This window comes from Salvelinus alpinus, chromosome 6, assembly GCF_045679555.1.
Source record: "Salvelinus alpinus chromosome 6, SLU_Salpinus.1, whole genome shotgun sequence".
Lineage (NCBI taxonomy): Eukaryota > Metazoa > Chordata > Actinopteri > Salmoniformes > Salmonidae > Salvelinus > Salvelinus alpinus.
Window position 1 is genome coordinate 56,446,655 of NC_092091.1, and position 72,089 is coordinate 56,518,743.

A 72,089-nucleotide genomic window follows, 5' to 3' on the forward strand; every position below is an offset into this window, starting at 1 on the left:
TCTGTTTAAGTGTTCTTCGTTATAATAAATAGAAGAATGTATTTATATCACGCTGCGTCTTGGTCCTCCTCTCTTCAATGTTACGACGAACGTGACAGAATCACCCACCAAAATCGGACCAAGCAGCGTGAAAGGAGGGAACAGCGCTTTATGGAGGAATGGACCCGGGAAAAGGATGAGTGGAGAACAACCTGGGAAGAGATAGACAGGTGGGCGATCGATCCAGAGAAAGTGCCGGAGCCCGCCTAGGATTCGCTGGAGCAGTGCGAGGAGGGTTACAGGATAATGGAGTTGGAGAAAGGAGCACGACGACGTGGTAGGAAGCCCGAGAGGAAACCCCAAAAATTTCTTGGGAGGGGGCACACGGGGAGTGTGCCGAGTTCAGGTAGGAGACCTGCGCCAACTTCCCGTGCTTACCGTGAGGAGCCGAAGATGGAACCAGAGCCAGTCGGGGTGATATTGGAGGTGAGCAACGGGAGTGAAACAGAGACTGTGAAGGATTTAATGGGGAGTTTGGAGGAGAGTGAAATGAGGGAGCTGCTGTGTTGGTGCTTGAGGCTTAACATCCACCCGACGGAGCGTGTTCGGGATGTGATGTTACCTGAGTCAGCTCTCCATACTCGTCCTGAGGTGCGTGCTAACCGTCTGGTAATGACAGTGCCAGTCCCACGCATCAGGCCTCCTGTGCGCCTCCCTAGTCCTGCACCTCCTGTAGCAGCCCCATGTACTAGCTCTCCTGTGGCAGCCCCTCGTACCAGTCCTCCGGTACCGGCGCCACGAACCAGGCCTTCAGTTCCAGCACCCTGCACTCGCCTTGAGGTGCGTGTCCCCAGCCCAGTACCACCAGTGCCAACACCACGCACCAGGCTTCCTGTGCGTCTCCAGAGCCCTGTACGCCCTGTTTATCCTCCCCGCACTAGCCCTGAGGTGCGTGTTCCCAGCCCGGTACCACCAATTCCAGCACCATGCACCAGGCTTCCTGTGCGCCTCCAGGGTCCAGTATTCCCTGTTCCTGCTCCCCGCACTAACCTTGAGGTGCGTGTTCCCAGCCCGGTACCACCAGTTCCAGCACCACGCACCAGGCTTCCTGTGCGCCTCCAGGGTCCAGTATTCCCTGTTCCTGCTCCCCGCACTACCCCTGAGGTGCGTGTTCCCAGCCCGGTACCACCAGTTCCGGCACCACGCACCAGGCCTACTGTGCGCCTCCAGGGTCCAGTATGCCCTGTTTCTCCTCCCCGCACTAGCCCTGAGGTGCGTGTCCCCAGCCCGGTACCACCAGTTCCGGCACCACGCACCAGGCCTACCGTGCGCCTCGGCAAGCCTGAGCTGCCCGTCTGCCCAGCGCCATCTGAGCCGCCCGTCTTTCCTGAGCCGTCTGAGCCACCCGTCTGTCCTGAGCCGTCTGAGCCGCCCGTCTGTCCTGAGCCGCCCGTCTGTCCTGAGCCGTCTGAGCCGCCCGTCTGTCCTGAGCCGTCTGAGCCGCCCGTCTGTCCTGAGCCGTCTGAGCCGCCCGTCTGTCCTGAGCCGTCTGAGCCGCCCGTCTGTCCTGAGCCGCTAGAGCCGCCCGTCTGTCCTGAGCCACTAGAGCCGTCCGTCAGTCAGGAGTAGCCGCCAGAGCCGCCCGGTCAGGAGCCGCCAGAGCCGCCCGCCAGTCAGGAGCCGCCAGAGCCGCCCGCCAGTCAGGATCCGCCAGAGCCGCCGGCCAGTCAGGATCCGCCAGAGCCGCCCGCCAGTCAGGAGCCGCCAGAGCCGCCCGCCAGTCATGAGCCGCCCGCCAGTCATGAGCCGCCCGCCAGTCATGAGCCGCCCCTCAGTCATGAGCCACCACTCAGTCATGAGCTACCCCTCAGTCATGAGCTGCCCCTCAGTCCGGAGCTGCCCCTCAGTCCGGAGCTGCCCCTCCGTCCAGTGGCGCCCTCTAGGATGGTCTTCAGTCCGGGATTCGCTGTCAGGGTCCCCGCTCCAGAGACGCCACCAAAGCGGATATTGACTATGGTGGAGTGGGGTCCACGTCCCGCACCCGAGCCGCCGCCGTGAGAAGGCCCACCCGGACCTCCCCTTCTGTGTCAGGTTTTGCGGCCGGAGTCCGCACCTTTGGGGGGGGTACTGTCACGCCCTGGCCTTAGTTATCTTTGTTTTCTTTATTATTTTAGTTAGGTTAGGGTGTGACATGGGGGATGTATGTGTTTTGTATTGTCTAGGGGTTTTCTATGTTTATGGGGGAGTGTCTAGTCTAGGTGTATGTATGTCTATGGTTGCCTAGATTGGTTTTCAATTAGAGACAGCTGTCTATCGTTGTCTCTGATTGGGAACCATATTTAGGCAGCCATATTCATTAGGTAGTTCGTGGGTGATTGTCTATGCGTAAGTTGCCTGTGTCTGCACTTGTCATATTATAGCTTCACGTTCGTTTGTTGTTTTGTAAGTCTGTTTAAGTGTTCTTCGTCTTCGTTATAATAAATAGAAGAATGTATTTATATCACGCTGCGCCTTGGTCCTCCTCTCTTCAATGTTACGACGAACGTGACAAGAGCAAATGTTTCATTGTGCATCCTCTGAATAGACATAGGCTTATGTATATGGCAGGTGGGCTCAATTAGGCATTAAGCTACCCAGGTTATAAGCTGAATGTACATAAGGTATTTGTCCTCCTATAGTGAACTGTATACAGTGTGGCCCGGAATTATTGGATCCCTTGTAAAGATGGGCAAAAAATATTGTATAAAAAAAACAATACAAGTACTGAGCTATATTGTATATTCCCCCCCAAAAAATATATTATACGAATACAATTGTTCAGAGAAAGAGATTTTGTTTCATAACAAGTAATACAAACAAATCTCTTAAAGATAGGGTTCACAATAACTGGATCGCCCGTTTTCAATACTCCAGCACCCTCCCTTTGCAAGGATAACAACTCTGGGCCTTTTTCTAAAATGTTTTATGAGACTGGAGAACCACATTGGGAGGGATGTTAGACCATTCCTCCATACAGAATCTTTCCAGATCCTTGATATCCTTCACCTGTGCTTATGGACTACCCTCTTCAATTCAAACCACAGGTTTTCAATGGGTTTCAAATCCGGAGACTGAGATGGCCATTGCAAAATGTGGATTTTATGCCCAATTAACAAATTCTTTGTCCAATTTGATGTGTGATTGGGGTTATTGCTGGAATATTCCCTTGTGGCCAAGTTTAATCCTTCTGGCAGAGGCAACCAGGTTTATTGGCTAAAATGTCCTGGTATTGTAAAGTTCATGATGCTGTTGACCTCTACGGGATGGGTGTCCCTAAACCGGTACGGTTGTTGCTAACGTGCGCTAATGTAATTAGAATGACATTGTATACAACAGCCAACTTTCCGGGACATAGACATGTCTTATATGGGCAGAAAGCTTACATTCTTGTTAATCTAACTGCAGTTTCCAATTAACTGTAGCTATTACAGTGAAAAATACCATGCTATTGTTTGAGGGGAGTGCACAACAACAACAACAAAAAATTGCACAGCAACTGATTTGATACATTCACCTTTAAAGTTAAATAATGTACTTACATTCACTAATCTTGCTTTGATAAAAGATAAAATAGATCAAATCTATTTTTATGTTGAAATCTATGAACTGGGATCTACAGTTTGACCTCACTGCTGTCTCTGACTCCATACCCACCCTGCCCAGTCATCTACAGTGGTTCCTTCTTTAAAAGTTGCGGCACACCTTGCATGCTGCCGCAGAATTCTTTGGCACGTCACTAAATTGTCAACCATTTTTATGTTACTGCAATTATTGCTAGTTTGACCACCAGAGGGCATCTTTGAGAAGCATTTGATAGTATTCCGTATTGGCATTACCATAGAATTTAGAACCTTTTTTGTAATAACATAGTATATGGGATTGATTTTAAGAAATTGTCAGAATAATTTGTTATGGATCCATAACTAAATCAAAAGATCTGCAATTTGAAAGATTATATTTTATCATTATTTTATTAATGAAATGTGTTTCTTTGTTTATTAGGCTACTGTCCAATCTACAATACATACTGTACTAAGCATGGGAAAGTGCCTCATTCCTTTCATGAGAGAGCAGGCTATGTCTGTACTACAGAATGCGGGGCACACTGGAGACCGATGTTATTTCATAGCTGTGATGTCTTCACTCTTATTATACAATGTAGAAAATAGTAAAAATAAAGAAAAATCCTCGAATGAGTAGGTGTGTCCAAACTTTTGACTGGTACTTGCTTAATTAATTTGATTAATATTATGGTGTTTCTATTCCATGAAAAACCCTCTGGGTTTCCGTTAGGATGGGGCAGAAAATATGGCGCTGTACAACGTGTCAGATTGTCATTTTGTAAATTCAGACGGTTTCGCTCTCGGAGCGCACACTGGACGTTCGGGCCAGTGCACACTGGACACTCTGCCCTAGAAGAGCTGGTAAGGCCGTTTTCATGTTAACCAGAGCGTTGGTCACTGCAACTGTACTACTGGAAACAATTTTTTGTTGAGTGAGTATGACCAGATCAAAATTCACAAGGCCGAGGGGCCAGACGGATTACCAGGACGTGTGCTCAGGGCATGTAATAACAATAACAACATGTTTCAAGCAGACCACCATAGTCCCTGTGCCCAAGAACACGAAAGCAACCTGCCTAAATTACTACAGACCTGTAGCACTCACGTCCATAGCCATGAAGTGCTTTGAAAGGCTGGTAATGGCTCACATCAACGTTCATTATCCCAGAAACCCTAGACCCACTCCAATTTGCATACCGCCCAAACAGATCCACAGATTATGCCATTTCTATTGTTCTCCACACTTCCCTTTCCCACCCGGACAAAAGGAACACCTACGTGAGAATGCTTTTCATTGACTACAGCTCAGCGTTCAACACCATAGTACCCTCAAGGCTCATCACTAAGCTAAGGATCCTGGGACTAAACACCTCCCTCTGCAACTGGATCCTGGTCTTCCTGACGGGTAGCCCCCAGGTGGTGAGGGTAGGTAGCAAAACATCTTCCACGCTGATTCTCAACACTGGAGCCCCTCAGGGGTGCGTGCTCAGTCCCCTCCTGTACTCCCTGTTCACCCACGACTATATGGCCAGGCACGACTCCAACACCATCATTAAGTTTGCAGATGACACAACAGTGGTAGGCCTAATCACCGACAACGATGAGACAGCCTATAGGGAGGAGGTCAGAGACCTGACCGGGTGTTGCCAGAATAACAACCTATCCCTGAACGTAACCAAGACTAAGGAGATGATTGTGGACTACAGGAAAAGGAGGACCGAGCATGCCCCCATTCTCATCGATGGGCTGTAGTGGAGCAGGTTGATAGCTTCAAGTTCCTTGGTGTCCACATCACCAACAAACTAGAACAAACACACCAAGACAGTCGCGAAGAGGGCATGACAAATCTTATTCCCCCTCAGGAAACTAAAAAGATTTGACATGGGTCCTCAGATCCTAAAAAGGTTATAAAGCTGCAACATCGAGAGCATCCTGACTGGTTGCATCACTGCCTGGTACGGGACTTGCTCGGCCTCCGACCGCAGGGTAATACAATGAACCCAACATAGAAACACATAACATAGAATGCCCACCCAGCTCACGTCCTGACCAACTAAACAAGGCTAAACAAAGGAAATAAGGTCAGGAACGTGACAGTTTTAATACATAGCCTATAACTTCAGTTTATTGTTGTTGTGGGCTTGCGCTATTATGCAAATTTTAGAGCTAGGGCCATTCCCCCCAGAAATGTCCTGGAACTTGCAGCAAGAACTGGCAAATCTGGTGCAGTCCATGAGGAGGAGATGCACTCCAGTACTTAGTATCTGGTGTTGTCACCAGCTGCATTGACTGTTACTTTTGATTTTGACCCCCCTTTGTTCAGGGACACATTATTCTATTTACGTTAGTCACATGTCTGTGGAACTTGTTCAGTTTATGTCTCAGTTGTTGAATCTTGTTATGTTCATGCAAATATTTACACATATTAAGTTTGCTGAAAATGAACGCAGATGACAGTGAGAGGACATTTCTTTTTTTGCTGAGATTACAACTTGATTGGAGTCCAGCTGTGGTAAATTCAATTGATTGGACATGATTTGGAAAGGCACACACCTGTCTATATAAGGTCCCAGAGTTGACAATGTATGTCAGAGCAAAAACCAAGCAATGATGTCGAAGGAATTGTCCGTAGATCCCCGAGACAGGATTGTGTCGAGGCATAGATCTGGGGAAGGATGCCAAAACATTTCTGCAGCATCGAAGGTCCCCAAGAACACAGTGGCCTTCATCATTCTTAAATAGAAGAAGTTTGGAACCAGCAAGACTCTTCCTAGAGCTGGCTGCCCGGTCAAACTGAGCAATCGGGAGAGAAGGGCCTTGGTCAGGAAAGTGACCAAGAACCCGATGGTCACTCTGATAGAGCTCCATAGTTCCTCTGTGGAGATGGTAGAACCTTCCAGAAGGACAATCATCTCTGCAGCACTCCACCAATCAGTAAAGTGGCCAGACGGAAGCCAGGCCTCAGTAAAAAGCCCGCTTGGAGTTTGCTAAAAGCCACCTATAGACTCTCAGATCATGAAGAACAAGATTCTCTGGCCTGATGAAACAAGATTGAACTCGTTGGCCTGAATGCCAAGTGTCACGTCTGGAGGAAACCTGGCACCATCCCTACGGTGAAGCATGGTGATGGCAGCATAATGCTGTGGGGATGTTTTTCAGCGGCAGGCTGGGAGACTAGTCAGGATCAAGGGAAAGTTGAATGGAGCAAAGCACAGAAAGATCCTTGATGAAAACCCGCTCCAAAGCGCTCAGGACCTCAGACCGGGGCAAAGGTTAATCTTCCAAAAGGACAATGACCCTAAGCACACAGCCAACACAACAGTGAGGTGGCTTTGGCACAAGTCTCTGAATGTCATTGAGTAGCCCAACCAGAGCCCGGACTTGAACCCAGTCAAACATCTCTGGATAGACCTGAAAATAGCTGTGTAGCAACGCTCCCCAGCCAACCTGACAGAGCTTGAGAGGATCTGCAGTGTAGAATGGGAGAAACATCCCAAAATACAGGTGTGCTTAGCTTGTAGAGTCCTACTGAAGAAGACTTGAGGCTGTAATTACTGCCAAAATGTGCTTCAACAAAGCACTGAGTAAATGGTCTGAATATTTATGTAAATTTGATGTTTCCGTTTTTGATGTGTAATGCATTTGAGAAAAAATCTATAAATCTGTTTGTGCTTTGTCATTATGGGGTATTATGTGTAGATTTGAGGGGAAAAAATATTTAAGCAATTTTAGAATAAGACTGTGTTTTGTGCTTTGTCATTATGGGGTATTATGTGTAGATTTGAGGGGGAAAAATATTTAAGCAATTTTAGAATAAGACTGTGTCATGACGCTAGCCCTTTCAAAGAATTGGCTAGCAAAGATGTGAACAACCCCCCCCCCCCCCCCCCCTCTCCTGTTAGGAAGGGGGGGGGGGTGGCAGTTTTACGACTTTACAACCATGTCGTAAATTCCTTGCAGAGACTCTTGTCTCCCTGACCATGAAGTATGGGAGAGAGAGGGTCACAGTACAACAAAGGTGGAGAAGCTAGCTACAACCCAGTCAATGTTGTTTCATGTTGTGACCTCATGAAAGACAATACAGCCCCATTACCCTAACTCTGTTTATACAGGTTCCTCAGTTATGAGGCTTGCTTGAAATTATTGTATAAATAAATGAGTAAAGATGAAACTATTTGCAAAATTATGTAATGTGATGTTAACCTTTAAATTGAGAGAATTGTCTTCCCTGTGAAGTTTAAATAAGTCAGTAGCCACGCCCAAGTGAATAGACATTGGTTGGAAATGATGAACCAACCACTTTTCTATATTTCAATAAAATCCCTGTGACCCAAAGTCACCTCAGCTCCAAATAACGGGAGGACTTGTCCTCCATGTTGAAAAGGGCTAATTTCAACTCTACAGGCCAGGAAACAAGAGAGCTTGTTCCACACGTGAAGTGGTATGAACTCTGAACTATTGATCCCCTAAAGAAGAAGTGCATACTAAACTAGCATATATCTGACTGCAGCTGAACACATGCGCAAATCTAGTACGAGAACACTGACCCGACGAGGAAGCATCTCCAGAGAGAGATGTACCTCTCAGACCACGTGAACCTCTCGCACGACAACCCGGAAGAATCTACAAAGGACAATGGCGACATCGACTGGGCAAACCAGCTCAACTATCGCCAAATCATCACCAGCTCAACTATCGAAGCCAGCTTCACGTAAATACAATGCATTGCTCTTCCGAATGAGCGATCGTTGGTGGCATATGTATTTATGTGGGAATAGCCTCCCAGGTCCAATAGAGACCCATGTTCCTTAGTCTTCCTTCCAAAACCCCCTTCTCTTCTCTCAGAATCTATTGTGTTATAACCAAACTGTTTTTATTTAGTCCACTAGGGACGGTATTTACTGTATAATGTTATTATGTATTGCACATTCTGTAATTGTTTAATTAGTTAGTAAATAAATAATTAAGCCAATTTCTGTATGGATGATTCATAAGTAAAGGCTGGGTTGGTGCAAATAACCAGGAATTTTACGACGTTCAGATGAGACTGATATTAGGTAAAAAAATTATTACTGATTGACTGCTATTGATATAAAATATCTTCAGATCTTTAAGAGTGGATTCGGGAGATAGCTGCTCTATATAAACTAATACTTCCATGATGCCCCGGATTCCTAATGAGTAGTTATTTCAAGATTAATTTAATCAAATAATTAATGTGTCATCTCACATTAAAGAAGTCAGAGACACGACAGCTGTTACATAACAAAATGTGGAAAAGTCAAGTGGTCTGAATACTTTCCAAATGCACTGTATATGTTTTGACCATGACAGTTTACAATCTGAGGTAACGGCAAGTAATTTAGTCTACTTAACTTGTTCAAAAGCCACACCATTCATTACCAGATTCAGCTGAGGTCTAGAATTTATGGAATGATTTGCATCTAATACAATGCTCTTAGTTTTAGAGATGTTCAGGACCAGTTTATTACAGGACACCAATTCCAAAACAGACTGCAACTCTTTGTTAAGGGTTTCAGTCACTTCATTAGTCGTGGTCGCTGATGAGAATATGGTTGAATCATCAGCATACATGGACACATATGCTTTGTTTAATGCAGGTGGCAGGTCATTGGTAAAAATATAAAAAGTAGAGGGCCTAGGGAGCTGCCCTGCGGTATACCACACTTTACATGCTTGACATTAGAGAAGCTTCCATTAGATAGATTGCTCTGAATCCACAATATGTCAGAGGTTGTAAAAGCCATAACACGTTTTTTCAACAACAGGTTATGGTCAATAATATCACAGGCTGCACTGAAATCTAACAGTACAGCTCCCACAATCTTCTTATTATCAATTTATTTCAACCAATCATCAGTCATGTGTGTCAGTGCAGTACATGTGAGTGCCCTGTACTATAAGCATGCTGAAAGTCTGTTTGCTAAGAGCTGGCAGCAAGCTGATAAGTCAGAAGGTCATACACAGGGGATCCAAAAAGGCAAGAGTACAGGCAGGGAAAAGGCTAGTAATGTCGTCCGGGAGATCAGGCAATAGGTTGATAACAGGAAATCCGATAGGCTAAAGTACAGGCGGGGAATAGGCAAAAGGCATCGTTAGTGAGGCAGGCAAAAATTATCATACACGGGAGGAGTAAATCAGGGGGAAAACAGAGCTCCGAATAGAAGTGTGTCACAAAACAAACAATACTTCACAATGATGGGGGGCAAAGAACTGAACTAAATAGTGTGTGATAATGACATACGGGTGTGTGAACAGGTGATCAGAATTCAGGTGATTGGGATCTGGAGAGTGAACTGCGTTCAGGGGATCTATGTGTTTGAGAGTGTGAGCTGGAAAGTGGTCTGAAAAGTGAGCTGCATTTAGGGGATCTACGTGTTTGAGAGTGTGAGTTGGAAGCAGAAGTTACGACTAAAGGCCGCTTTACCACTCTTGAGTTGCAAAATTACTTTGACTTCTCTCCAGGCCTGAGGACAAAGACTTTCCTCTAGGCTCATATTAAAGATATGACAGACAGGAGTGGCTATAGAGTCCCTAACCATCCTCAGTAGCTTTCCATCTAAGTTGTCAATGCCAGGAGGATTGTCATTATTGATTGATAACAACACTTTTCCGACCTCTCCCACACTAACTTCACAAAATTCTAACTTGGAATGCTTTTCTTTCAACATTAGTTTTTTTTATGCATGAATATGATGGCTCACTGTTCGTTGTTGGTATTTCCTACCTAAGTTTGCTCACTTTGCCAACGAAGTAATCATTAAAAAACCTGCCAACAGCAAATGGTTTTGTGATGAATAAACCATCTGATTCGATGAAAGATGAAGTTTAATTTGTCTTTCTGAGCATCATTTATTTTGAAGTACTCCAAAGTTTTTTTCCATCATTCTTTATATTATTAATCTTGGCTTCATAATACAATTTCTTCTTGTTTTTGTTGAGTTTAGTCACATAATTTCTCAATTTGAAGCAAGTCAGCCAGTCAGATGTGCAGCCAGACTTATTAGCCACTCTTTTTGCCACATTTTTTCAATCATACAATTTTTCCATTCCTCATCAATCCATGGAGCCTTAATAGTTGTAACAGTCAGTTTCTTAACAGGTGCATGTTTATCAATAATTGGAAGAAGCAATTTCATAAATGTATCAAGTGCAGCCTCTGGATGCTCCTTATTAATCAAATCAGACCAAGATATATTTTTAACATCATCCACACCACAAAATCTTTTGTATAATCTCTTATTATTATACACCATTACAGGCCCAGCTATTGGAACTTAGGCTTTCCTGGATATAGCAACTATATTGTGATCACTGCATCCAATTTTATTTGTATTTATTTTTTACCTTAATTCAACAAGGCAAGTCAGTTAAGAACAAATTCTTCTTTACAATGGCAGCCGAGGAACAGTACCTGCCGCCCCATAAAATGGGTACGGATAAGGCTTTAGAACAAAGTTCTATAGTATTAGTAAAAATGTGGATGATCTTGTTCCTGTAGTGTTTGTAAACACCCTGGTAGGTTGATTAATATCCTGAACCAGATTACAGGCACTGGTTACAGTGAGAAACTTCCTCTTGAGCGGACAGCTTGATGAAAACCAGTCTATATTCAGGTCCCCAAGAAAGTAGACCTCTCTGTTTACATCACATAGACTATCAAGCATTTCACACATATTATTTAGATACTGACTATTAGCACTTGGTGGCTTATAGCAACACCCCAAAAGAAAAGGCTTTAGATGTGACAAGTGAACCTGCAACCACAACACTTCAATAACACTTGATATAAGATCTTCTCTAAGCATTAATGGGATATGGCTCTGAATATAGACCTGGCTCTCAAGAGAAGACAGGCTATGTGCACACTGCTCACACAATTTGGTGGAAACTGAGCTGCACTTCCTAACCTCCTGCCAAATGTATGACCATATTAGAGACACATACAGTATATCACAAAAGTGAGTACACCCCTCACATTTTTGTAAATATTTGAGTATATCTTTTCATGTGACAACACTGAAGAAATGATACTTTGCTACAATGTAAAGTAGTGAGTGTACAGCTTGTATAACAGTGTACATTTGCTGTCCCCTCAAAATAACTCAACACACAGCCATTAATGTCTAAACCGCTGGCAACAAAAGTGAGTACACCCCTAAGTGCAAATGTCCAAATTGGGCCCAAAGTGTCAATATATTGTGTGGCCACCATCATTTTCCAGCACTGCCTTAACCCTCTTGGGCATGGAGTTCACCAGAGCTTCACAGGTTGCCACTGGAGTCCTCTTCCACTCCTCCATGACGACATCACGGAGCTGGTGGATGTTAGAGACCTTGCACTCCTCCACCTTCCGTTTGAGGATGCCCCACAGATGCTCAATAGGGTTTAGGTCTGGAGACATGCTTGGCCAGTCCATCACCTTTACCCTCAGCTTCTTTAGCAGGGCAGTGGTCGTCTTGGAGGTGTGTTTGGGGTCGTTATCATGTTGGAATACTGCCCTGCGGCCCAGTCTCCGAAGGGAGGGGATCATGCTCTGCTTCAGTATGTCACAGTACATGTTGGCATTCATGGTTTCCTCAATGAACTGTAGCTCCCCAGTGCCGGCAGCACTCATGCAGCCCCAGACCATGACACTCCCACCACCATGCTTGACTGTAGGCAAGACACACTTGTCTTTGAACTCCTCACCTGGTTGCCGCCACACACGCTTGACACCATCTGAACCAAATAAGTTTATCTTGGTCTCATCAGACCACAGGACATGGTTCCAGTAATCCATGTCCTTAGTCTGCTTGTCTTCAGCAAACTGTTTGCGGGCTTTCTTGTGCATCATCTTTAGAAGAGGCTTCCTTCTGGGACGACAGCCATGCAGACCAATTTGATACAGTGTACGGCGTATGGTCTGACCACTGACAGGCTGACCCCCCACCCCTTCAACCTCTGCAGCAATGCTGGCAGCAATCATACGTCTATTTCCCAAAGACCTCTGGATATGACGCTGAGCACGTGCACTCAACTTCTTTGGTCGACCATGGCGAGGCCTGTTCTGAGTGGAACCTGTCCAGTTAAACCGCTGTATGGTCTTGGCTACCGTGCTGCAGCTCAGTTTCAGGGTCTTGGCAATCTTCTTATAGCCCAGGCCATCTTTATGTAGAGCAACAATTCTTTTTTTCAGATCCTCAGAGAGTTCTTTGCCATGAGGTGCCATGTTGAACTTCCAGTGACCAGTCAGTATGAGGGAGTGTGAGAGCGATGATACCAAATTTAACACACCTGCTCCCCATTCACACCTGAGACCTTGTAACACTAACGAGTCACATGACACCGGGGAGGGAAAATGGCTAATTGGGCCCAATTTGGACATTTTCACTTAGGGGTGTACTCACTTTTGTTGCCAGCGGTTTAGACATTAATGGCAGTGTGTTGAGTTATTTTGAGGGGACAGCAAATTTACACTGTTATACAAGCTGTACACTCACTACTTTACATTGTAGCAAAGTGTCATTTCTTCAGTGTTGTCACATGAAAAGATATACTCAAATATTTACAAAAATGTGAGGGGTGTACTCACTTTTGTGATATACTGTATGTCCCTCAGATTAAACAGATCCACAGAGAATTCTAAACAAATCCAATTGGTTGAAACAGTACAGTGTGCCATCACAGCAGCAAGATTGTGAAGAACAAACATTGTTGTGAAGACAACCCGTATGTATGTTTGTACTTGAACTATTTGCACATTGTTACAACATTGTGTATAGCAATAATATGACATTTTAAATGTCTCTATTCCTTTTGAACTTTTGTTAGTGTAATGTTGACGGTTTATTTTTATTTTTCACTTTATTTATCTATTTCACTTGCTTTGGCAACGTAAACAGATGTTTCCCATGCCAATAAAGTCCTTTGAATTTAAATTACAAGAAGGGACACTCCCCACTTGCTCTGACATGTTTGTCTGGTGGAGAGAGAGAGAGAGACAGAGCACACAATGTGTGAAAGAGAGAAAGAGTAATAGAGATGGGGCACCCAATGTGTGTGTGTGAGTGAGAGAGAGAGAGAAACAGACAGACAGAGAGAGACAGAGAGAGACGGGCATGTGGCGCAATGGGTGGGAGAACGTAGAGTGAATTATACTTAATCTGAGCACCCTACTGAAAAGAAAAATGATAAGATTTGTTCTCTGGATATTACTCTTTCTCAAAAGTGGTAAGTCTGCCTTGTCAAACTGAGAGTCAATTACAAAAGTAGGCTACTATCACGTTACATGACTCTTGTGTAATTTATGTGAATATGCTATATTATTGCAAAGTGCTATGTGGAAAATGCTGCAGATTTTTTTGTTTTATAATTTCACAATCGCTTTTTGGTCATGTCCTTATTGTAAAAGAGAAAATGTGTTCTCGATGACTTACTGGTTAAATCCGGGCTGCCAACTTTTGGGCTCCAGTGGTGAAGCAGTCTAAGACACTGCATCTCAGTGTGTGAGGTGTCACTACAGACACCCTGGTTCAAATCCAGGCTGTATCACAACTGCCCGTGATTGGGAGTCCCATAGGGTGGTGCACAATTGGCCGGTTTTGGCCAATGTAGGTCATCACTGTAAATAATAATTTGCTCTTAAATGACTTGCCTAGTTAAATAGGTTAAATTAAATTAAAATTAAAAAAAGAAAGTTAGAGTGAGATTTGCAATGTGAATTTTATTGCCCCCTGGCACAACCCCTAGACGATAATTGTAGTTTTTTAAAGCTCATTTCCTGGAATTCTACGTGTTTGACATGAGTTAGGCATATGACCAGGGTAAAAAAATTAAATAATAAACACAGGTCAGCTGTTTTCAGGATGCTTTGAACATTAAATTAACACTCAAAATTTGACACGTTTGTTACTATGAGATATAAAGTACATTTTTAATATCCATGGTTGATGCAGTGGGGAACAAAATCATAGATTGCAGTCTCCTTATCCATAGACTGCTTTCAAGGTAACTCCACAAACATTTTGTAATTTGGGTGGACTATCTCTTTAAAATAGGGCTGGAAGAAAATCCTGCTTGCTGGGGTGTCCTCCTCTGAAGTGCTGTGTGTTTGAAAATGTTATTTTTATAACAATTGATTTCTCAAAATCACCCAACCTTCAAGGAAAATCTAATGAATATCAATATTCAGGTGGTTTATGCCTACTAGTTGAAGATCCTTGCCATCATCTTACTCTACACAGACAAAATATAATGTGTTTATGAGTCATCGTACCATCTCTGCCTAGCATGTGCACAATACTAAAATGTCCAAAATTATACTTGATTCCTGGAGCATTTAATAGCCAATGCTTATATCGTTTTTTTAATTTAACTTTTATTTAACTAGGCAAGTCAGTTAATAATAACCAATTCGTATTTACTAAGATGGCCTACCAAAAGGCAAAAGGCCTCCTGCGGGGACGGGGACTGGGATAAAAAAAAAAAAAATGTAAATACAAACATAGGACAAAACACACATCACGACAAGAGACACCACATCACTACATAAAGACAGATCTAAGAAACAAATCACATATCACTGTCAAATATACAGGATACGAACATTCTATTCCAGCTAAAAAAAATGGATATGTAGCATTTTGCAACAACAACAAAAAATGTATACACATCAATGGACAAAAAAAACAACATAACCAATCATTTCTTATGAAAGAAACTGGTGCATATAGTGTTTTGGAAGTAAACTCTTCAAATCTATCCCTGAGTAAAGTAGTCATAGTTCTTGTACCCAGTCAACATTCAAAATGTAAAGTTTCATCATGCCCTGTTCAACTTACCCAGAACATCTAGCTTTACATCTGCAACAGTGTGATTATGACAGACACACTCATACGGGCCCTTGTCATTGTACACAGCGTAGATGATAGGAAGAGAGAGGTCTTTGTTGATGTTCACCCTCTTCTTATTTGTACGACTTATTCAAAACTGTCCATGAATGGATAACATATCCTCATGTAATTCCTCTTCAAAGACGCAAGTAGGCATATCAGATTTCAAATATGTGATTACAGTGGCAAAATTGTGAAGAAGTGGAATAATCAAATAAGTGTGGGGAATAACAGTAGTGTTCTTGCTGACAAGTCAAGCACAGTAATGAAACAACATGTTTGCCCATTGTTAAGAATGAGAATTGTTCCACTGATCAGACTAAAAGTAAATAAATAATAAAATCTCCCGAAGACAAGAATACATAAATCTGCCCCGAACCAAATAATTTTTCTATGTGTTTTCCCCACTCTAGAATAAAACTTACACTCTAGGTAGGTCTGTCTGCTGCCTTTACGTTGTCACAGCCTAAACGACAATCACCAAAGGAGTGAACCAGTGTGGATTAAATCAACTTTTGTACATGCTGTCAAAATGCTGCATTCTGCAATACGGACTGGAGTAACAACCACCTAATTTTGTCGACAACATATATAAAACAGTGGTCCCATGCTACTCTTTTTTAGAGTTCTATAAACTCAGCAGAGATGGTTCTCTCTCTCCATTCAGCTCCACTCTAATCATGAGGGGCGTTTCTTTTTCCATCCAATCCCCTTTATCCCTTAGATAACTTGATTAATCATATGCTTCAATGTGTGGCGGTTCAAAGTGCTGTGGCAAGACAGGACGACGATAGTGGTTCAGATCGTGATGCGTCCTTGGTCATGTGCAGTGTTGCTCTATGTTATTCTTGTACAAACTAGGTTTAGTAAACGTGAAGCTCCAGTTCACTTCGTTGTATTCAGAGTCTTTCTTATTATATATCCATTAGTAATAATAGCTAAGACACAACAGACAGTATGTACTAAAGTCAATTTAATCCACACTTGCATTAGTCCGCTCTTTTGGTGATTGGCATTTAGGCTGTGAGAACGAAAAGGCAGCAGACAGACAGACCTACACTACAATAGGTTTAAGCAGGGAAGTTTGGTAGGGGGACCTGATTTGTAACTATGAAAAAAAAATGTCAAACAGATTGTGAACCCAAAAGTGTAAGTTTTATTCTAGAGGGGGGACAATAACTAGAAACATAATTGGTTAGGGTGCAAGGGCAGATTTATGTCATCTATTCTTCAGGAGATTTAATTAGCTATTTACTTTATTTAGTCTGATCAGTGGAGCAATTCTCATTCTTCACAATGGGCAAAAAGATTGTCTCATTACTGCGTTTAACTATTCCCCACACTTATTTGATTATTCCACTTCTTCACAATTTTGCCACTGTAATCATATATTTGAAATCTGATATGCCTACTTGTGTCTTTGAAAATGACTTACATGAGGCCATGTATTTTTGCAGCCATTCATGGACAGTTTTGAATAATTCAAATAGGCATAAGATAATAAATGCTCCAGGTGTCACGTTCCTGACCTGTTTTCTCTTGTTTTTGTATGTGTTTAGTTGGTCAGGGCGTGAGTTGGGGTGGGCATTCTATGTTATGTGTTTCTATGTTTAGATTCATTGTATTTGTAAGTTCTCATGTTCAGGTCTGTTTAGTTCGTTTTGTTGTTTTGTATTTTCAAGTATATTTTCGTGTCAGTGTTCGTCTGGTCTATTAAATAAATATTCATTATGTATTCATCACCCGCTGCGCCTTGGTCCGCTCATTCACCACAAGACAACCGTTACAGACCTGAACATGAGAACTTACAAATACACGAAGAACGCACGAACAGGTACAGACTACAAACAAACGCTACAGTCCCGTGTGGTACGAACATACATACAGACACGGAAGACAATCACCCACAAACAAACAGTGTGAAACAGCCTACCTATATATGATTCTCAATCAGAGGAAATGAATAACACCTGTCCCTGATTGACAACCATATAAGGCTAACAGACAATGAACCTAAACATAGAAACACATAACATAGAATGCCCACCCCAACTCACGCCCTGACCAACTAAACACATACAAAAACAAGAGAAAACAGGTCAGGAACGTGACACCAGGAATCAAAAATAATTTTCACATTTTTGTATTGTGCAGAGATTATGAGGCAGAGATGGTAGGGGGGCACAACTCATAAACACATTATATTTTGTCTGTGTAGAGTAAGATGATGGCAAGGATCTTCAACTAGTAAACATAAACCACCTGAATATTGATATTAATTTGATTTCTCTTGAAGGTTGGGTGATTTTGAGATTATTATTTTTTTAACAACATTTTCAAACACCCAGCACTTCTGAAAAAGACCAGAGGGGGCAACCCTCCTGGAGAGCAAGCAGTATTTACTTCCAGCCCTATTTTAAATAGATAGTTCACCCAAATTACAAAATATACAATGTTTGTGTCCTTACCTTGAAAGCAGTCTATGGACAAGCAGACTGCAATCTATGATTTGGTTACCCACTGCCATCAACCAATAACATTTATTGTTCAGAGCCTTGGTGTAGTGGTAACACTACCCAGCATGTGTCTCATATAACTTTCCACCTGAGAACAAGGATCAATCCCTGCATCCAACCTTCCCACTGTTTCTAGCATTTGCCTGTCTCCTTATCTTATCTCATTTCATTACTGTCTGAATAAAATGTCAACCCACCTAACAAATATTAGCATAGTTTACATTTCATCCCCCCCAAAATCTCAAAGTAACAAAGTTGTCGAATTTTGAGTGTTGATTTAATGTTCGACGCATCCTGAATTCACCTTTTTCCACTCTGGTCATAGACCTAAGCCATGTCAAAATACGTAGAATTGCTGTAAATTTGCTTTAAACAGTCAAATCTTCCTGGAGGGGGAGGGGGGGACCCCCAGTCCCCCGTCTAGGGATTGCACCAGGGGGCAATGAAATTCACAGAGCAGACCGCACTCCAAGCTTTTTTCAAAAGTTGTCAGCCCTGTAAGAGGTGTGCCGTGAAAGCTAATGAAGAGGGTGAAATTAATGTGTGTCTCACGCGCGTTGGCAGCTCTGGGTTAAATAAAGTTCAAAATAGTCGTATTTAGTGTTCACAAGTTAGAAATGTGAACTAAAGTGTAGGCTACACCTAGTAGCCATAACTACAACTCAAAGGATTCTAAAATAATAATAATACAAAGACAATACAAAACAAAAATGTACGTACTGTAGGTCACTACATACTGTAAAAGTAGAAATAAATTAAGGCTAGTCTATCATGTGCTTGGCTTGGATCCGGGAGAGCCTACAGGATTTAGTCCTGTTAATGTCTTGTATTGATGTAGCTACTGCCCTTAGCCTATGTTTTATTTCTTCCTTTCAGATCTGATTGATGCTGTAAATGTGACGGGAAAAGAGGGAATGAAAGTAACTTTACCGACTGGACTTACTGAACTACGTAGCGGCACTGTTATAGCATGGTCTTTCCCATTGAGTCGTTCAGATTCATTTGATAACATAGCTCTGCTGAATGCTGGTGTGATTACAATGAACTACAGTAGGAAGTTCAAAGACAGACTGAAGCTGGATACTCAGACTGGATCTCTCACCATCAGAAACCTCACCATCAACGACTCTGGACTTTATAAAATACTTATCATCGATACACAGAGTTCATCTAAGATTGCAAATCTAACTGTCTATGGTGCGTGTCTGGCTTCTTTTTTTACTTCCCTTTTTTCCATTCTCCCATTTAGTCTGTTACCCAGAGTTGTTTCAATGAAGATCAAGAAAGACCTTTGTATTTAGTTACATGTTTTTAAACTAACATTTACCATGGCTGATCTGAGTCTGCCACATGTTTGCAAAAGAAGTAGCCCACTTCTTTATATATGTTTAGGTCTCATTTATGACATCTTAGTTTTTACTGTAACACATTTTTAATCTCTGTTTGTCATTGAGTCACTGCCTAATCATTCTGCTTTCCCAGCCTCAGTGTCTGCTCCTCACATCAGTCACTCAGTGGACAGTCCATTTGAAAAAGTGAGCTGTTCATTGGTGTGCACTGTGAAGAACGGGAGAGAGGTGATCTTGTCCTGGTACAGAGGAGAGGAGATATTCAACCAGACCAGCAGCCCTGATCTTCTCGCCAATCTCTCTCTCCCTCTGGAGTTAAAAAAAATAAATACTGACACCTACAGATGTGAGGCTTCCAACCCTGTTGACTCAAAACCAAGTCCACTCAACTTTCAAACGCTCTGCCCTCAATTGTCCTCACGCTCTGCCGTCAAAGGTATGTCAACACTGCATATAGTATTGTGTTTTTCCTTTTTGTAGGTCAGTGAGAGCCAACACCCAGACAGTGTCTGCTCTTCATTTCCTCACTAACAACTTATTTTGTAGGATAGTAAGGGGAGAAATATTTTTAACATTAAAACATGAGGGTAGTTTTTACAAAATCCCTCAACATGCGTATTATCATATTGTAATTATTTTAACTTATGTATTACAGCCAGCTGATTTCTGTATTCATTTGCCTATGAGCCTTGTAGCCTACTTTATAATACCTTCATCAATGTCATTCATCGGTATTGACTAAAGCACATGGCATGGGTTTGAACAGCTGAATTTCACTTAGACAGGAAGAATATAGGCTGCAGGTGAATACAGGGCAAGGCCACATACAACATACAGTTGATTAACAAATATGGTAGATGAGAAAAAGTGAATGAAAAAGTTATGACAAGCAATGCCAAATGAGTGACTGAACAGTTCACTCCCACCCACCCTCCATTTTACTCCTGACAGAGTCTGGCCCCATCGCACTGGTCACATTGTTAGCAGTTGGGATAATAAGTGGTGGTATATTCTGGGCAGTTAAAATAAGAACATGTGGAGGTAAGTACAATCTGTGTTACAGTTCACATCATACAGAGTACCCTGAAGGTAACAAACACAGAACATAGGTAATTGTGTAATATCATGCCTTTTCCCTAAATGTCAATGCAGCCTGCATGCAAAGTGAAGAAGACCAACATTATGCTGATGTGAACTTTCAGAGATCGGTAAGTGCAATGTTTATGGATGTGTGCATGCACTGTGCATATACTGTATGTGTGCATGCACTGTGCATTTACAGTATGTGTGCATGCACTGTGTATATATGTGCATGCACTGTGTATATATGTGTGCATGCACTGTGTATATATGTGCATGCATATTATGATTCTTTCTATGCAACTTCTGTATCTGTGAACACACACACATTTTAGGATGGAAGTGGTCACTTGTTGTTGGCTTGTATAACATACCAGCCAATGTGATAATACAGAATACATAAGAACAAGCACAGTTTGCAAATGGGTGGATCTTATTGAATTATAGGCTTCTGTTTCTAATTGTTTATGTGCTGGCTTTACAGGTTGGGGATATACCGGTATCTGGCACCGGAGGAGTCTGTTCACCAGAGGAGTCTGTTTTGTACGCAGATGTCAGAATCTCACCTTCTGTTCAGTCAGGACTGGATTCAATCACTCCTCTCTCAAAGCTGTGACCTTGGCGTGGTTTAGAGGCTTGTGTGTCTCAATGACCCTGAGAGCTACTCCGGAGGGGGCTTTGGCCCCTGGTAGGTTTAGCCATTCCGGATTGGTCTCCGGTGAGGGGCCAGACCAACGACAGCATTGGTCCTACATGTTTCACGTTGGCATGGTGCTATAGGTATGCAACTAACCCACTCTGACAATGTTACATGCTGTGTGTACAGTTGAAGTCGGAAGTTTACATACACTTACGTTGTAGTCATTAAAACTCATTTTTCCACCACTCCACAAATGTATTGTTAACAAACTATAGTTTTGGCAAGTCGGTTTGGACATCTACTTTGTGCATGACACAAATAATTTTTCCAACAATTGTTTTCAGACAGATTATTTCACTTATAATTCACTGTATCACAATTCCAGTGGGTCAGAAGTTTACATACACTAAGTTGACTGTAACTTTAAACAGTTTGGAAAAATCCAGAAAATGATGTCATGGCTTTAGAAGCTTCTGATAGGCTAATGGACATCATTTGAGTCAATTGGAGGTGTACCTGTGGATGTATTTCAAGGCCTACCTTCAAACTCAGTGCCTCTTTGCTTGACATCATGGGAATATCAAAATAAATCAGCCAAGACCTCAGAAAAATAATTGTGGACCTTCACAAGTCTGGTTCATCCTTATGAGAAATTTACAAATGCCTGAAGGTACCACGTTCATCTGTACAAACAATAGTGCGCAAGTATAAACACCATAGGACCCTGCAGCCGTCATACCGCTCAGGAAAGAGACGCGTTCTGTCTCCTAGAGATTAACATACTTTGGTATTAAAAGTCCAAATCAATCCCAGAACAACAGCAAAGGACCTTGTGAAGATGCTGAAGGAAACAGGTGAAAAGTATCTTTATCCACAGTAAAACGAGTCCTATATTGACATAACCTGAAAGGCCGCTCTGCAAGGAAGAAGCCACTGCTCCAAAACCACCATAAAAAAGCCAGACGGTTTGCAACTGCACATGGGGACAAATATCGTACTTTTTGGAGGAATGTCCGGTGAATCTGATGAAACAAAAATAGAACTGTTTGGCCATAATGACCATCGTTATGTTTGAAGAAAAAAGGGGGATGCTTGCAAGCCGAAGAACACCATCCCAACCGTGAAGAACGAGGGTGGCAGCATCATGTTGTGGGGGTGCTTTGCTGTAGGAGGGACTGGTGAACTTCACAAAATAGATGGCATCATGAGGACGGAAAATGATGTGGATATATGGAAGCAACATCTCAAGAAATCAGTCAGGAAGTTAAAGCTTGGTCGCAAATAGGTCTTCCAAATGGACAATGACCCCAAGCATACTTCCAAAGTTGTGGCAAAATGGATTAAGGACAACAAAGTCAAGGTATTGGAGTGGTCATCACAAAGCCCTGACCTCAATCCTATAGAACATTTGTGGGCAGAACTGAAAAAGCGTGTACGAGCAAGGAGGCCTACAAACATGACTCAGTTACACCAGCTCTGTCAGGACGAATGAGCCAAAATTCACCCAAATTATTGTGGGAAGCTTGTCGAAGGCTACCCGAAACATTTGACCCAAGTTAAACAATTTAAAGGCAATGCTACCAAATATCAACTGAGTGTATGTAAACGTCTGACCCACTGGGAATGTGATAAAAATTAATAAAAGCTGAAATAAATCAATTTCTCTACTATTATTCTGACATTTCACATTCTTAAAATAAAGACATGGAATTTTTACTAAGACAGGGAATTTTTACTTGGATTAAATGTCAGGAATTGTGAAAAACTGAGTTTAAATGTATTTGGCTGAGGTGTATGTAAACTTCCGACTTCACTGTATATTCCTGCATTGTCAGATTAGTACGTAATGCATCATCCATCTGATCCATATAATCGCATATTCCTTCTTTCGGACCGCACGTACAGTTACTAATTTTACTAATTTTACAATCTAAACAATATATTCCCAACTGTAGTTAAGAATCCCTCAATTTCATCATCTGCTGTCGCCAGGTCACACGCTTCGCTTCCGGAGGACCAAGACGACATTCGATATCCCTGTGTCAGTGTTGGCAACATGGCCCGTGGCAAAAGCGAGTGTACAACATGATTGCAATCTCCATCATGGAACCCATTGTCGAAAGCGACATATTTTTTATCACCTTCTGTGGTTTGACAACTTCTTGATCTTTGGAAAGATTCAAAGTATGCAGCGTCCGTCTCGCAAAGGAACCACAAGGAGGCATTGCATTTCTATTCCACCGTGGATGGTCCTCTTTCAAATGAATGACATCCGGCGCAATGTAACAGAGTGCTTACATTAATGTGAATCAATCCTATGAATTAAAATGGTCAATTTAGGTACAATCAATTAGCTTAATTTCTCAGAGATCAAATTATATCTCAACACGTGTTTTTATAGAAATGCGAATATTATCTGTTTCTAACGACAGAAATGATTTCAGATCAATCTGAGATGGTGGGTGTCATGGCTTGCTGAAGTGACAAGGAATGAACCAATAGATAAACAGAATGTAAACTGCCTGAAGGCCCAAAAAACAGGATCAGGCCAGATATTGTGTGTTAATACTGAATGTTAATATCCATTGTGAGAGAATGAAAAATAGTAGTAAATGTGTCAAGACAAAACAAAGCAGTTCAGAAGAAAATGGAATAAAAACGTGCACAACTGCAGGGTGAAAATAACTGAAAAACAAATAGCCTTTATAGAAATATAAATGTTTGAGTTGTCAGATGCTATATATTTTCAACACTATGCAGGATTTAAAAATACTATATTTGAAAGTTATCCAGCATTCTGCAGCTACCATCAGAGTTGCATGTCTCTTTCTATGACTGTGGTGTGGTCATTTTATTCACATATGATCAGAAGCATAGCTGATAGGAATGTGTTTTACAGAATACAGGCCTACACAGATGACTTCTGATCTTCTGTACATCACTGTTCTATCTGCAAGGTTCTTTGAATAAGCCCCTGACGTTAATCTAATAACAAAACCCACAAATGGAGAGAGTATGGTACATGCTTCTGGTTGCTCAATTAAGACTACAAATACACATGTATCAAAATGAACATGTCAACCCACATGGATTCCATCAACCCCTTCATCATCCCCAGAGTATGGTGAGTTTGCATGCATATGTATGTGTGCATGTGCGATTGTATTGCATGCTATGTAGAAATGAGCTTCTTTCTCACCATAGCGTGTGGTTATCGCTTCTCTGTCTGTTCACTTTGTAGTCAGTAGCCTATATGGGTCAGTCACTCTCATTCTCACTTGCTTATAGGAGAGATGTGGTACCTTCCTCCAGCACTGTACAGCTTCTCTTACGCAAAATAGCTCACGCCACAAACCATGCTCTCAATCCCTTTTGGATAAGAAAGGAGATATAACAGACTGACCCTAGCCCCCCGACACATAAACTATGACTGCATAAATACTGGAGGCTGAGACAGGAGGACTCGGGAGACACTGTGGCCCCGTCCGACGATAACCCCGGACAGGGCCAAGCAGGCAGGATTTAACCCCACCCACTTTGCCAAAGCACAGCCCCACACCACTAGAGGGATATCTTCAAACCACCAACTTACTACCCTGAGACAAGGCCGAGTTTAACCCACGAAGATCTTCCCCACGGCACGAAGAGGAGGAGGAGGAGGAAGATCAAGAAGAGGAGGAGGAACAAGCAAACTAGCCTGGATAAATCCAGTATGTTTGTGCTATCATATCAACAACTTGTCTGTCCTTGTCATGCCAAACACCGGCATGTTTGGAATGACAATGAGTGAAAAGGATTTGGCATGATAGCACAGACTGGATTTCTCCAGGCTACAAGCACACACCATAAAATGGGAACTATAATTAACTAAGTTGAGTTAGCATTATGCCATAGGCTCTGTAATATATGCAGATTTAACAAAATGGTGCAATTATCGTGCATTTAATTGAACTTGTCTGTCTGGGAAAATACTAAAGCCCCACTCCTTACTTTGAAAAACAACAAAACAGCAACTCTGCCACTTGGTTTGCTATAAAGCTGAGGAATGGGGCTGAAGAAACTTAACCATAGAAAGTCCCACCAAGTCGACTACTTTAAAATGGTGTATGTCTTCGATGTATGTCTTCGATGTTCAATGGCACTGACCATACTCAAGTTTTGTGCAAAGTGCGCTCTCTATCCAACTCTAGGGAGTGAGGTTACATAACTGTGATGCAGCCTTTGCTTGAGTAGCTTTCTCAGGAGCGGTTAGTTGAGTTTTTATACAAGAAGAAGCAAGTGGTGAATTTCTTAACAATTATGTTCAGGTCTCTTATCATGTGGACTTTAGACTTGATATTACTTTTGTGTTTTTTATTCTCAGTGTGCTGGGGGCTGTACATACTGAAGTTGAGACAGAAGTGAAGACAGTAGGCAGATTTCCATTGACCCAGGTTTATTCCACAAAAGCAATGTTGCAAAAAAGATAATTGCGACATATGCCATGGAAACAGCAGGTACAGAAGAAATTTTTTGTAAAGATTGACAACATTTGTATCCGTTCGACACTGGTCGGTTTTTCTTTTGTCAAACTTTCTTTATTGCGACAAATGAACTCAGGGGGGATGTGCAACTCAGGACCACATTAACCCACTGGCACAGAGCTAAAGCCTAAAGTTGTAGCCATGAGGGCTGCATACTGAATGTCAACTTGCACTCTTTAGATGGGGTACAATTAAAGGAAAGTAAATATATGGCTAGGGGGGATGTGACTAACTGACATAAATATACAGAAGTCCAGCTATTCAAGTAATCATTGTTAGAGAGTGTGTGTGTGTGTGTGTGTTTGTGTGTTACTTCTGCTTTTTCAACATTTAGAGAAGTGTATCAGACAGGTTAAAAAAAATGCAACTGTCTGACCAAGCAGAGGAAGGGCCACTTTATTTGACCTGCATCCTGTGTTCAAGCATGTCTGAGTTTTTTGGGCTAAAATGTCCTGGTACTGTAAAGTTCACAATGCCGGTGACCTTAATAAGGGCCCCAGGACCAGTTGAAGCAAAATAGCCCCATAACATCAAAGATCCACCACCATATTTTACAGTAGAGATGAGGTATTTTCTGCATATGCATTGTTCTTTCATAGGCAAAACCCACTGCTGCTGTGTGTGGCCAACAAGATTTATTTTCAGGTCATATGACCATAGTACCGGTGCCAATGCCATTTCGCAAATTCCAGGCAGTGATATGGTCAGATGTCATGAAAATAGACATCTTTGACCACGCACACCAATGGTGTGTATTATTTATATTTTTTGCTAACCTTTATCAAGGCATCCAATAATTGCGGACCCCACTGTACATATGTGACTGTGTCTCTGCTTGTGACCACAGACTAATTTACTTTCCCATCAGTCTGTCACATTGTGTGGTCAGCGCTTTTCTGTCCCATGTTACTAGTGGTTTGACCCCACTGAGAAGCAGCCCCACACAGTCTTCTCTGCGTATAGGAGTCCCATCTGACACGCAGGCCTATGTGGTGAAATACCACTGCTATGAATACATTCCACTGCAGCGAACAAAATAGTTCTCAATAATACTAAAGGTCTACTCATCAGTTTTACAATGGTCGGATCCATTTAGGCCTGTAGGGGTCTTTAGATTTCTAAAAGATAAAGTGTAACACTGGAAAAGGAGGGGTATTCTGCATGGGTGGGTAGGCCTGGGAGTGTAACTTTACAGTGCTTTTCTACAACATTGTTTTCACATTTTCTAACTGAATGAAGTATGCAAATCGGTAATTTGCATACCTAACTTGCTTAGAAAATGTGTTCTGCCTGTTCTTCAACACAAGGGAGCCTCCAGCGTACATACTCCATGGAACTTGATAATAAAGTATGCATAAGGCATAAGCCTAATATCGTTCTGTGTTTATGTCTCACCCACACAAACTCACATACCAAACTAATGTTCATCTAAAATGGTTTAGGATCCTATTCACTTGAATTATCCACTAGCATTTTCCACGAGAATTTAGTTGACTAAATTAATAATACTTCATTAAAACTTCAATAGATTTCAGCCAATATGACTTGCATGAGAGAAAACAACAGTTTCTCCACTTCTAAACATTCTATTCAGGAAATTCTTATCATGCTTTATGTTTATATTTCAGTTGTTGCGTATATTACATTTGCTTTATTTGATGACTTTATGATTTCATTCCAAGTCATCATCTCACCTCTATATAGCTGCTGCCTATGCTGTCTGACAAAATTGCTATTTTAGTAGATCTTCAAAGTAAATACGGCATAATTTTATTATTGCTGAAAACCAACTATCAATCACTTATAGATGTTTTTTTCAGGTTGAGATACCCCGCGAAGCAAATGCTCTCTATCAATTTTGATAACGCGTTCTTCTGTCTCTTCTCTCCATATCTGTCTGACGCACACTAACCACATAGGTGGTTTGCCGTAGCAAACTACCTGATTTCGTTTTTTTCATGATCGATCTCTGTCTGCCACGCCCTGATCTGTTTCACCTGTCCTTGTGATTGTCTCCACCCCCTCCAGGTGTCGCTGATTTTCCCCAGTGTATTTATCCATGTGTTTCCTGTCTCTCTGTGCCAGTCCGTCTTGTATGTTTTTCCAAGTCAACCAGCGTTTTTCCCGTTCTCCTGCTTTTTGCTATTCTCCTTTTTCTAGTGCTCCTGGTTTTGACCCTTGCCTGTTTCTGGACTCTGTACCCACCTAACTGACCATTCTGCCTGCCTTGACCACGAGCCTGTCTGCCACTCTGTACCTCCTGGACTCTGATCTGGTTCTGACCTTTTGCCTGTCCACGACCATTCTGTTGCCTACTCCTTTTGGATTAATAAACATTGTAAGACTCCAACCATCTGCCTCCTGTCTCTGCATCTGGGTTTCGCCTTGTGTCATGATAGTGTTGAGGCAGGATATGGTTTTTACATATTGTGTATTTTTATATTTAACACATTTCTGTTTGTTGGCAATGTCAATTTTTTCCCCAAATACTTACTTTTATGTTCGATAGCTGGACAGGCAAACGCCGCCGCGTACCAAACTGTAAACCAATCAAAACTTTTCTACTATCCATGGTACTATCGCTGCTGATCACATCTGCCAATCACATTATCTGTATCTAAGGTAGTAGACAGAGAGTTCTCTGTCCAACACACTGCTCTCAGGTAAAGTATTTGTATTTATTTTATATAAATGTGATACCATCAATGCACCCAACTTAGAACACAGGAACCTTAGTAATGTAGCTAGCTTGCTAGATAGTTACAACAAATATAACTGTTGCTCGCTATCAGGAGCAGAAAGCTTTATCATTAGCTAGCATGTCATTTCGGGACAAGGAGCATTTTAGCTATCAGTTTATTCCAAGTAATATTTGAAGACCACACAAATCTATACGACAAGCAGTGTAAATCTAATACAGTCATCAAGGCAGGACCCACTAATTTCATTCATACTGACAAATGAGAAATGCCACATTATCTATGTCAATAGTTGGAGTAGGATGATTGCATAACACCCTGCTTCAAACTGTCAGGATGTTAATTGTCTAGCTCACAAACTACACTCCTCTGCTGTGATGATTTATTTTATTAATTCTTGTCTCTCACTTTTATCTCACATGTTCTATTTAGAACTCCTGTGTTCTGTTCCTGTAAATCAACCAAGTGCTATTCACCAAGCATGGGCTGATTCACTCTCCTGTGAGGAGAACCATTCTACTGCAGTTTGAACTAGCCCTGCCGTCACTATTTAGACATTGGCACCACATGCATTAGCTTGTTGTCTTTTCTTTGTGAGGTTTGTCTTAGACAGTCTAGAGTATTTTAGAGTTGAAGAACTTGTTTGAGCATCTCGAAGACTATTTTCTATATAGAATCAGTGTAATAGGTGACAGATTATTTTACTATTTTAACATGCAGTGGCGCACCGGTTCCAGAATCTCAGAAACGGCCAGCCTCCTGGGCTTTTCACACGCGACAGTGTTTAGGGTTTAACGAGAATGGTGTGACGAATAAAAAACATGCGCAGTATGACGTTGTGCAGAACGGCATCTCAATGCACAACTTGTCGGTTCTTGTAACAGATGGGCTATTGCAGCAGATGATCACACCGGATTCCACTCCTATCGGCTAAAAACAAGAAGAAGGGGCTCCAATGTTTTGCTAGCACAAACTGGAATATGTTCCGGGATTCCTCCAATGGTATTGAGGAGTACACCACACCAGTGGCACAGCCTACCAGAGGAGCTAAACTACTTCTATGCTCTCTTCGAGGCAAATAACACTGAAAGCACCAGCTGTTCCGGAAAACTGTGTGATCACGCTCTCCGCAGCCGATGTGAGTAAGACCTTTAGACAGGTCAACATTCACAAGGCCGCATGGCCAGACGGATTACCGGGACGTGTACTGCGAGCATGCGCTGACCACCTGGCAAGTGTCTTCACTGGCATTTTCAACCTCTCCCTGTCCGAGTCTGTTTTAAGCAGACCACCATAGTCCCTGTGCCCATGAACACTAAGGTAACCTGCCTAAACGACTACCAACACAAGTGGTTTGAAATGCTGGTCATGGCTCACATCAACACCATCATCCCAGAAATCCTAAACCCACTCCAATTTGCATACCACCCCAACAAATCCACAGATGATGCAATCTCCATTGCACTCCACACTGCCCTTTCCCACCTGGACAAAACGAACACCTATATGAGAATGCTATTCAGTGACTACAGCTCAGCGTTCAACACCATAGTGCCCTCAAAGCTCATCAATAAGCTAAGGACCCTGGGACTAAAGCCCTCCCTCTGCAACTGGATCTTGAACTTCCTGACGGGCCACCCCCAGGTGGTAAGGGTAGGTAACAACACATCCGTCACAATGATCCTCCACACAGGGGTCCCTCAGGGGTGTGTGCTCAGTCCCCTCCTGTACTCCCTGTTCACTCATGACTGCATGGCCAGGCACGACTCCAACACCATCATTAAATTTGCAGATGACACAGCAGTGGTAGGCCTGATTACCGACAGCGATGAGACAGACTATAGGGAGGAGGTTAGAGACCTGGCCGTGTGGTGCCAGGACACCAACCTCTCCCTCAATGTGATCAAGACAAAGGAGATGATTGTGGACTACAGGACAAAGAGGACTGAGCACACCCCCATTCTCATCGATGGGGCTGCAGGTTGAGAGCTTCAAGTTCCTTGGTGTCCACATCACCAGCAAACTAACATGGTCCATGCACACCAAGACAGTCGTGAAGAGGGCACGACAAAACCTATTCCCCCTCGGGAAACTGAAAAGATTTGGCATGGGTCCTCAGATCCTCAAAAGGTTCGACAGCTACACCATCGAGAGCATCCTGACTGGTTGCATCACTGCCTGGTATGGCAACTGCTCGGCCTCCGACCGCAAGGCACTACAGAGGGTAGTGCGAACGGCCCAGTACATCACTGGGGCCAAGCTTCCTGCCATCCAGGACCTCTATACCAGGTGGTGTCAGAGGAAGGCCCTAAAAATTGTCAAAGACCCCAGCCACCCTAGTCATAAACTGTTCTCTCTGTTACCGAGCGGTACTGGAGCGCCAAGCCTAGGTCCAAGTGGCTTCTAAACAGCTTCTACACCAAGCCATATGACTCCTGACCATCTAATCAAATGGTGCTACCCAGAGTATTTGGTGTGCCCCCCCCCCCCCCTCTTTACACCATTGCTACTCTCTGTTGTCATCTATGCATAGTCACTTTAAAAACTCTACCTACATGTACATACTACCTCAAATAACCGGTGCCCCCTCACATTGACACTGTATCAGTACCCCCCTGTATATAATTTCGCTACTGTTATTTCACTGCTGCTCTTTAATTACTTGTTACTTTTATCTCTTATTCTTCTCTGTATTCTTTTAACTGTATTGCTGGTTAGGGGCTCGTAAGTAAGCATTTCACTGTACCTGTTGTATGCGGCGCATGTGACTAAGAAGTACATTAATTTCCAAAGGAACGCTGCATTTGCATTGCAGCATTGTGTTGCAGAGGCAGTTGCAGTGCATTCTTTGTGGTGCATACGTTGGATGTATCGAATGTATGCATCAAACTAGACGGCTTGACAGAAACGGTAGCAGAAGGTGAATGTTGAACTTTTGTTGCACACATTTCCCGATGATGCTGCATACCATTTTGCGCAATGAAGCTGTAAGCGTGATCAAGGTTTTACCCATGATACATTACGGTTTTGATCCTCTCGAACACGGACAATGAGAGAAGTGAAAAAAATCTCCTTAGTTGGTAATTTTCTCAATCTAAAGGCACAACCTAGATTCGAGACAATGTCTTAAGTAGTTGAACATGTTATTACTCCAACGTGATTCCCTGATCCACCTCTACGCAGACGACGCCATTCTGTATACATCTGGCCCTTCTTTAGACACTGTGTCAATTAACCTCCAAACGAGCTTCAATGCCATACAACGCTCCTTCCATGGCCTCCAACTGCTCTTAAATGCTAGTAAAACCAAATGCATGCTTTTCAACCATTCGCTGCCCACACCCGCCCGTCCGACTAGCATCACTACCCTGGACGGTTCTGACCTAGAATATGTGGACAACTACAAATACCTAGGTGTCTGGTTAGAATGTAAACTCTCCTTCCAGACTCATATTAAACATCTCCAATCCAAAATTAAATCTAGAATCGGCTTTCTATTTCACAACAAAGCCTCTTTCACTCACACCGCCAAACTTACCCTAGTAAAACTGACTATCCTACCGATCCTCGACTTCGGCGATGTCATCTACAAAATAGCTTCCAATACTCTACTCAGCAAACTGGATGCAGTCTATCACAGTGCCATCTGTTATGTTACCAAAGTCCCTTATACCACCCACTACTGCGACCTGTATGCTCTAGTCGGCCGGCCCTCACTACATATTCGTCGCCAGACCCACTTTGCTCCAGGTCATCTATAAGTCTTTGCTAGGTAAAGCTCGCCTTATCTCAGCTCACTGGTCACAATAACAACACCCACCCGTAGCACATGCTCCACTAGGTATATCTCACTGGTCATCCCCAAAGCCAACACCATATTTCCCTCACTAACTTTAAACATCAGCTATCTGAGCAGCTAACCAGTCGCTGCAGCAGTACATAGTCCATATGTAAATAGCCCACCCAATCTACCTCTCTCATCCCCATATTGTTTTTATTTACTTTTGTGCTCTTTTGCACACCAGTATCTCTACTTGCACATCATCATCTGCTCATTTATCACTCCAGTGTTAATCTGCTAAATTGTAATTACTTTGCTACTATGGCCTATTTATTGCCTTACGTCCTCACACCATTTGCACACACTGTATATAGACACTCTTTTTTTTCTATTGTGTTATTGACTGTACGCTTGTTTATTCCATGTGTAACTCTGTGTTGTTGTTTGTGTCGCACTGCTTTGCTTTATCTTGGCCAGGTCGCAGTTGTAAATGAGAACTTGTTCTCAACTAGCCTACCTGGTTAATAAAGGTGAAATAACAAAATATATAATAATAAACGTGGTGAAAGTGACAAACTGACACGTTTTAACTTTGGTCAATACAACTTTATATGATTTGGCCTTTGATTTGATGCCCTGCACATGCACAGATTGCCGCAAAACAACCGTTAGACCAGATGATGTGTCTCTGCTTAGCTAGCAAACGGCGATATGACATCACTTACAAGTGTGATCGGGGCTTTTCTAATGAAGAAGAAGATTCTGACTATCTTCATACTGTCCTGTCTTTGCTACTGTGCTACGGACATGTTGCAGAAGCAGGTGGTGACTCCACTTCTGTACACAGTCATTTTTTGGACAGGTGAGACACTTTTTCAACTATGAACCCAGTGTGAGCCTGATGGAATTCGCCCATTAATTGATGCAATTTCTCGCCTGAGTGGAAAAACACGCTCTTTAGCTCTATTTCACCCCCAAATAGGATGTTTAGTCAATTTGACAAAGTTTGTAACCAGCTTGATATCTGACTAGCATTACAAGGGCAAATGCTCCCTTCTGCTGCTTGAGAGACAGTGCTCACACCACTGTGAAGTGAACAACAATAGCGATTAGCAACAATAGTGGAATCTGCGGTTTGCATTCAAAATAAAAGTCCAGCACTGAAACTGATGCAATTGGATGCAAATAGTGGAATCAAATCAAATCAAATTTTATTTGTCACATACACATGGTTAGCAGATGTTAATGCGAGTGTAGCGAAATGCTTGTGCTTCTAGTTCCGACAATGCAGTAATAACCAACAAGTAATCTAACCTAACAATTCCACAACTACTACCTTATACACACAAGTGTAAAGGGATAAAGAATATGTACATAAAGATATATGAATGAGTGATGGTACAGAACGGCATAGGCAAGATGCAGTAGATGGTATAGTGTACAGTCTATACATATGAGATGAGTAATGTAGGGTATGTAAACATAAAGTGGCATAGTTTAAAGTGGCTAGTGATACATGTATTACATAAAGATGGCAAGATGCAGTAGATGATATATTGTACAGTATATACATATACATATGAGATGAGTAATGTAGGGTATGTAAACATTATATTAAGTGGCATTGTTTAAAGTGGCTAGTGATACATTTTTACATAATTTCCATCAATTCCCATTATTAAAGTGGCTGGAGTTGAGTCAGTATGTTGGCAGCGGCCACTAAATGTTAGTGGTGGCTGTTTAACAGTCTGATGGCCTTGAGATAGAAGCTGTTTTTCAGTCTCTCGGTCCCTGCTTTGATGCACCTGTACTGACCTCGCCTTCTGGATGATAGCGGGGTGAACAGGCAGTGGCTCGGGTGGTTATTGTCCTTGATGATCTTTATGGCCTTCCTGTGACATCGGGTGGTGTAGGTGTCCTGGAGGGGAGGTATTTTGCCCCCGGTGATGCGTTGTGCAGACCTCACTACCCTCTGGAGAGCCTTACGGTTGTGGGCAGAGCAGTTGCCGTACCAGGCGGTGATACAGCCCGACAGGATGCTCTCGATTGTGCATCTGTAGAAGTTTGTGAGTGCTTTTGGTGACAAGCCGAATTTCTTCAGCCTCCTGAGGTTGAAGAGGTGCTGCTGCGCCTTCTTCACAATGCTGTCTGTGTGGGTGGACCAATTCAGGTTGTCCGTGATGTGTACACCGAGGAACTTAAAACTTTCCACCTTCTCCACTACTGTCCCGTTGATGTGGATAGGGGGGTGCTCCCTCTGCTGTTTCCTGAAGTCCACAATCATCTCCTCAATCATCTCCAATCATGCTACAATTGGACTGGATAATGGTGAACAAGGTTGGAAAGTAGTTAAACATTTTCAACAAAAGACAACAATGAATTAATTTGGCAATAAACAGTAAAATTACAAATCGCACTGTGGATGTATTATTAGACTTCAGAATTGCATTAGGGACATAATTATATGCAATATACAGCATCACCTAAGGATTGTGAATCCATGAAATTAGGTATCAACCTAGTCTGTAAACTATAAAAACAAAAAGTCGCACAGTCTATGTGTAACTCCCAGTAATTTATTGGGTAAACCAATGAATGTTCAATATGTAGAGTCCCTTGACTTTTTCCACATTTTGTTACATCACAGCCTTTTTCTAAAAAATATTTTTTTACGTGTCCCTCATCAATCTACACACAATATCCCATAATGATAAAGCAAAAATAGGTTTTTATAAATTATATCAAATCAAAGTTTATTTGTCACGTCCACCGAATACAACAGGTGTAAACCTTACAGTGAAATGCTTACTTACAGGCCCTAACTAACAGTGGGATTGTTAAGTAAAAATATAGGTATTAGGTGAACAATAGTCGGGCTAATTGAGGGAGTACGTACATGTAGGTATGGTTAAAGTGACTATGCATATATGATAAACAGAGAGAAGCAGTAGCGTAAAGGAGGGGATTGGTGGGTGGTGGGTGGTGGGTGGCGGGACACAATGCAGATAGTAACAGGTAGCCAATGTGCGGGGGCACCGGTTAGTCAGGTTAATTGAGGTAATATGTACATGAATGTATAGTTAAAGTAACTATGCATATATGATAAATAGAGAGTAGCAGCAGCGTAAAAGAGGGGTTGGGGGGGTGGGACAATGCAAATAGTCCAGGTAGCCATTTGATTAGATGTTCAGGAGTCTTATTGCTTGGGGGGAAAAAACTGTTCAGAAGCCTTTTGATCCTAGACTTAGCGCTCCGGTACCGCTTGCCATGCGGAAGTAGAGAGAACATTCTATGAATGGTGTGGCTGGGGTCTTTGACAATTTTTAGGGCCTTCCTCTGACACCGCCTGGTGTAGAGGTCCTGGATGGCAGGCAGCTTAGCCCCAGTGATGTACTGGGCCGTACGCACTATCATCTGTAGTGCCTTGATGTCGGAGGCCGAGCAGTTGCCGTACCAGGCAGTGATACATCCAGTCAGGATGCTCTTGATGGTGCAGCTGTCGAACCTTTTGAGAATCTGAGGACCCATGCCAAATCTTTTTAGTTTCCAGAGGGGGAATAGGCTTTGTCGTGCCCTCTTCATGACTGTCTTGGTGTGTTTGGATCATTCTAACCTGCTCCACAACAGCCACGTCGATGAGAATGGGGGTGTGCTCGGTCTTCCCTTTCCTGTAGTCCACAATCATCTTCTTTGTCTTGATTATGTTGAGGGATAGGTTGTTATTCTGGCACCACACGGCCAGGTCTCTGACATCCTCCCTATAGGCTGTCTCGTCGTTGTCAGTGATCAGGCCTACCACTGTTGTGTCATCTGCAAACTTAATGAAGGTGTTGGAGTTGTGGGTGAACAGGGAGTACAGGAGGGGACTAAGCACGCACCCCGGAGGGGCTCCAGTGTTGAAGATCAGCGTGGAGGATGTGTTGCTACCAACCCTCACCACCTGGGGCCCGTCAGGAAGTCCAGGATGCAGTTAAAGAGGGAGATGTTTAGTCCCAGGATCCTTAGCTTATTGATGAACTTTGAGGGTACTATGGTGTTGAACGCTGAGCTGTAGTCAATGAATAGCATTCTCTCGTAGGTGTTCCTTTTGTCCAGGTGGGAAAGGGCAGTGTAGAGTGCAATAGAGATTGCATCATCTGTGGATCTGTTTGGGCAGTATGCAAATTGGAGTGGGTCTAGGGTTTCTGGGATAATGGTGTTAATGTGAGCCATTACCAGCCTTTCGAAGCACTTCATGGCAATGGACGTGAGTGCTATGTTTTGGTAGTTGTTTAGCCAGGTTGCCTTAGTCCCTGTGCCCAAGAACACTATGGTGGTCTGCTTGAAACATGTTGGTATTACAGACTCAATCAGGGACATGTTGAAAATGTCAGTGAAGACACCTGCCAGCTGGTCAGCACATGCCCGGAGCACACGTCCTGGTAATCTGTCTGGCCCCGCTGCCTTGTGAATGTTGACCTGTTTAAAGGTCTTACTCACATTGGCTACTGAGAGCGTGATGACACAGTCGTCCGGAACAGCTGATGCTCTCATGCATGCCTCAGTGTTGCTTGCCTCAAAGCGAGCATAGAAGTGATTTAACTTGTCTGGTAGGCTCGTGTCACTGGACAGCTTGTGGCTGTGCTTCCCTTTGTAGTCTGTAATAGTTTGCAAGCCCTGCCACATAAGATGAGCATCAGAGCCGGTGTAGTACGATTCAATCTTAGCCCTGTATTGGCGCTTTGCCTGTTTGATAGTTCGTCGGAAAGCATAGCATGATTTCTTATAAGCTTGAAAGCGGCAGCTCTACCCTTTAGCTCAGTGCGAATGTTGCCTGTAATCCATGGCTTCTGGTTGGGGTATGTACGTACAGTCACTGTGGGGACGGCGTCCTCAATGCACTTATTGATAAAGCCAGTGACTGATGTGATGTACTCATCAATGCCATCGGAAGAATCACCGGAACATATTCTAGTCTGTGCTAGCAAAACAGTCCTGTAGTTTAGCATCTGCTTTATCTGAGACTTCCTTAGATTTCGTGCACCAGCTGTTGTTTACAAATATGCACAGACCGTGTCCTCTGTACCTGCGTCTCTTTCTCCTGCCAATGACGGGGATTTTGGCCTTGTCGGGTGTCTGAAGTACATCCTGTGCGTCCTGCTTGTTGAAGAAAAAATCTTTGTCTAATCCGAGGTGAGTGATCGCTGTCCTGATATCCAGAAGCTCTTTTTTGCCGTAAGATACGGTGGCAGAAACGTTATGTACAAAATAAGTTACAAATAACGTGAAAAACCCCCACATAATAGCACAATTGGTTAGGCACCCGTGAAACTGCTGCCATTTCTTCCGGCGCAGAAGTATTCAAGTATACGTACGTTTTCAGACCCTTTACTCAGTACTTTGTTGAAGCACTTTTGGCAGCAATTACAGCATTGAATCTTCTTGGGCTACAAGCTTGGCACATCTATATTTGGGGAGTTTCTCCCATTCTTCTCTGTATATACTCTCAAACTCTGTCAGGTTGGATGGGGAGCGTTGCTGCACATGCAGTGCAGTGGAGGCTGGTGGAAGGAGCTATAGGAGGATGGGTTCATTGTAATGTCTGGAATGGAATACCTGGAATGGAGTCAAACATTTAGCTTACATATGTTTGATACCGTTCCATTGATTCCATTCCCGCCATTACAATGATCCCGTCCTCCTAAGCTCCTCTCACCAGCCTCCTCTATCAGCCAGTTCTGTGCATGTAAGATCTGTTCTAGTAAGCTAGTCAAATTAAGGACTCCTGTGCTTAACTTAACCTTTAACCTCAACTTCGTTTTAACTGAACAGAAAGTGAAATTAACAGAACAGATGACAGCTGCTATTATGTGGTCAGAGGAAAGGACGGCTTTCAACTGTGACCTGTTATCATAGTGTCCCTCTGTTAGGACTCGGGGGAGCATAATCTTCCATAGCTCATTGGTAGAGTGTGGCCCTTGCAACCCCAGGATATTGGGTTTTGATCCACGGCAACACCCGTACGTAAAATGTATGCACAAATGACTGTAAATCACTTTAGATTAAAGTGTCTGTTAAATTACATTACGATTTTACAATGAGTGAGTGAGTGAGAGTGAGATGTGGGATGGAAAAAGAGAGTCAAATATAGAGCTCCATCATAAGGCATTTAAGAGTATGAAAAGTTGCTATGTGGAGACAATCATTATCATGAGAAATGCTTTAGCCATTGAAAAACATTTTGAATTGCTTGAATCGTGTGGTGATAATGGTTGGGCAGGCTTAGCCGGAACTGGAAAGTGTGGTTGCCATGCCCAGACAGGAGGGCAGAGATGGGGTCTTAGTGTTTGAGATGTGTTCAGGCTTTAAACTATCTTCCTGTTGTTGTGAAAAACATAATGACAAGCTCACCTATAGCATCTTAATTGGATTAAATGCTCATAAACTAATTGAAAGATATGAGGGGTATGATGAATGACGTTTATTTCCATTTACTGAGACGTGTAGTGAGGGTCTCTGTCTCTAAGCTAGACAGGATGTTGTGGGGCTGCAGAGAAACAGAGATTATAGATAATGGGGGCAGGGAGAAATACACCATCTCTGACTGATAACATCAACCACACGGCCAAGGTGACAAACACCAAAAACCTGTTGTGCTTTATTTGTCTCTTACCCATGGTGGAGTCTTAGCGGAAGTTAGGGACGGCTGTTGTGCGAAACTCATAGATTTCACATCTAGGCTAAAACAGGGCCATTAAAATAGGAAAACAGGGCCATTAAAATAGGGGAGTGAGGTAGATTTCCAGACATTCTGTCTTATGAGCAGCTGGTGTGCCAAATAAGTTCTTTATAAACACAAGCTGTTTTTAGACATCATTTCCGTTATGATGTTTCCGTTTATATTGTGTGTGTGTGTGTGTGTGTGTTTGGTGGGGGGGCTGAACATTACAAAAGACAAGGATAAACTGTGTAAGAAAACAAACTGAAAAGGATAAATATAAGTAACTAGAAATAAGGGTGACGTATGCAAGATTCACAAGATACCTTTCCACACTGAATTGGACAAAAGTGTGGCAGTGTTGAATATTATCGTCAAAGATTAAGTGGAATCATTAACGGGCACCGCTCTAATGGTGGCAGAAACATCCTGGGTATTTGGCCAAGATCACCATTATATTGGTATTTATTTGCAAAAGCATCAGCTACTCTTCCTGGGGTCCAAATGAAACATGACATAATACATAGTACAGAATATTATTAGGCAAGGACTGAAATACACTGTACATGTCACGCCCTGGCCATAGAGAGGCTTTTATTCTCTATTTTGGTTAGGCCAGGGTGTGACTAGGGTGGGCATTCTAGTTTCTTGATTTCTATGTTTTGTATTTCTATGTTTTGGCCGGGTATGGTTCTCAATCAGGGACAGCTGTCTATCGTTGTCTCTGATTGGGAATCATACTTAGGCAGCCTTTTTTCCTTTGGTGTTTGTGGGTAGTTATCTTTGTTAGTGGCACTATAGCCCTGTTAAGCTTCACGGTCGTGTCTTTGTTTCTTGTTTTGTTGGCGACATTTAGAATAATAAAGGAAAATGTACGCTTACCACGCTGCACCTTGGTCTCCTTCCGACGACGGCCGTGACAGTACATACATTTAACACATCAAACATACACACAATATCTAGGTCTAATACATGAACATAATACAATGCAAATTACAATACAAGATTTATAAAATGGCTGTCTCTTCACAGTCTCTTTGTGCGGTAAGGTGTTATTTTATCTTCTTTTTTATCTGGCTTTATTGCTAGCTTGAGTTACCTGGGGTGGCAGAGTTCCATGTAGTCATGGCTCTACTTAATACTGTGTGTTTCCCAGCCTCTGTTCTGGACCTGGAGACTGTGAAGAGACTTCTAGTTATATGTTATGTGTTGTACTGATAAGTGTCCGAACTGTGTGCCAACTGCTTGAACAGACAGTTCGGTACCTTCAACACATCAATTCCTTGCACAAAGACCAATAGTGGCACAGTCAATCTCTCCTGAACTTTGAGACTGGAGAGATTGACATGCATGTTACTGACACTTGTCCTCTGTGTACATCTAACTGCAATGTACCTACGTCCCTCTTTGCAGCACATGACCACAAAGCTGGGCCGTAGTCCAGGTGCAACAAAACTAGGGGATGTAGTACCTGTGTGGTTGACTGAGATGTGAAGGCAGAGCAATGCTCTACCATGGCCAGACCTCTTTCCATGGTATGAACTGAGGGGTAGGACTTCTATTGAAACAAATTCTGCAGAAATAGGGAAGTGGTAATGTGTCACCATGACAGACTCCTCTAGGGGTAAGTGAGCTAAAGAACAAAACTTGTTGTGGTTGTGGGAAGCAGACATTGCATGCGACGTGTAAGTGACTGCTCTGAAAAGTCTTAATTTTAACCAATTCTGAAATTAAATATTGATTTGCAGGTCAGGAGTGTCCGTATAATATTTTCCTTGTGAAGCCTCATGTCCTCACCACTAACTCTGGCTACGCCCCTCCCTTGCCACTCACCACACCAGTCCCCACTCTGCTCATTAGCACTCCCACACTATATAAGCAGCAGTTTTCCCCTCCAGCAGTCCTTTCCTGTATGTGAATGCATGGGGCGGCCAACCTATGTTTTCCTTTCCATGTTGTGCGTGACTGACACATTTAGAACAGTACGCATTAAAGATGTGATGTTAATAATATTCAAATCAAATTTTATTGGTCACATACACATGGTTAGCAGATGTTAATGTGAATGTAGAGAAATGCTTGTGCTTCTAGTTCCGACCGTGCAGTAATAACTAACAAGTAATCTAACAATTTCACAACAACTACCTTATACACACACAAGTGTAAAGGAATGAATAAGAATATGTACATATAAATATATGGATGAGTGATGGCCGTGCGGCATAGGCAAGATGCAGTAGATGGTATAGAGTACTGTATATACATATGAGATGAGTAATGTAGGGTATGTAAACATTATATAAAGTGGCATAGCTAAGATCCTTTTAGTTTATATGCTGCTATAATTTTCCTTGTTACAATTTCCTGTCAGTCCAGCATATTAGATATAGTACCTTCAGAAAGTATTCATACCCCATGACTTAATCCACATTTTGTTGTGTTACAGCCTCAATTCATAATGGATTAAAGTTGTAACGGGTGCTCTCCTCCTCTTCGTCTGAAGAGGAGGAGTAGGGATTGGACCAAAACGCAGCGGTAGATGAAGACATGATGAATTTATTAAACAAACGACGAAACACGAAATAACACTTGAATAATACAAAACAACAAAACGACGTAGACTGACCTAAAACATGAGAACTTACATATAGACGAAGAACGCACGAACAGGTACAGACTACAAACAAACGCTACAGTCCCGTGTGGTACGAACATACATACAGACACGGAAGACAACCACCCACAACAAACAATGTGAAACAACCTACCTTAATATGGTTCTCAATCAGAGGAAACGTAAAACACCTGCCTCTAATTGAGAACCATATCAGGCAACCCATTAACCAACATAGAAACACATAACATAGAATGCCCACCCCAACTCACGCCCTGACCAACTAAACACATACAAAAACAACAGAAAACAGGTCAGGAACGTGACAAAAGTGATTGTTTTTTTCACCCATCTACACACAATACCCCATCATGAAAAAGTGAAAGCATGTTTTTAGACATTTTATTTTATTGAAAATAAAATACAGAAATATCTAATTTACAGATATACTCACACACCTGAATCAATACTATGTAGAAGCACCTTTGGCAGCGATTACATCTGTGAGTCTTTCTGGGTAAGTCTCTAAGAGCTTTCCAACCCTAATTTGTACAACATTTGCACCTTTTTCTTTTCATATTTCTTCAAGCTCTGTCAAATTGGTTGTTGATCATTGTTAGACAACCATTTTCAGGTCTTGCCATAGATTTTCAAGCAAAATTAAGTCAAACTGTGGATTAGACACCAGCTGGAATGTGGATTTGGTCAACGGGTGGGTCTAATCCTGAATGCTGACTGGAGAAGTAAAAAAAATAACTATTTTTACGCTATTCCTTCTGACTGCGTAATCCACTGTCTCATCAACCCAGCCAGGCAATTCATAAACTTGATCTCCACTATAAAAAAGCAGCTAGACATTATCTCAAATTTCTTTTAGACTAACATTGAGATTCTTTTATAAACCTTGTCTGTCTTTCCGAGAATTGCAAAATTGTTTCAATATTCAAATTCGATCTCCAGCTGTCCCATAATAATGAACTGATCAAAGAGACAGGTAGGCAGCTTTTCTCAGCCAGTCAAAATCATGAATCAGCATAATTTTTATGGATATATACAAAGAGCTATCAATAGAAAACAGGTAGAAATAAACAACGTGCAACTAGTTTGAAGTCTTTCCATTTTCAGTTGGAATTTATTGTGTTAGCTGTGTTGTTGGCTAGCTCCTCTGAACAACAGTGTCCTGATGAAAGAGCATGTTTTCTTTGCCAGGTGAAGTCATGTATCATTAGCTCATTGTTATGGATGCGTCCAAATAAATGTCACTAGAAAACAGCTTAAACAAATGCAGCTACTGTTGCTATTCTAGCTGCACTGTTTGACGTGACTGTACGTTAGCTGGCAAGCAAGCAGGGATAAGAACGTTGCCAGCCAATATGGCAATTTCACATTTAGAACGAACGTCCATAGATACAGAACAAAGAGACTGAATGACTGGGTCTCGCTCTGGAAACCAAGCCGAGAGAATGAACAAACTTGCCGGCTTGGGTAGAAACCGTAGTTTTGTGTAGGGGCTATATCTTCTGCAAGGATGAAATAGTGTGAATAAATTAATCAAAATAACATTTTTTATGAAAATATGTCAATCATTATTTAAATATGTTGGTAACCCGTTGTATAAAAGTGATAATACCCTTGAAGCCGGTGTTTGGAGGATATATTGGCACGGTTTGCAGACACCTGTGTCAACATATCATCCAAACACCGGTTTCTCAGGCATTATCACAATTGTTTAACCACTACGAAACATAATATGCCCACACAGTATTAAAATACACATCACTTCGATATCCCTTGAATTATGCTAAAGAACAATCACAAACAACCAATGTATGGTTATGAATTATTATTAAAAGGAAAACATGTCAATTCAATTTCAATAAACAGTTCAAGTTGAAAACATGTTATACACCAACAATTATTATCAGCCCCTTTGAATCGTTAAATCAATCACAGATATAACGTAAACTCACCCCATTCCTTACAAATGTGCGCAACCGCAACATTCAAACGAGGCTACAAAGAAAACTAATGGGACTGTAGCGACTGTGTTGACTTCAAAATCGGGGGGTGTGAACTAGGTTTCTATTCAAGCTTTGATCGACATGGTAATGGCTCTATAGTAATGGAGAAAAGTTGAAAAAAATGGACCCTCCGTTACATCGTGACGTGTCATGTCATAACGTACAGCACGCAAAAGCAACTATTTCTGTCTTAACAATCTCTCTCCACCAGGTGTAGCACTTCTCTCATCGTTTAAAAACAAGAAATGGACAGTGACGGGGTAAGGGGGGGATACCTAGTTATTTTTTGCGTCATCATTGCATGCGATCATCATTCTCAAAGCCGCTGTTTACTTCTAAGATCACTTTAGCACCGTCCTAAAAACCCGATTCAAATTCGACACAAACCTTCAAATAGGTATTGTAATGACCTGACTAGATCATAAATGAACAATTGTCCAGACATAGGATTGAGTTTGCGAATCGACGGTTTATTAAACCAACTTTACACAGGCTACTGTTTGGCCGTAGCCCACGCCAAATAAATGACAGATAACCCACAAGCCAATCGTGACCTTCTCTTGTGAAGCCCAGACGTAAAAAGAGAGAGAACAAAGGCCAAACCGGGTCTTAACCTCCAATGCTCCATCCCCCTGCCCAACCCCCTCCACGCCACTCCGCCAACCGCCAGGATGCCCGGCATCAGAACATTCCAGGCATTCCCGTGATTGGCAGATAGCAGGTTGATTGACATGTCGGACCCCGCGAACACTGGGCACTGGTCAGTACAACACAACCACCTCCTAGCCTAACACATAACACACAGCTGTCTGTGCGGGTCGCTACAGTATGTAATGACACATTATATGAACTCTTTATAGTGTTTTATTTACATTTTAGAAGCGATAAGGTGATAAGTTGGACAGATCGAGTGAAAAAAAGCTATTTTCCCACACAACATCTCTCCTTCTCACTATCACGCAATTGTATGGACCAAGGCGATGTACGAGTTTACGTGAGTTTACGTTAATGTTATACACACTAATTAGTACTGATCTGGTACCAAGGTTTTAACACCTCAGAGTGCTCATATATACTTTAAATATGGATCCCCTTCAACACAATAAAAGAAACATCAAAAAATTATTTGTCCCAAATAAACTCACGATCCTGTGTCCACGAATACGTTCCAGGCTTTACTGGCAAGTGAACCGAGGGGCATCGCGCGAACGTAAACCACTATCGTTACAGTCGTCAACGGACCTGTGGCTGTGCCACTGAAACAATGCTCTACAATTCCTTTTGTGAAAACCTCAAAAAACAATGCAGTCCTCTTCAATTAAACGGGACCACTGGAACTATTAACTCCTCTCTCTTTTACCACAACCAGTGACATCACTGGTGAGCAAATTACACAACTTTAAACTGCTTGAAACAACTAGTTAGCAAACGTTGATAGCTTGTCATTTTCGAGAATGATCTCTTCTCTCGCGCGTCGCACTGTTGCCTAACAGCCGGTCAGTCTCCCAAATATGTCCAACATCAGTGGAGTCTGCTGAGGGGAGGAAGGCTCATAATAATGGCTGGAACGGAGCCAATGGAATGGAACCATGTGTTTGATACCATTCCACCTAATCCACTCCAGCCATTACCACAAGCCCATTCTCCCCAGTTAAGGTGCCACCAACCTCCTGTGTCCCACATGCAAGAGAGAGAGAGAGAGAGAGAGAGAGAGAGAGAGAGAGAGAGAGAGAGAGAGAGAGAGAGGAGAGAGAGAGAAAAATGGGTAGGAGAACATTGAGCGTTGAAGAAAATGTATCTTTGCATTACATTTAATCTGAGTAACCCATTGAAATGGAAAATGATCCAATCCGTTCTCTGGATATTACTCTTTCTCAAAAGTGGTAAGTGCCTTGTCAAACTGAGAGTCAATTACAAAAGTAGCCTACTCTCATGTTACATGACTCTTGAATAGGCAATAGTATTACAAAAGTGCAGAAAGGAATGCTGTTATTATTTCACTTTTTGGGCATGTCATTATTGTAAAAGAGAAAATGTGTTCTCAATGACTTACTGGTTAAATAAAAGGTAAAAATAGTCTTATTTAATGTTCATGAGTTATAAATGTGAACTAGGCTACACCTAGGAGCCATAACTACAACTCAATAATAATAATACAAAGACAATACAAACAAAAAAGTAAGTAGGTCACTGCGTACTGTAAAAGTATAAATAAATGAAGGCTAGTCTATCATGTGCTTGGCTTGGATCAGGGATAGCCTACAGGATTTAGTCCTGTTAATATCTTGTATTGATGTAGCTACTGCCCTTAGCCTATGTTTTATTTCTTCCTTTCAGATCTGATTGATGCTGTAAATGTGACGGGAAAAGAGGGAATGAAAGTAACTTTACCGACTGGACTTACTGAACTACCGAGCGGCACTATTATGGCATGGTCTTTCCCATTGAGTCGTTCAGATTCATTTGATAACATAGCTCTGCTGAATGCTGGTGTGATTACAACGGACTACAGTAGGAAGTTCAAAGACAGACTGAAGCTGGATACTCAGACTGGATCTCTCACCATCAGAAACCTCACCATCAACGACTCTGGACTTTATAAAATACTTATCATCAATACACAGAGTTCATCTAAGATTGCAAATCTAACTGTCTATGGTGCGTGTCTGGCTTCTTTTTTTACTTCCCTTTTTTCCATTCTCTCATTTAGTCTGTTACCCAGAGTTGTTTTCAATGAAGATCAAGAAAGACCTTTGTATTTAGAGTTTGAAAAAGAAATAGCCCACTTCTTCATATATGTTTAGGTCTCATTTATGACATCTTAGTTTTTACTGTAACACATTTTTAATCTCTGTTTGTCATTGAGTCACTGCCTAATCATTCTGCTATCCCAGCCTCAGTGTCTGCTCCTCACATCAGTCACTCAGTGGACAGTCCATTTGAAAAAGTGAGCTGTTCCTTGGTGTGCACTGTGAAGAACGGGAGAGAGGTGATCTTGTCCTGGTACAGAGGAGAGGAGATATTCAACCAGACCAGCAGCCCTGATCTTCTCGCCAATCTCTCTCTCCCTCTGGAGTTAAAAAAAATGTACGTTGACACCTACAGCTGTGAGGCTTCCAACCCTGCTGACTCAAAACGAACTCCACTCAACATTGAAACTCTCTGCCCTCAATTGTCCTCACACTCTGCCATCAAAGGTATGTCAACACTGCATATAGTATTGTTTTTCCACTTTGTGGATCAGTGAGGGACCATAATGACAAACCACTAAATAGCAAGCTCTGTTTATAATGAGCTCACCAGAGATCTCATTGGACAGAGCCAAAGCCCAGACAGATTGTCTGCTCTTCGTTTCCTATATTTCTAGGGGGAGATGGATACCAGCTGAAGCTCACTAACAACTTATTTTGTAGGATAGTAAGGGGAAAAATAACAAATTGTATTTTTAACATTAAAACCTGAGGGCAGTTTTTACAAAATCCCTCAACATGCGTATTATCATATTGTAATTATTTTAACTTATGTATTACAGCAAGCTGTTTTCAGTATTTATTTGCCTATGAGCCGTGTAGCCTACCTTATAATACCTTCATCAATGTCATTCATCAGTATTGACTAAAGCACATGGCATGGGTTTGAACAGCTGAATTTCACTTAGACAGGAAGAATAGAGGCTGCAGGTGAATACAGGGCAAGGCCACATACAACATACAGTTGATTAACAAATATGGTAGATGAGAAAAAGTGAATGAAAAAGATATGACAAGCAATGCCAAATGAGTGACTGAACAGTTCCCTCCCCCCACCCTCCATTTTACTCCTGACAGAGTCTGGTCCCAATCCTGTCGCAATCACACTGGTCACATTGTTAGCAGTTGGGATAATAAGTGGTGGTATATTCTGGGCAGTTAAAATAAGAACATGTGGCGGTAAGTACAATCTGTGTTACAGTTCACATCATACAGAGTACCCTGAAGGTAACAAACACAGAACATAGGTAATTGTGTAATATTATGCCTTTTCCCTTTATTTCAATGCAGCCTGCAAGCAAAGAGAAGAAGAATGATGCTGATGTGAACTGTCAGAGATCGGTAAGGTCAATGTGTATGGATGTGCATGCATATTATGCTACTTGGTTTTCAATGCAACTTCTGTATCTGTGAATACCCACACATTTAGGAAGGAAGTGGTCACTTGTTGTTGGCTTGTATAACATACCAGCCAATGTGAAATACAGAATACACAAGAACAAGCATAGTATGCAAATATACTGAACAAAAATATAAACGCAACACGTAAAGTGTTGGCCCCATGTTTCATGAGCTGAAATATCCCAGAATTTTTCAATACGCAGAAATAGCTTATTTCTCAAAGTTTTTTGGCACAAATTTATTTATATACCTGCTAGTGAGCATTTCTCCTTTGCCAAAAAAAATCTATCCACCTGACAGGTGCGCATATCTCGAAGCTGATTAAACAGCATGATCATTACACAGGTTCACAATAAAAGGCCACTCTAAAACGTGCAGTTTTTTCACACAACACAATGCCACAGATGTCTCAAGTTGAGGGAGAGTGCAATTGGGATGCTGACTGCAGGAATGTCCACCAGAGCTGTTGCCAGAGAATTGAATGCTCCCTTCTCTACCATAAGCCACCTAAAACGTTGTTTTAGAGAATTTGGCAGTACGTCCAACCTGCCTCACAACCGTAAACCACGTGTAACCATGCCAGCCCAGGACCTCCACACCCAGCTTCTTCATCTTCACCCACCCGGACAGCTGATGAAACTGAGGCGAATTTCCCCAGTGGGTGGGCCTATGCCCTCCCAGTTGTTGCAAGTTGCATTGATATTTTTGTTCAGTATAGTTGGATTTTATTGAATACAGGTTTCTGTTTCCATTTGTTTAAGTGCTGACTTTACAAGTTGGGGATATACTGGTATCTGGCACCAGAGGAGTCTGTTTACCAGAGGAGTCTGTTTACCAGAGGAGTCTGTTTTGTACGCATATGTCAGAATCTCACCGTCTGTTCAGACAGGACTGGATTCAATCACTCCTCTCTCAAAGCTGTGACCTTGGCGTGGTTTAGAGGCTTGTGTGTCTCAATGACCCTGAGAGCAACACCGGAGGGGGCTTTGGCCCCTGGTAGGTTTAGCCATTCCGGATTGGTCTCCGGTGAGGGGCCAGACCAACGACAGCATTGGTCCTACATGTTTCACGTTGGCATGGTGCTATATGTATGCAACTATACCACTCTGACAATGTTACATGCTGTGTGTGTCTTTACTGTAATTTTAAATGTGTATTTTTCATGGTGTTGTGCATTACTTTGCAAGAAATGTGCTTGATAAAAATGCAATTGAATTGTTGTTGTTTAAGTCTTAACATTTGTCAACCACAAGGTTGACCTGGTCCTTGTGCTCCAGCTCAGCAAATTACATTTCCCCCCAAAAAACATAAAGATTTTATACCGATCTCACATTTCTACCTTTCATTGCCACTATTGTATTATTGAGTATGTCATTTCACATACAAATAGCACCGCTATCTATTTGTCTGCTGCATGCTGTGTGTGTCTGTACTGTAATTTTAGATGTTTACTTTTTCATTGTGTTGTACGTTACTTTGCTAGAAATGTGCTTGATAAAAATACAATATTGTTATTTAGGTCATAACATTTGTCTGAAAACCAGGATTAGTAGCATTTAAACAAGCAAATTAGTTAAATCATGGCACCACATCCACTCCCTGAAACACTTTTACCATTTATTTTCAAAATGCTTGTAACCGACTGCCCAAACCTGCTGATCTCATGGGCATGTTTAAACTTGTGGAGGAATGTTTTCATGTAGGTTTGTCCTGCCTTTATCTCCACTCTAGAGAGTCTCTGTTATGTTCTCCACTATTTACCAAACTACATTAAAGCCTGATAGGAAGGTTTCTGTAGTGTTCTTAACCACATTGGACATAAGTGTCATAGTCATTAACTTAATAAAAAGTGAATAAGTTAGCTTATGTATTTAACATTATTGTATATCAACCAGATACAGCATACTACTACCAGCATACTGTAAGTAATGCAGGGTTAAGATGTGGATTTGGCAGTGAGGAATGTACATTTCCATGCAGTACAGAGAAAACTCTTTGGGAATGAGCAGATACGAGTAGTGATAAGACAATGGAAAAGTACACATAACAGGTAAGATAAGACAGGGAAAAAGGCATAGGTTGGCATAAATACAGTACCAGTCAAAAGTTTGGACACCTACTCATTCATGGGTTTTTCTTTATTTTTACTATTTTCTACATCGTAAAATAATATTAAAGACATCAACACTATGAAATAACATGGAATCATGTAGCAACCAAAGTGTTAAACAAATCAAAATATATTTTAGATTCTTCAAAGTAGCCACCCTTTGCCTTGATGACAGCTTTGCACACTCTTGTCATTCTCTCAACCAGCTTCACCTGGAATGCTTTTCCTACAGTCTTGAAGGAGTTCCGATATATACGATGAGCACTAGTTGGCTGCTTTTTCTTCACTCTGCGGTCCAGCTCATCCCAAACCACCTCAATTGCATTGAGGTTAGGTTATTGTGGAGGCCAGGTCATCTGATGCAGCACTCCATCACTCTCCTTCTTGGTCAAATAGCCCTTACACAACCTGGAGGTGTGTTGGGTCATTGTCCTGTTGAAAAACAAATGACAGTCCCACTAAGTGCAAACCAGATGGGATGGCATATTGCTGCAGAATGCTGTGGTAGCCATGCTGGTTAAGTGTGCTTTGAATTCTAAATAAATCAATGACAGTGTCACCAGCAAAGCACCCCCACACCATCACACCTTCTCCTCCGTGCTTCACGGTGGGAACCACACATGCGGAGATCATCCGTTCACCTACTCTGCATCTCACAAAGACACGGCGGTTGGAACTGAACATCTCAAATTTCGACTCATTAGATTTCCACCAGTCTAATATCCATTGCTTTTATTTCTTGGCCCAATCAAGTCTATTCATCTTATTGGTGTCATTTAGTAGTGGTTTCTTTGTAGCAATTTGACCATGAAGGCCTGATTCACACAGTCTCCTCTGAACAGTTGTTGAGATGTGTCTGTTATTTGAACTCTGTGAAGCATTTATTTGGGCTGGGTCTTCCTTTCCTGTGGTGGTCCTCATGAGAGCCAGTTGCATCATGGTCTTTTACCAAATAGGGCTATCTTCTGTATACCACCCTTACCTTATCACAACAGATTGGCTCAAGTGTATTAACTTCTATCCAAGGCACACCTGTTAATTGAAATGCATTCCAGGTGACTACCTCATGAAGCTGGTTGAGAGAATGCCAAGAGTGTGCAAAGCTGTCAGCAAGACAAAGGGTGGCTACATTGAAGAAGAAAAACGTTTTGGGTTACTACATGATTCCTTATATGTTATTTCATAATGTTGAAGTCTTCACTATTATTCTACAATGTAGAAAATAGAAAAAATAAAGAAAAACCCTGGAATGAGTAGGTGTGTCCAAACTTTTGACTGGTACTGTACATAAATCCATCCATGTTTGAGGGTGTCGGGAGTGTCACGATCGTCAAAGGGAGAGAGAGAGGACCAAGGCGCAGCGTGTGAAAAATACATTTTCTCTTTATTTAGAAGAAGAAAAACTAAACAAAACAACAAATAGACGAACGTGAAGCTATAAATGACTAAGTGCAAAAACATGCAACATAGACACAGACATAGACAACTACCCACAAAAGCCTACTGCCTATGGCTGCCTTAAATATGGCTCCCAATCAGAGACAATGAATGACAGCTGTCTCTGATTGAGAACCCATCCAGGCAGCCATAGACATAACTAGACAACTATACTCTACTCTGCCCCATACACATACAACACCCCATAGACTAGACAAAACACACAAAAACAACCCACCCCAACTCACGCCCTGACCAACTAAATAAATAAAAGAAAAAGGAACAATAGGTCAGGAACGTGACATAACCCCCCCCTTAAGGTGCGAACTCCGGGCGCACCAGCATAAAGTCTAGGGGAGGGTCTGGGTGGGCGTCTGTCCACGGTGGCGGCTCTGGCGCTGGTCGTGGTCCCCACCCCACCATAGTCACTACCCGCTTTCGTAGCCTCCTCCAAATGACCACCCTCCAAATTAACCCCACTGGATTAAGGGGCAGCACCGGACTAAGTGGCAGCACCGGACTAAGGGGCAGCACCGGGATAAGGGGCAGCACCGGGATAAGGGGCAGCACCAGGATAAGGGGCAGCACCAGGATAAGGGGCAGCACCGGACTGAGGGACGACAACACCGGACTGGCTGGCGGATCCTGGCTGGCTGGCGGATCCTGGCTGGCTGGCGGATCCTGGCTGGCTGGCTCTGGCGAATCCTGGCTGGATGACGGCTCTGGCTGGTCATGGCTGGATGACGGCTCTGGCTGGTCATGGCTGGATGACGGCTCTGGCTGGTCATGGCTGGATGACGGCTCTGGCTGGTCATGGCTGGATGACGGCTCTGGCTGGTCATGGCTGGATGACGGCTCTGGCTGGTCATGGCTGGATGACGGCTCTGGCTGGTCATGGCTCGCTGACGGCTCTGGCTGGTCATGGCTCGCTGACGGCTCTGGCTGGTCATGGCTCGCTGACGGCTCTGGCTGGTCATGGCTCGCTGACGGCTCTGGCTGGTCATGGCTCGCTGACGGCTCTGGCTGGTCATGGCTCGCTGACGGCTCTGGCTGATCCGGTCTGGCGGAAGGCTCTGGCTGATCCGGTCTGGCGGAAGGCTCTGGCTGATCCGGTCTGGCGGAAGGCTCTGGCTGATCCGGTCTGGCGGAAGGCTCTGGCTGATCCGGTCTGGCGGAAGGCTCTGGCTGATCCGGTCTGGCGGAAGGCTCTGGCTGATCCGGTCTGGCGGAAGGCTCTGGCTGATCCTGTCTGGCGGAAGGCTCTGGCTGATCCTGTCTGGCGGACGGCTCTAGCGGCTCCTGTCTGGCGGACGGCTCTAGCGGCTCCTGTCTGGCGGACGGCTCTGTAGGCTCATGGCAGACGGGCGGCTTTGCAGGCTCATGGCAGACGGGCAGTTCATGCGGCGCTTGGCAGACGGACAGTTCAGACGGCGTAGGGCAGACGGGCAGTTCAGGCGCCGTTGGGCAGACGGGAAGTTCAGGCGCCGCTGGGCAGACGGGCAGTTCAGGCGCAGACGGGCAGTTCAGGCGCCGCTGGGCAGACGGCAGACTCTGGCCGGCTGAGACGCACTGTAGGCCTGGTGCGTGGTGCCGGAACTGAAGGTACCGGGCTAAGGACACGCACCTTCAGGCTAGTGCGGGGAACAACAACAGGGCACACTGGACTCTCAAGGCGTACTATAGGCCTGGTGCGTGGTACCGGCACTGGTGGTACCGGGCTGAGGGCACGCACATCAGGGCGAGTGCGGGGAGAAGGAACAGTGCGTACAGCGCTCTGGAGACGCACAGGTGGCTTGGTGCGTGGTGCCGGAACTGGAGGCACTGGGCTGGAGACACGCACCACAGGGAGAGTGCGTGGAGGAGGAACAGGGCTCTGTAGACGCACTGGAAGCCTGGTGTGTGGTGTAGGCACTGGTGGTAATGGGCTGGAGACACACACCATAGAGCGAGTGCGTGGAGGAGAAACAGTGCGTACAGGGCTATGGAGACGTACAGGAGGCTTGGTGCGTGGTGTAGGCACAGTCTTCACCAGACTGCTAGCACGCACCTCAGGACGAGTATGGAGAGCTGACTCAGGTGGCATCAAATCCCTGACACGCTCCGTCGGGCGGATGTCGTGCCTCATGCACCAAACCAGCAGATCCCTCATTACTCTCTCCTCCAATTTCCCCATTAAATCCTTCACCGTCTCTACCTCGCTCACCTCCATTACCGCCCTCACCGGCTCCTTACGGTAAGCAGGGGGAGTTGGCTCAAGTCTCCTGACTGACCCAACTACACTACCTTTTAGCCACCCCCCAAGAAATTTTTGGCCTTGATTCTCCGGCTTCCAGCCTCGCTTACGTGCTGCCTCCTCATATCGCCGCCTCTCTGCTTTCGCTGCCTCCAGCTCAGCTTTGGGACGGCGATATTCTCCTGGCTGTGCCCATGGACCCTTTCCGTCCAATATTTCCTCCCAAGTCCATGAATCCTGGTTACTTTGCCGCTGTTGTTGGTTCCGCTCACGCTGCTTGATCCATGGTTGGTGGGTAGTTCTGTCACGATCGTCAAAGGGAGAGAGAAAGGACCAAGGCGCAGCGTGTGAAAATTACATCTTCTCTTTATTTAGAAGAAGAAGAAGAAAAACTAAACAAAACAACAAATAGACGAACGTGAAGCTATAAATGACTAAGTGCAAAAACATGCAACATAGACACAGACATAGACAACTACCCACAAAAGCCTACTGCCTATGGCTGCCTTAAATATGGCTCCCAATCAGAGACAATGAATGACAGCTGTCTCTGATTGAGAACCCATCCAGGCAGCCATAGACATAACTAGACAACTAACTCTACTCTGCCCCATACACATACAACACCCCATAGACTAGACAAAACACACAAAAACAACCCACCCCAACTCACGCCCTGACCAACTAAATAAATAAAAGAAAAAGGAACAATACGTCAGGAACGTGACAGGGAGATTATGTAAAAACCGGCCACTAGGGACAAAAGAGAGAACCGTTTACTTCAAGTAGGTTCATCTGCCTCTGGTTCCAAAGGTTGCTGCTTTGGTTGCTGCCAGAGATAGAAAGTTATTTTTGTTTTAAGCCTATCCCAAACCTCAACCCTAACCGTAAGCATTCTGATTTAATGCCTAAACGTAAGAGTTCAGAGGTAATGCCTAAACGTCACCCTAACCTTAGAAATTCAGAGTTAAATGACTAAACTTAACCTTAAACATTTGGAAATTTGACGTTTTAGAAACATGGATGAACGTCTAATTCTGACGTGTGACTGTGAGCTCGTTGGTTAGTATTCTGTATCTGCCTGGTGTAAGGCTAATTTATTTAATACCATGCAGCCATTACACCAGTCAGTCTAATTTGTAAGTATAATGAAATCCTATCCAGTCCAGTATGTGGTACAAAATAGAAACACTGCTGTATTAACAAAGCTTTCTCTCAAGCGTTTCATAACCAGTTACCAAACTGGGTCAGTAAGACTTTCAGAGGATTGGGGAAACAATTCAACAAGTCCATACCTGTTCATAAGATGAACAGGATCAGGCAGTCAGTTGATGGATGCTGTCTTTTGAAAGTAAATGAGCAACGTTTGCTTTAGGGAGAGTGGATTACCTTTTAGTGTACATACTGTAAATTACAAGGCACATGCAAAACATATTTTTAATGGTACAATCAAATACCAGTATGTGCATAATGGGTGGTAGGTATTCTGACTTGAGATCTACAGTGCATGGAGAAAGTATTCACACATTTTGACTTTTTCCCCATTTTGTTGTGTTACAGCCTGAATTTAAAATGTATTTCATTGAGATTTTGTGTCACTGGCCTACACACAATACCCCATAATGTCAAAGTGTAATTATGTTTTTAGAAATATTCCTTTGAGCACGGTGAAATTATTAATTGCACTTTGGATGATTTATCAATAGACACAGTTACTATAAAGATACATGCAACCTTCCTAACTCAGTTGCCGGAGAGGAAGGACACCACTCAGGGATTTCAACCATGAGGCCAATAGTGACTTTAAAACAGTTACAGTGCTTAATGGCTGTGATAATAGAAAAACTGAGGATGGATCAACAACATTATAGATACTCCACAATACTAACTGAAATGACACAGTGAAAAGAAGGAAGCCTGTACATAATAAAAATATTCCAAAACATACATCCTGTTTGAAAATATGGCACTACAGACAAATTGCAAAACACATGGCAAAGAAATTAACTCTATGTCCTGAATACAAAGTGTTAAGTTTGGGGCAAATCCAACACGACACATCACTGATTACTACTTCATATTTTCAAGCATGGTGGTGGCTGCATCATGTTATGACATGTCAGCATTAAACATGAACTGGTTGTAATAGGGGTGGCCAAACTTAGTCCAGAGACTGAAGTCAGCAGGATTTTGTTCCAGTGAAGCACTAATAAAACAACAAACTGATTTAAACTAATTAACTTATTATGGTCTTCAGTCAAAAGAACCATGATTCATTCATTCAGGTTGAGCTGGAACAAAAACATGCATGAACTTCAGCCTTGCAAGAGCATGGATTGGCCACCTTTGGTGATCTCCTACCCATGGGTCCTATAATGAACTCTATATTCCGAGATGTCAAAGACATTTATCTTCTTTAATTTGCAAGAATACATATGTGTAAACTGTGTTACCCAACTATTGTAGAACAATCAATGAAGTTGGGAAATCTAGTTCAGTTGGGAAGAACTTCACTCCAGTAAGCATGCTTTGCCAACATAACCACTGGAGTTCTTAAACAAACCACTTGTAAGTTAATACCAGACATTAGATTTCATAATGTGAAGAAGCAGGCCTATACTAGCCTCCTATAACCCTCCTGATCTTACAATGTGTTTCACTAAACAAATTGCAAAACACATTCTAAAGCTCATGAGATTAGGATGGATATACGAGGCTAAGCCTATAGTGCCTTCGGAAAGTATTCAGACCCCTTAACTTTTTCCACATTTTGTTACGTTACAGCCTTATTCTAAATTGGATTAAATTACATTTTTTCCTCATTCCTCATTTTCCTGCATACAATACCCCATAATAACAAAGCAAAAACAGGTTTTTAGAAATGATTGCAAATTTATTAAAATAAAAAAACATAAATACCTTATTTACATAAGTATTCAGACCCTTTCCTATGAGACTCTAAATGTAGCTCTGTTACATCCAGTTTCCATTGATCATCCTTGAGAAGTTTCTACAATTTGATTGGAGTCCAGATGTGGTAAATTCAATTGACTAGACATTATTTGAAAAGGAACAAACCTGTTCAAACCTGTATATAAGGTCCCAGAGTTGACCGTGTATGTCAGAGCAAAAAACAAGCCATGAGGTTGAAGAAATTCTCCATAGTGCTCCGAGACAGGATTGTGTTGAGGCACATATCTGGGGAAGGGTACCAACTTATTTCTGCAGCATTGAAGGTCCCCAAGAACCAGCGTGAGGAGGTATAGAACTGGTCTGTCTGTCCAATATAAAGGGTCAGAACTGGCAGAGGAATAAAAATAGCATAATTAGGAAAGTATACCAGTTTAATTTGAGGACCAGGATGTTGACAGCTGTGCCATACAGATTGCAAAAAAGGTGGTAAGAGATTTTTGATGTACCGATTCCATGGTACATGATGTATGAGAGGATATATAAAACGACGCAAGATTCAAGACTTCGTCCTTTTCAGCTAAAGTTATTATAGAGAATTCTTTCCACCCACAAATTGTTGAATATTTGGGGAATAAAGTCATCACAAAACCATAAGTAGGCCCAGAATTGAAAATGCGACGCATTTAACTTCCATTTTTTATTTGGTACATGGTAATTTAACCACAACATGTATTTTTAAGTGAACTACGTACACTATATATACAAAAGTATGTGGACAACCTTTCAAATTAGTGTATTTGGCTATTTCAGCCTCACCCGTTTGCTGACAGGTGTATAAAATTGAACACATTGCCATGCAATCTCCATAACAAACATTGGCAGTAGAATGGCCTTACTCAGTGACTTTCAACGTGGCACCGTCATAGGATGGCACCTTTCCAACAAGTCAGTTATTCATATTTCTGCCCTGCTAGAGCTGCCCCTGGCCAACTGTAAGTGCTTTATTGTAAAGTGGAAATTCTAGGAGCAACAACGGCTCAGCCGGAGAGTGGTAGGCCACAAAAGCTCACAGAACGGGACAGCCGAGTGCTGAAATGTTAACGCGGAAAAATCGCCTGTCCTCGGTAGCAACACTCGGTACCAAGTTCCAAACTGCCTCTGGTAACAATGTCAGCATAAGAACTGTTCGTTGGGAGCTTCATGAAATGGGTTTCCATGGCCGAGCAGCCATGGAAACAGCACACGAGCCTAAGATCACCATGAATAATGCCAAGTGTCGGCTGTAGTGTTGTAAAGCTCACCACCCATTGGACTCTAGAGCGGTGGAAATGGGTTCTCTGGAGTGATGAATCACGCTTCAACATCTGGCAGTCCAATGGATGAACCTGGGTTTGGCGGATGCCTGCTCGAATGCATAGTGCCAACTGTAAAGTTTGGTGGAGGAGTAATAATGGTCTGGAGCTGTTCATGGTTTGGGCTAGGCCCCTTAGTTCCAGTGAAGGGAACGCTACAGCATACAATGACATTCTAGATTATTCTTTGTGATAACAGTTCAGGGAAGGCCCTTTCCTGTTTCAGCATGACATTGCCCCCATAAGCAACGCAAGCGGGGTCCATATAGAAATGTTTTGTCAAGATTGGTGTGGAAGAACTTGACTGGCCTGCACAGAGCCCTGACCTCAACCCCATCGAACACCTTTGGGATTAATTGGAATGTTGACTGCCAGCCAGGCCTAATCGCCCAACACAATGCTGTTGTGGCTGAATGGAAGCTAATCCCCGTAGCAATGTTCCAACATCTCGTAGAAAGCCTTCCCATAAGAGTGGAGGCTGTTAGAGCAGCAAAGGGGGGACCAACTCCATATTAATGCCCATGATTTTGGAAAGAGATGTTCAACAAGCAGTTGTCCATATACTTCTGGTCATGTAGGGTTTTTAAACATTTTTTTGTGACAAATAAAATCAGCCAATCAATCAATCCAAACTCTGCAGCGGCCATTTGATGAATGGTTAGAGACATGTTACAAAACACCAAAAAGTTTAGCTCTGAAGTCCAATACCGCCCATTATGCACATACTGCAATTAAGTGTACCAATATTTGATTTCTTTTGCATATGCCTTGTAATTTGCCTTGTAATCAGGTTTCTCAGGAACAGAACTTTAAACCTTGGGATATTTCGCAGCTACTATACATGTACAATATGTACACATACACACCCTAAAGCAAGATCACTTATTTACTTTTACAAGAAAGCAGGCATCAACTGACTGGCTGAACCTGTTCATCTTATGAACACGTATGGACTTGTATATTTCAGCCCCATTCCTTCTGAAAATCTTACTGACTCTGAGTCTGATAACTGGCTACCAAAAACTTGAGAGAAAGCTTTGTTCATAGAGTAGGGTTTCTATTTTGTACGACATACTGAATATTAGATATAGAAATTAGACTGATATATATAACGGCTGTTTGCGCAATTACCTTGATTAGCCTTTTACCAGCCAGATGCAGAATACTAACACATAGCACTCTGTTGACATTGTGTCAGGATGTGGGTTTGGCAAGTAAGAATGTACCGGTAAACACTTTGGAAAATTGTTGAGAGATCAAAGGAAGTCTTTGTCAGACAACAGCAGATGAGGAGGGATAATATGTTCCAAGTCATGCGACATGAACGGGATGACTCTTATGGTGGGGGCTGAGTGAATAACAAGTGCTGACTCTTATGGTGGGGGCTGAGTGAATAACAAGTGCTGACTCTTATGGTGGGGGCTGAGTGAATAACAAGTGAAAACAGCAGCTTTGGGTTGGTTGTAGTTGGTCCCCCTACAGGCCTGAAATGTTATTTAATTTCAAATGGATTGACCATAACCACCACACATCACTAAGAACAATAAAAAATTGTTAACAATTTTGTTGCCATTTACTTGCACAAATGCAAGTATACAAAGCATAGATCCTGAGAAAGACGCGGGCTGTCCAGACACCATAGGATAGGAGACATTCAAGGCCGGTTTCCTGGAAACAGATTACGTCTAGTCCTGGAGTAAAAAGCTATTTCGATGGAGATTCTCCGTTGATCGTGCATTTTAGTCATGGACTACGCTTAGTATGTCACAATGGTGCATAATAATAATTAATAATGAATTCAGACTCATGATTCATTGAATACTGTCTCTCCATAAGATCTTTCAGAGTCGCTAAAGAGTATCTCATGTTATACAATGGCTCCCTCTAGTGTCTGAGACAGTTAAAGAGGACAGACTACCAAAGCACATAGAAGAAGAGGTGTCACAGAAGACATGTAGAAGACTGCTAAAGCCCTAGATATAGTTTGTTACTGTCATTTTTAGGGGGAACATACAATTCTAATGAGAACGCAAAAAAAAAAGTGATGTCCCAGAAAGTCAGGTCTGAGGTCCTCTTCTGTGTAAAAGTCATGACGCCGGAGATGAGAAGCAGGTATGGGGAGTCAAACGTTTAATTGGGAACAGACATAGAACAAGACAGGAACAGCGTCAGCACACGGATAAACAAGGACATATGACAATCAATGCTGAAGCAGGGAACAGAGCGGGGAACCAGAGAGATATAGGGAAGGTAATGACAGAGGTGAGAGGTGAGAGGTGGGGCAGTTGTGCGTAATGATGGTGGCAGGAGTGCGCAATCCTGGGGAGCCTGGCGCCCTCGGGCGCCAGCGGGGAAGAGCGGGAGCAGGCATGACACCAACAGAACAATTGTGGCCACACCCACCAGAGAAGACATGACTCATTGCACCACCAACTCAGGCTGATTCACGGGAATCAGAGCGACAAATGGCAGTGGAAAGAGAGAAGTAGAGAGGGAGTAAGGAAGATGGAGAGCATACATGTACAGAAATCAAATTGTGGGTATTCAAAGCACATCAAGTATGTTAATTCAATAGATTATTGTTATACCTGCACATTGCAGACAGTGCTCCTCAATGCTGAGTTTGATTGTCTGGTTACTGACAGGTTTAGCAGCCACACAACTGCAGGTATCATTATCCTCTTCCTTTTTCTCCAGAGGGAGAAACCAGTTGGTGTGTGTGTGTGACTATTTGTGTTATCCAGTCTTCCCTCTCCTTTGTACCAGGCCAGGGTAACGTCTTTTCAGTTCTCCACAGAACACACCACTGAACAGCTTTCAGTAACTGATGGACTAACAGCTGACCTGGGGCTCCTAATGTAGGGAGCTGGGACTCCAACTGCAAAACAAGAGGAGAAACAGGCAGATATACAAAAATAACCAAACTACCACAGAATAGGATGACCATCAAGGTTGTCATTGTGTAGTACTAAAACCTACACAATTGCTGTTTTTTTGTATATACTATTTAAATAATAACACACTCACCATATACATCGCTGATCCACTTTTCGTTTTCCATTTGTTTTGTCTGTGGGTTTTTCACACCTGGTTTCAATCCCCCCATTACATGTTCGTTATTTAACCCTCTGTTTCCCACATGTAATTGTGCGTGTTTGTTCTATGTTGATGGCTGTATCTGACGGCTGGTATTTTGTTGCCGGGTTTTGTAATATGCAACCGTGTAATTTTCGTGGTACCGGTATATTTCACGCACCGTTGTATTGTTTCTACACTGGTGTTTTTTCGTGTATTAAAAACCTTGTCCACGCATCTCAGCTCTCCTGCACCCGACTCATTTTCACCAGTTACCCAAAGCCTTGACAATGGTGAGGTCTCTGATGCTGAGAGATGTGTCCAAAAAAAATGACTTGGCTACCAGAGCCAGATTTATTAGGTGTTATACCTGGTTTATTTACATGAAGACATAAATAAAACATAACAAATGCTCAAACATGAAACTGTCTTCAATTTCCTCTGTATATTCTTTATCTCAAACGTGACTTTACCTTCTAGGCCTTTTTAATTTCCCCCACAAAAAAACTGGTGCAAAAGCTGAATAATTCTGTGCCTTCTCGGTGTACAGTGTATGGTATAAGAGGAAGGCAGAATCACATTATCTCATCTACAAGTCTTCTCTATGTTCACTTTAATGTGTATTAGTGCCCACTGGGACACATAAACAACAGATATTATATATTTCCTCTGTAGAATGAAAAGGATGGGCCCTACATTGGAGGTAGGTTTGTTCACAGCACTGTCATAAATATATAGAGGCTTTTCAGCATATTTGATTCTTTGAATCATTAGCTTCTTTGATTCTGCAGGACTGTACCAACACTTTTATGGCAGTTTACCGCCATCTACTGTAGAGCTCTAAGATGTAAACGACTTGTTAACATCTGCTGATGCAGGTGACCTCATCATCCTTATTCTCTAAATTCCCCTTGACCTGAAAGGGGCATTTTGTTAGGGCAGTATTGCAATAAATTGATAGTGGCGTGGCAAGGAGAATCAATTGCTATGTCATATGATGTGGTTATCTGATATGTTAATGTCTAATTTGACAGTGGTTTCATTTCTCCAGCCCCATGCCTCACCTGTTTACCAAACTAGTTGTGGTGTACCCGCATTGTTATTGTTTGAACTGCAGATTGTCCCTTTAAAGGATTGTGCTTTTTGCCAGTAATGCCCTATCATTGAAAGTGCAATTAACAGAGGAATAATAATATGCTCAGGTAATCTTTATTACCACGTGAACTTAATTTCAGTGTGTATACAGACATATTCATAGAGCTACCAGTCCTATCACTTGTTTCCTAACCTTCACATCAGGACTTTCATTTGCTACATTGCTATGTGATCAGAGAACAACTGTGATATTTAAGACAGTGAGTTGATCTCGAGTCATTCCTTCTCTCCACAGTACTTTGTGATTTCTAGCAAACAGACCAATCTGACATTCAGCAGGTAAAATGCATCATGGGACAGTCTTTCTCTTTTCCAGAGAGGGTGTTGAAGTCTGGCAGTTTACTTTCTGGAAAACATGGTACTATTGCATAGGTGCTCTTGGGACAAAGCAAAACAGATTTGGAGGAGAGATTTAAACATGGTCTGCACCGGGACAGTGTGACAAGAAACTTCACTATGTCAGAGCTGTAGATAAAGTAGATGATGATGGGGTTTATGGAGAATATCATGCACAAGCTGTGGTCAAAGGCTCCAGTGGGTAGAAGACTGATTGCGGCTTTATGTCCCACCCGGGACGAAGAGAACTAAGTAATATAAGTAAGTATAACTTGAACCTAGAGAATCTTGAAGTTAATACCACCAGCACTTGAACATCCAAGACAGTCACACAGTAAACTGTTGCCAGTAAACAGTTTATTACATTGACTCATTACATTATTACCGATTTGAGATATTTTATCCACTTAACCTTAATTTAACCAGGAAAGACCCTTGAGGTTAGAAACATATTTTGCATTGGTTATGTTAGCTAGTTAAACTATTTAGCAGTTAAGTGAGGTCATTCAGACCTACTAAGGGCACTAAAGCGGTCTCTTTTCTTGGTCTATGGGTGGGTTTTTCGAGAACAACAACAGTTCCCTACAGTCTTCTGATTTCCAGATACTATGTCACTATGAAACTATGACACTGTGAAAATGTGTACACCCTCAAACCCCACACGTTTTTTATTCTCATGCTATAACAGTCTCAATGTTGAGACGCACACAGCATTCTCAACCATTTACCCCATCCCAGGGGAGTTTTACAACTCACTGTTCCTGTTACAGTGTCAGTAAGAGGAAATACAATAAAACACAGCTGGGAATGGCAGTGATAACACATTAATCTGTCTCATTTGAACTTTGCTGTGCTTTTAAATGGTTGAAAGCACAGTGATAGATAGACATTAGGGTGACAACTAAACCAAAAATCAGACATTGTTTTTCCATTGAAATTTGGTTGTGCTTTTAGATGCTTGAAACCATAGTGATAACACACTGGAAATGTAACGATCTTTTGGCTGTCTTTTTGAGTGGGTGAATATATGGTAGGTTGTACTGTAATATAGGTGTGTGTGTGTGACAAGAGATGGGGGGGTCTATGTGTTTTGTACAGTATATCTCCCAAAATGAATATTGATCACTTGGGAAAAAATTCTCATGGAGATAAGTTGCATCTGATTATGTATATACTATGCAAAATTGGTTTATGGAAAACAGTGTTTTGTGTTGGCTTATAGACGGGTAAGCTGACAATGTCATGAACATAATGCCCATGCTTCAATGGGGCAAGTGTGACTTGTGTAGGGAGTCATTTTTATATCTTGGTCTTCAACATATCACAACTTATTTCAGCATATTGACAATGAATTTGGACATTTAAAACTGGTGTTTTGACACTCGGCTATAATTAAAAAATACATGACAACAGGAAGCAGCAACAGTATCGTTTACAACTTGTTGCTTGTTTTTGGCTGAAGAATTGCGACATTTTCCTGGAGCTAACTCTACAAATAGCACTGCTAGGTGATTTGAAAAGTTAGTCAAGCAAACAAAAACAGGGGGAACCTGTAGACAGATAAAAGAACATACTCTTTGACAGAATTCAGCCAGCCTTCACAACATCATAACATATGCAAATATGTCCTGATTCTCCTAAGACATGATGAGCATAGTGTTGTGTGCAGACTGTGTACCATGACAGTGAAGCCTGTAGAGCTGTTTATACCGTATCAGTGTGAAAAGAAGTGAGTTAGCTAGGGAAACTGACAGATCAATAACGTTACATTGCTATACTGACTAATAAATCTCACATTATAATGAAGAAATGTCAGAATATATCGGTCTTCAATCATTTGGCCGCTGGTTTCATTGTTTGATTTAGGTCTAGTGTAATTGAGGCAAAAATAATAGATAAAGTTAGTGAGCTAGCTAGTTAACATTAGTCAACTTTTGGCTAGCTCTAGCTAATGGTACAATGGTACATTACAAAATGTACTTCTGTGGATACAGGACAAAACAAAGGCTAAAAAACATTTCCATATACACAACAGCTGTTAGATACTGCTACCTGACAGATAGCTAGAGGATAGCTAGAGCTGAACTGGCTGTGGTAGCTACTAGCTGCTAATAGTTAATTCACTGGGAATAAATATTTTTTTTCTGTCAAACAACAGTTACCTTGCCAACTAGATCAGTCAACTAAAGAGTAGCCAGTTTCTGCTCTGCTTGCTTTTACAACTTGGAGAAAAAGCTCAACACAGACAGCAGCTGCCTCTGCTCATCTTTCCCGTGCTAGTCCTATCCTATACGCCAGCCTTTCAGAAGCTTTGCCTTCACACAGCCTGTGCGCAGGCCTAAATCAAGCCTGCTGAAACTGGAAAACAGCCTACCCGACTGCTCAGAGGTGTCTGTATGGTCCTAAAGCGCACTGGGGCCGTGTTTTGTATCACAGTGCAATGATAAAATGGGGCGGGGGAACAAAAATGCAATTTCAGAATATGGGGGGGGTCATGTCCCCCCCAGTCCCCAGTAAAAGTTGCACCCCTGGTAAGATGTAAGGTACTTTTAAATACATTGGGCCTACCTCAATCATGACTAGGTCTAGGCCATTGCTGGAAATAACATACAGGCAGTTCTTCTGCAATACCTTTCACATATAGGCCTAAAAGAAAAGTCGCAAAAAGTTGGCCAAAAAAACGTATTGGTTCATAGCCTACCCTTGACCTTTTTCTCTATGTCGATGTATCTTTTGTGCTGGTACAACGGTTTGCATGGCAAGGTGATCTTGACACATATGACACATATCTGTGAGAGTTCCTATTCCCGCTTTTCTGTTTCAGCTGATATTGTCTGGACAATGTGCTTCCTCATTTTAATGTGCGCACCTGTGTGAGTACCTGCATAAGAGATAATTCGAGAGCTTGGTACTATAATAGTCTACACTAAACCTTTCAAACCAAGACTTTTATATGAAAGGTATTGCTGGCGACAAAGCCTATACTTTTATTTCCGCCAACTGACGTAGTCATGATTGCAGTAAAGTTCTGTCTACGGCTTAGAATGAAATAAGAGCCAACTGTGTGTTTGATCCGAAAATGTGGTCAGAGCAGTGGCGATTTTAGCATGTCATTCTTGGTAGGGCAACTACAAAAATTGTGGGATGCATGCCAGCAAAGCCACTACACAACACTAAACAATACATTAATTGCACTATAACGGTGACAAACGGGGGCCACAAACTGTTAGCACCGACATAAAGCTATCCCAACAGCAGAGTCCCAACACCTTCCCACTGCTACACCTGACTATCAGTGGAGCCTTGTCTGGCAACGAAACAGTTCATTCAGCCTCATGTACTGCCTTTTAAAAAACATAGCTGATATGGCTGACTTGCTCAAACAAATGTGGTTTCTACTGACAATTGAGATGTACAAACTATGGCATAAGGGTCGACAAGCGGATAAGAGGCAATCCGTAATTTTGATTAAGACATTAATGCGCAAGCTAGGACGGACGTAGTCAATATGGCTATTTGTTCAGCACTTTTAAAATGTACGGCGGCAGAATTCAGAACATGGGCCATTCTTACAGTGTTTTCCCTGTACACTAAATCAGAACCGTAGGGTAAATTAAGAGGGCATACAAGCACACAATGAAAGCGCTTACAATATTTGACGATTCCATTTCTCAAAAACAGGTTATACTGTAGGCTGCACCACCAAGTCAGAACAGTAGGTGAAATTAAGAGGTGAAAAATAGACCAAATTATTAGGGTGAAGCGCATCTTACTACACAACACATTATTAGGGCTACTAACATCTTACTACACAACACACATTCAGTAGTACTTTCTTAGTTACAGTATACATATCTCCCTGGCATATTACATAATTTATGCAGCAGCATATAAAACACCTTTGGACTCACCTTGTTGTGATGTGCTCACTTGAACAGGAAGGCGCGGCTGTCCTTCGTGGGCAAATTTTATAGCGGAACCTCCGGAGCCTAGCGGAACCTCCGGAGCCTCTGTTCTGCTTGGCAAAGCACAAGAAGTATGAATGCCCTGACTTCCGCAGAGGCCATATCACTGTAAATGCACGGCCAATGTAGACGTCGGATTGACCATGTAGTGCCTTTCATGCTGATGCGGCATTGGCACTCATTAACTATTGATGGTTGCTAGGCAGCGGCCGTTACTATTAGCCTGGCTGTTCTAAACTTTGCGAGGCATGTCACTCCACTCATCTCTTCGCATAGCTCACCACCTACACTGTTTTCTTTACCACAACTGGATCGATCCATGAAAAAAATGAATGTGGTAATAAATATCACATGAAGATGAAAATATTGGAATAAAGTAGGCTAATGCAAATCTTGTCATCAAATTGTTGTTTACTGAAACTCCCAAAGTCATCAAATTGTTAGGCTATTATGCTAATAGCCTACATTTGATTGATGCAATAGCTTATTTCTGCGTGTTGTCAACTATTTCAACAGCCTTTCGTGCCGCTCTGAGAAAAGCGTGATAAATCAATCAATGTCAGATTTTTCTTTTCACTGAATCTCTGTTTGGATAGGCCTATTGGTTAGGCTACAATTAGGCTGTGGAAATGTTAACGTTAGCTAAGTTGAGGTGAGTGCTGCTCATGATCATCTTGTCTAGTTGACTAATTTATTAGCGCAGAATATTTTGCCAGCATGTTATGTACCTTAACAAGTTGATTATTTTGCTCTTCACTCGCAGTCGCATAGCAGTTTAGGTCTACTCCCTATCAAAAATCTGTGACTTGTCTTAATCAATCAATGTGATTTTGTTTCACTGAATCTCTGTCTGTAGCCTATATTTGATTAATTCTCTGGCTGGGCAAATAAGTAGGATATAGCTCATCAATTCGTTTGCTAATCTATCACTGATCAGAAACATTTAGCATGCAATAGGCTAATGTAGCCTAAATTAACAGTAGGACTATTATTTTTAGTCGGTCGCTTTAGGCAACTCCAAAAGCCTATGGAGGTTGTGAAATATTTACACGATACTCAAATGCTATTGAAAATATAGATTCATTTTATTTTATTGGTATCATGATGAAGATACTGTCAATGTTAGACCCTACGCCTGATCCCTAACAAAGCAGCGTGAGGGTAGGAACGAGATTAAACGTGGATCGAAAAAGCATGGGCTTGCCTTCGGCTGTTTCAAAATATATACAAAAAAATTATGACAGCGGTTTCACACGTTGCCGTGACGCAAGTTGTGTGGGAAAAATATTCTTAGTATTTTATTCTGTTTTATTTCATTATATTCGTAGCTTACTATAAAATATAGCCTATGTGTGTTGACTGTGATCAGGGTAGCCTAAGTGTGTCTTGTCTGTTTAATTAACAAAATAACTTGATTTCATGTGCATGGCGCAGCTATTTATGCTGCACAGATCAGTAATCATATTTAACTAAAAATATGCCATTCTATTCTTTAAAAAAAAAAAAAATGTAGTGTTATGTTTCTTAGGTCCTGCCTAAAACGAATTAATAATGGGTTTATTTGTGACGCTGTATATTCAATTGATTTATTAAAATAGACGTCCACCCACATCTGCCCTCTTTTGCCCCTCCTACACTTGCCGGTATGTGTAAGCCCACAGGAGATATAAAAGGCTTATCCCGGCAAGAATGTGGTAAAAATGGGACTGTATGAATTGGGCTCTAAAAAACATTGCCTGATTATTTTTTTTACAGGCAATTTAATGTAAAGTCTGTCTCTAAAGGGTATAAGGTTATATCGGAATTTTTGTCAAAATGTTGTCGTTCTATTCAATGTTCTCTACTTATTTAATACGCTAAATTCCCCAATTCCTGTTAAGTTAAAAAGAAAACAAGATAAACATTGCTTTCAGCACTCAAACCAAGGAGACTTAGCAACTTCATAGCTAAATAACACAGAATAATATTTTTGCAGATAGGACCTTATAGTCAGTCCCAAGCTCTCGAATTCCATAAATTGGCAAGAGAGCAGACACAGACAGGCTACTGCTGCACTGCAGTGGCGCCGAAACAAATCGCTTACCCGACCATAAAAGGAGTCCCGCAGCCGGTCTACATCCTGTGCAGCTATTCACAAAATGCATTACTGACATTACAGGAGACAAAATGAAAACATTATCTGAATGCATATGACAAAAAAAAATAACCTACGGGATACCTATTTAGCAATTTATCTGCATCTCTCTATTGTCCCCCTCTGCTTCTCTCAACGAGGATTTGGAGTGTATTTAGGCTACATTAGGAAATTGTTTGCAATCCCTAGATGTTGATGTGTATGATTTTGGTCCATTTATTTTGGTCCTACCTGACAAACAATGCAATAACAAGCAATTATTGGCAAAGAGGGTGTCCTTTGATCAACCTATATCCACTGCAGGATATCACGGGTTTCTATGTGTCAGCGAAACATTTCCATTAGCCTAGTCATTTTCAAATTATCAATATTGAAATGTAGGCGTCTAAAGAAGCAATTAAGAGTCTGCTTCATGATTTACACATGCAGTCAGCATTTTGATTTACTTTGTGTTATAGGATAATCAACAGATAATGACATTCATGAAGTCCTACACTGCAACAACTATTAGCCTATAGGCCTATTCTCGCCATTCCTGTCGAGTAATCGTTTCAGTATTGTTTATTTGTCAGGATCAGATTATTTGAAATAGATTCTTGCTGGGCAAACTTACATATATGAGTAAATTATTTAAAAACTACGAGCCATATTCTTATTGTCTTACCTCTTCAATTCGCGCATTTGCATCTCAATGTGCAGTTTTTTTCGTGTGGGTTATCAAACAAATGGAGTTGCTCACGAGGGCCAAATTATCCCAGAAAGATAAAGCATATAATAACATTAATAATAATTGATTAAGCTTCTACAGCGCTTTTCAAATAGAAATCTCAAAGCGCTTCATATGCAAAATACAAAGGAACATGCAGTAGGCCTATATCATGACAGGGAAATAGACACGTCAAATGGTCTACACAGGTCATAGTCTATATATTGAAGAGACAATACAATTGTTGAAAACTTGATCCTCACACCATAAGTATAGCAAATAAACATTGCACCTATAAAGGGCGTCAACTGAGATACATTTTCGTCAATATACTTTTTACAAAATGGTTGTGCGTACATCTCAATTTATGATTTGGCCTTTCACAGAAATAGTATCCGATTAGCCTATCTGAAATACAATTGTTTAATTTATATGAATAGGCCTACATCGACCTAATTAAGAAATCATCATTCATATAAATTGCTGAAATCTTAGCTGGAAGGATTTTTGTGTGAAATGAAAGCCTTTCTGTTCGTGTAATTTAGTTCATAATGTGGACCTATAATCTTGCTGGAAAATCTACTAGGTCTAACTAAACTTTTGGAGTCTGTTTTCTTTGAGGTAACTTGGCGATGAAGTCTGATTTAACTGACAAAAATATTATTTGAATGGAAAGTTTGAATATAGTCCAAAAGCATAGCACGTGTGACGTTATTGAAATCGACCTATCTGATCCTTTGACACTTCTTAATTTGTCTGGGGGGTGTTCATTTGAATCAGCGGTAGCCTAATGACTGCTATAATGCCAGATCATTTTTATTTTAGAGAAATAATATCGATATAATATTGATAAAGATAGCCTATTATCATTATTTTTAATACAATAAATAAACAATTACAATAAATATGTAGCCTACTTATGAATATGAGTAATAAATAGCATACCATGCATGATATTATTACTATTATCATTAATATTATAATTTTTTGTTACTTAGACTGCCTAACCTGTCTTTCTGTTCAGGCCTATTCCAAATAGAATTGTTGCTGTAACGTGGATAAGCCAGTACCTGAGTGATTTGTGCTGTGTAAACAGGGTGATGTTATGAAGGTTAGTTAAGTATTTCAAGCACATATTTCAAGTCAACGTCAACATTTTACATGACTGACTGATTAAAGACAGCAACAGACATGATTTTATGTTTAATTTTAAGTGACGGGTTTGTGGAAATTATAGCTAGGCCTAAATAAATGTCACTTGGTGATAGAGTTGGTGTGTTATGATCAGTTGGTTAATTTGTTAACCTTTATTTAACTAGGCAAGTCAGTTAAGAACAAATTCATATTTACAATGATGGCCTACCAAAAGGCAAAAGGCCTCCTGTGGGGACGGGGGCTGGGATTAAAAAAATAATAATAATTAAATATAAATATAGGACAAAACACACATCACAACAAGAGAGACAACACAACACTACATAAAGAGAGACCTAAGACAACAACATAGCAAGGCAACAACGCATGACAACACAACATGGTACAAACATTACCGGGCACAGACAACAATACATCACGCAAAGCAGCCACAACTGGCAGTAATAGTGTCCATGATTGAGTCTTTGAATGAAGAGGTGGAGATAAAACGGACCAGTTATAGTGTTTGTTGCAGCTCGTTCCAGTCGCTAGCTGCAGCGAACTGAAAAGACTAGCGACCCAGTGTTGCCAACTAATTGTCAGGGGAAGTTGCTAGGGGCAGGTCGATTTGTTGCTAAAAGTAGCTAAATTACATTGTGATGTCATTGCGTGATGACGGCTTTACCTAATAACGTAAAACCGCGTCTTTACGTAGAATACACAATAACGTTACTCAAATTGACTGGCCATCTCGGCGAAAAATATCATTTGATATTTGTTAGTTTAGATTTGTTTGTTTATTATCACATATTTTTATTTGTAAAAGTAATATAAACACAACACATTTTATATGATCAGAATTTTTTTTTAAACACAACACATTGAATTATTGAACATTTACACATTACACATTATTGAACAATTACATTTTATTTATTTTCTCTTTAACTAGTAAACCTACACATTCTGAACAATTACAGTTTGAAGCAGTGTATTGGTAGTTAGTTAACATGCTACCTAACTGATCAACAATTATAGGTACACGCTAATAACAAGGTATATATGCTATCTTATTGAACAAGTAACTTAACCCAAATAATGATGTTAGGCATCTCTCTCCAGCTCTCTCCAGGTTGTTGTGCTGCTTGGCTGGCTAGCTGCTCAATGGTTTCCTCCAGATATTGCCACTGTTCTCGTTGACACTGCAGTGCACACTGTCACCATCAGCTGTGTGTCTCCGCAAGTTCCAGAAAGTCCACTCCTTGCATATGTACTGTAAATATGATGAATCATAGATTGGCAAGGATATCCTCTTCATCTTCACTGTCCAACTGCATTGTCACGGAGCTGGAACCAGCAGAAGAGGATGGAGCGGCCTTAAAGCTGTATGCTGCTGTAGTGCCAAACTGCTGCAGAACTTCACTTGGTAGTTTATGCTGGTAACAGGTATCACCAGCGAGCTTCAGTCCATACCGCATCAGGAGTATGGAGTTGAGAGTGTGCAGTGACATTCTATTTCTTAACTTTGACTTGACCACACAGAGGGCAGCGAGTGCAGCTTTGCACAGTTCTTCAAATGGATTTGACCCGGAAGAGTCCGTGTAGTCATTCACTTCACTCGACTGTATTTTCAGTTGAGTCCCACCTAAACAGATGGATGTTTATCCATTGGGAAACAATTTTATCAATTGTTTTTATCAATTGTTTGGAGATGATACCCCAGTACCTCAGCTACTTTGATAATTTCAGTGGTGCCTTTATTGTGCTTTAGCATTTCCTTAACACTGAACAAGGCCATGTTTCGCCAGGCTTCTAGGTTGTCTGGGAGCCTTGCTTGCAGCTCCTTGCTTAAAGCAACAATGTAGTTGATGCACAGTCTCCGAATGACCTTTTCGTCCTCTGGCGCAAGACTGAGTTGGTACACTGTGCTCTCGAAAAGATACCCAAGGTATGGTGATGGACTGAGATGTCCATCAATGGCATCCTTCAGGAC

At 42.1% G+C, this 72,089-nt stretch overlaps 1 protein-coding gene across 1 annotated transcript; it reads left to right on the top strand.

The window, feature by feature from the left end:
• Positions 1 to 13,655: 13,655 nt before the first annotated feature.
• LOC139579711 (cell adhesion molecule CEACAM5-like) lies at positions 13,656 to 49,407 on the top strand. Its single transcript, XM_071408541.1, has 12 exons — positions 13,656 to 13,814; positions 18,868 to 19,188; positions 19,474 to 19,776; positions 20,292 to 20,381; positions 20,493 to 20,548; positions 20,905 to 21,032; positions 44,765 to 44,775; positions 45,733 to 46,053; positions 46,290 to 46,592; positions 47,223 to 47,324; positions 47,436 to 47,486; positions 48,432 to 49,407. Exons 1-11 carry the CDS (start codon positions 13,772 to 13,774, stop codon positions 47,459 to 47,461), a joined length of 1,704 nt encoding a protein of 567 aa, XP_071264642.1. The 5' UTR covers positions 13,656 to 13,771; the 3' UTR covers positions 47,462 to 47,486; positions 48,432 to 49,407.
• Positions 49,408 to 72,089: the final 22,682 nt, after the last annotated feature.

Coding starts and splice junctions, on each gene's coding strand:
- LOC139579711 (XM_071408541.1), top strand. CDS start 13,772: ATGATAAGATTTGTTCTCTGGATATTACTCTTTCTCAAAAGTG. Junction 19,189..19,473: donor TGCAAATCTAACTGTCTATG/GTGCGTGTCTGG, acceptor CTGCTTTCCCAG/CCTCAGTGTCTGCTCCTCAC. Junction 20,549..20,904: donor ATGTGAACTTTCAGAGATCG/GTAAGTGCAATG, acceptor CTGGCTTTACAG/GTTGGGGATATACCGGTATC.